Raw genomic sequence first — 72,089 nt, forward strand, 5'->3', positions numbered from 1 at the left:
TCTCCAGTTTGGCTTTTGAAATATTCCAATTGCTGGAGCCAAGTAGCCCAGCATGCGGCTAGCAGAAAGCAGCAGCAGGAGAAGGAGGAGCCCTGACTGCTCTGATGTTATGCTAAAACAGCAAAAGTCCCAAACCTTGCCCAGAGAAGAAGACTCCCTTCTTTTTTCGGTCTCTAACACCTATTTAATTTTTTTTTTTATTTTTGAAAAACAATTAATTTATGCCTTTTTTATACTGAGATCATTTCCTGCCATCCCTTCCTTTTACTCTCCCCCCATCGAACCCCTCCTTGTACAAAAGAAAAATAACAACTCATTACTAATGGACCCCTGACCCTGAGTGACAGTATGTACCAAGCTTTTCCCACCAGAGAGCCCCGCCTCAATACCTAGAGAAAGGGAGTAGGTTTCAGCATCCATTCCCTTACATTAAGGCTGGTCGTTGCAATTCTACTGAGGTCAGCAGCATTTTACGATTGTCTTCCTTTACATTCTTGTAGTCACATAGAGTTTTCTCCTGGTTCTGTTTCCTTTGCTCTGGATCAGTTCTTGCAAGTCTCCCCAAATTTCTCTGAATTCCTCCTATTATTCACTCCTCTTGGTGTATTCCTTTCCATTACCTTCAAAAACCATCATCTGCTTAGCCATTCACCTGTTAATAGGCTCCCACTTTGTTTCTAAGTTTTGTTTTGTTTTGCTCCCAAAAAAAGCATTCTTATGCATTTTTGTTACACATAGAAACCTTGTTTCTATCTCTGACTTCCCTCCTCATTTGCCTCCCTGCAAAGTACAGAACAGATGTCCCTAACAAGTCAATTTGATCTTCCCGTCTATTTACAAGGACTTATCCAGCATTGCCTGTCCAGCTGCCACTATGCTCCTTCCCTTCTTCCCAGCCATAGAGGTACTGGGTGGAAAAGGAAAGATATGGTAGCAAATTGGTACTCCTATATTCCTTGTTAATGACATTTGTCTGGTAATAGTTTCCATTTTCCCTTGGTCCTAAGAGCCTGCATATCTGGAAAGGCAAAAGATCTTGTCATGAAGTGTTTGAGGACGTCTGGAAGTAGATAGTCAGTGAACCTGTGAACAAATGTTCACAGTGAAACAATGGCCAGCGAACCTGACTGTTACCAATAAAGTGGAGGAAAGGGTCTCAATTAATATGCTTCCTGCTTTCCTCTATTAATAAAAAGCCATAAATTGGCCAGGTATCTTCAACGTTGTGCTTAGAAGCTATTAGTAAGTGCTGTTCCTAGCGAGACCTGTTGGGGGCAGCAGACCTCTTGGCGTGCTTCACTTTCACAGCCGCAGATCTGAGCCCCTGTTTGGAGGTGCCTGGTTTCAAGAGGTCTGGTGGGTGGGAGCTCTGCCATGGTCTGGCAGCAACCTCCCGGACCAGGCTCAGAGGCTAATAATAATGGCCAGTCTGTTTTAGCCAAACATTCTTGTCCATTTGGCACTGGCAGCATTTGCAGAGTTTGGCTGCTCACAAAGCTACCCCAAAGACAGATGAGATCTTCCTAATGACTGACTTCCGCATCTGCAAAGTAGCTGTCGTTATTATCCAAATATTAGCAAGTCCCAACCTTCTCGTTCAGACCAGTAGAGTCTCATGCTCTCGCTCTCGCTCTCTCTCCTCTCTCCGTCATATACACACCTAAATAAACATGCTTTTCCAAGGCTCCTCAACACCCTCAGGATGAGATTGTAAAGGGAGAGAAAGATGAGCAAAGCGACCCATAAAAAGTATCCGGCCTCCAGGCCACAAGGGCAACTTTATGAGGCTGAGAGATAGCGGGGTCAGCTAGAAGATTCGATCCTATCCCTGAAGCCTGGAGAAATTCTCATGTCACACCTTCTTCCTTTGGGTGAGATTAGGGACTCCAGTTGCCACTCAAGTGGGCAGGACATTTTTCATCCAAAATATCCTCCAACACACCTCAGATTAATGAGGCTAGGACTACAAATGGACACACCATAGTTTGGTAAGGGCTTCAAGTTGTTCTGTGTGGTCAGTGTTTCTCTCTTGGTTTCTCTTTCTGACTTTGTCTCTGTGTGTCTCTATCTGTGTCTCTCCACAGACAGACAGACACACACACACACACAGACAGACGTGCGTGCGCATGCGCACGTGTGCTTCTTTTAATTTTCCCAAGGTTATTGCCAAGCCACTAAGGAGTAAGGGGTAAATGGGGTCACAGAGAAGTTAGAGGACTCTGCCCTCATGATGAATCCCTACAACCAATCCATGGTGAAATCAAATGAACTAGGAGCTCACTCCCTCTAACAGCTAATGATAGTGAGCAGGTTCAGAGAACTTCAGGGTTTGCAAAGCACTTTACAAATATCTCTCTTCACCTTCATAATCACCCTTGGGAGATAAGTGCTATTACTATCCCCATTTCTTATAGATAAGAAAGTTGAGGCTGAGAGAGATTACAGAACTTAGCCTGGGGCTTCTGGAGAGCATGTGTCTGTGGCAGGAGCTAAACTCATCTTCCTGATCCTAGTCAGTTCTGAGATCCTTTGTCCTTCCCCCCTCTTCCAGTGCTTCCCACTGGGTCATCCCACTCCTTCATGTGGAGAATCCAGCATGCTTCTAGGGAATGGCAGGGGAAAATAAGCTCTTTAGGCAGTAGTCGGCTTTTGGTTGCTTGTTAGTTTTAATAAACCTCTTCCCCTTTAAAGCCATCCACAGTCTGGGTCCCATTTGCCTTTCCAGTCTGATGGTGTAGCCCTACCAGGCCTTCTATCCCTGTTAGCCAGTCTCTGTTCACATGAAGCAAGCACTGGTTATTACATGCCACCTGATGCCAGACACCAGACTGGGCTGGACTGGGATGCAACGAAAAACATCAAACAGTCTTTGACCTCAAGGAGCTTACCTTTTATGGAGAATGCAATGTGTGTGTATGTATTACATATGTATGTGTATATATATATATATATAATGTATGTATGTATGTATGTATACACAGACATATACACATGTGCACACACACACATACAGATACTTATGCATGCATAGCAGATGCATACAAAATAGAATTGATAATTTGGGGGGTCAGGGAGGCCTTAGCAGTTGGGAAACTCATCAAGCTTTCACATAGGAGGCAGTGATTGAGCCCAGATCCAAAGGAAACTAAAGATGCCTCTCTCTGCCTAGTTATTTCCCCAAGCTTACAGTACCCTTTATCCCACCTCAGTCTCCTAGAGTCTCTAGCTGCCTTCAAGGCACTGCTGGGTGCTGACTCCTACCAGAGGCCTTTTCTCAGCACCTTCTTCAGGTCTTAATGCTTTTTTCCTCCTCTAATCACTTTTTGCATCTGCTGCCTTTACTTCTCTATGGAATTATTGTGTGGCTCTCCCTCAGTAGAATACACTCTTGAAGGCTGGCATGGCTGGTACTTTTGCTTGTTATTTCCATATCCCCAACCCCCAGGCTCACATTCCACTTCTGATGCTTACTGCTTGGGTGACCACGGCCAAGTCCTTTGAACCCACTGGGCTCCAAGTTCCTCCTTGCTTAAAGGAGGGGGTTGAAGTAGCCAGCCACTGAGGTCCCTTGCAGCTCCACTCAGTGACTTCATGATTGTGTCTGACATATAGGAGATGGTCCATAAATGGGGCTCAAATTGACTCATTTAGATACCTGCCCATGCAGAAGTCACAGACATGGTTAGGTTGAATCTATGTTTATAATGGAGCAAATGGGCCACTCTGGGCCAGGGACGTGGCAGGAAAGACCATAACCAGGATGATGAGTCAGTGTTGCCTTGGACCCCTTTGCGGTTATAGAGACCATGTCCAAATTTTTGCCTAAGTCCAGATCTCCTGGGGCTGAGGAACAGGAATGAGAAGAAAGAGGAGAAAGTGGGGGTGGGGGAGACTATCTTCCTTGGGCACAGAATTCTGCTGTAATTCAGCCCCATCTCTGAAAGTAAGACTTTCACGATGAGCTTTTCTATCAAAGTTTGTAACTTTGGGGTGTTTGAGCTGCTTTCTCAGATGGGGAAAGCATGACTTGATGATGGCTTTCATATGACGCTTGAGAAATTCTCCAAGCAAGACTCCAGAAAGCTTGAGTGAGCTAGCCCTCCTTTCTGACGTCATCTACTTCCACTTCCTCCAGTCCTCCAGTCCTATGATTAATAAAGGGGGATTATGAGAGTCATTGCCTCTTAGTGGGCCATGATGACATCAGCAACAGCTGAGCAAACTGGCTGGGTTTACGTGTGTATGTGTGTGTTTTCGATGACTAACCAAGAGGCAAACAGCATCCAGGAAAACAAAAGTTCCTTGAAACTAGGAGAACCCTTTGGGTGAAACTTTCCCAGTGGGGGCCACCATCTTAACTCTTCCCAAGTTATGTACTAGGGCACTTGAGTTGGCTCCAGATGCAATGCTGCCATTTTCCCTCTCTTCATTAGGGGATCACTGACTATTCTTGCCCCTCCACTACCCTTTCCCATCAAGATCTGTTGGAGACCTTTCTCTTGTCACCTCTGAATAACACTGATGATTTGTCCTTCCTGAGTCATTCCTTCTCCATATTTTTAAGGACCCTTGGGGCATCTTTTTAAGAGATTCTATTATTATGAGCCCTATCAAAAATAAAGTCCTCCCCCCACCATTGTGGCTGAGCGCAGAGATATAGAGAAATGAGTCTAAAACTATTTTATCATTTTTTGCTTTTTTTTTAAAGATACAAACTTCTAGAAACTACACCTACTAATTCACCTTTGCCAGCTTTACCTTTCAAAGTTAAAAGCAAGTATCTGGAAATATTGACAAATTGAGGCACAAAGCTGTTGAGAACAGACTTCCAAAGTTGATTTCATTACCCCAGTAAAGGAAAACACTGGACAGCCTTCAAGGTGACCAACAGGAAAAAGGTTGGGTACTTTGGACTCTTTCTATCTGTCTTATTTCTGGACAGGAGCCAGTCATTCTCTCTACTATGATAATAATACATGAAGGCAGGGGACCACCTCCAACCAAGGAAGGCACTTTCCTTCATTTTGCCCCACAAATTTAGAACAGGTCATTGGATTATCCCAGTGAGCTGGAAAAGCTTTGAGAGAAATTGGCTATTTGAGCCTCCCTACCTCATGTTATACCTAGATTTCTTTTTTCTACTAAGAAGTTAAGTTCCAGCATATCTAAAATAATGTGTTTCTTTAAGTGTACTAGAAGGTCACTCCATCCAGGGGAAAAACAGAGGCGTTCCTGATTCATTTGGGAGTCAGCTCAGGCATTTGGCTCCCAAAGAGACCTTTTACCTTTGGTATTGGAGTGATTCAGTTCTTAGTGGAGATGAGAAAGTAGCTTCATGTCTCGATTTTCTCACCCCCTCACCACGTCTCTGTTTTCTCTCATCCTCCCCTTCACTCTCCTCCCTCCCAAGCTTTCATCTTTAAGCAACTCCCTGTCATTGTGGTACTTTCTGAATGATCAAAGTCATCTGAGTGGTGCAGGAGATTAACCTTGGGAAAGGTGACCCTGCCTTCCTGCAGAACACTAGTTCAAACACCAGGGAATCTCATTATGGTAGAGCCCATCCTGCTCTGGCCTTTGCAGGTAGCTGCTGCTTGAACTTCTGGATTGATAGAAAGTCTGATATCAGAACCTCCAAAAGAGGAGGGCAGAGGGGATTGAGAGACCACTGAGGGAGGACCTGGCTACCATCCAGCATCCAAAGAAGGAAACATAGTTTAGAGAATATTATCTTGCTTGTAACCACCTTTAAGAGGAATCAAAGGTTTTGTTTTTCTATTTGTGCTTTCTCTCTCTTTCTGTCATAATACCATAATATATTGTCATTATTTGCTTTGAAAACAGCAAGAGCTGTCATTTGAGACATTTTGGCCTTCAGATGCTCTCCTTGGAAGAGAGGCAATCCGATGTTGTGGCTAAAAGACTCAACTGAGAGTCCAAATGACCTGTCTCTCATACCAGCTCAGTGACCTAAGTCCTTGAATCTCTTCCATCCTCAGTTTCCCCATGTGTAAAAAGAGGATGAGCATGAGGATGATGGTAGCCATATCATCTACTCTGCAAGGTTATAAAGAGGCTCCACTAAGATCATCTATGCAGATGCTTTGCAATCTTTCAAGCACTATGTAAACACTAGCTATTATCAGTTGCTAAATGGGACAAGGAAAATCTAAAACATGCCAGCAGTGCATCTTGAGCAAAGTAGCTTGCATACTGAGGTGAGAAAGGAGGGGCTTACCAGCTATCTGGGATGAGGCAGTCTCCCCAAGTACACGTGATATCCAAGAGCACCTGATTACTCACACTTTGCTGCCATTTGAATATGTCTTTGGTGGTGCAACTCTGGAGCAGGTCTATGTGGAAAAGAGTATTAACTTTGGAGTCAGGTAGACCTGGGTTCAAATCCTGCTTCTTAGACTTTGGGCAAATATTTTACCCTCTCTAAGTTTCTGTTTCCTCACTTGTAAAATAAGGGAGCCAAACTAGATGGTCTCCAAGGTACCTTCCATTTTTAAATCTATGATCTTTTCCAGTTTTAAGTCTATAATCTTAATTTATAGTTCAAAGAGAGAGACATATAGGTAGGCAGTCTCGCCTCAGTGGAAGCATTTCCTCCCAGGTTTCAGGATAATTATTTCGTGATGTCCTTCAGTCTCCCTTTGCGTCTCTGATCTGAGATTCTCAAATGGATCATTCACTGATTTTGGCCTCCTGCCACCAGATGCCAAATGCTGCTTTCTTTCTGGCCACCAGCTTACTCCCCAAGCTCAAGCCAGAGTGCTGTGAAGCAGTACAGCTCTCCAGCAGACTGCCAGGACTTGCCAGTTATGCATTTCATTGACACCATTGGATGAGCCCTCCATCATGGTCTCCTGAAGCATCTCTGCAGCAAATGCCATCAGAAATTCTTCCTGTTTCCATGTTTCATGCTGGACTCTGAAGATGCACCAACTCCATGCTGGCCAGGAGGTCTGCTGCCTTTGACCTCAGAACAAGAAGTCAGGTGCTGAGAACACCCCCAGTCACTCTGATTTTTCTCCACAGTCATGTTTCATGTTTAGTTCCCCAGACAAGAGAAATCAGAAATGAGGCTTTTGAGGAAACAACTAAAACAACTAAAAACCACACTGACTTGTCAGCAGGGTCCAGCTTCTTCCCTGAGTCCCCATGGCCTTGGTCCTTTGCTTTGAGGGAGTTCATTTTTCCAGGCTTTTTTAATTGAACAAGGAGGAAGAAAAGGCTCTGGAGTCAGAGGATTTGAGTTGGATCCTTCCTCTGATTCTTTTCTACCTGTGTGCCCTTGGTCAAGTCACTTGACCTTTATAAGCCTCTGTTTCCCCATCTGTAAAATGAAGGAATTCACACATCTATAACCTGTATCAAGGTGCTTGGGTGAGAAGGGAGGAAGGGAAACAATTTGGAACCCAAAGTTTTAAAAACACATGTTAAAATTACAAAAGAAAAAAAAATAATAAAAAGAAAAGAACAGGCCAGACCAGTACAATCCACTTCAACTTATTGGCCTTCCTTCTTGAAGAGGACCAAAATGACATCACTACTCTAGAGTCAAGTTAAAGTGTGCCTGCCTGACTGATCAGATCAATGCAAGAGTGGAAAACTCTATCACAGGTCCAGCACAACTAGTCTCCATGAACAGTTGAGCTGGCTTTTCTAGATTTGATCGTCTCACATTTCTTTTGAGCTACTTCAGTTCTGCTTTGCTCTTAGAGCACAGCGCCTTCTCCAATGTGGGCACCCATGCTGAGGGGTCCTGTGCCAGTGTGTCCATGCTACACAATCAATTCCCAAATTCTTGAGAGCTGGAAGGAGAAAGGCCTCAGGCCTCCTCGCCAAGGCTCCCGTGTGGCCCTCCTTCTTTACCTGCCTTGGGAGTATTCTTTTATTTGAATTGAAAGGAAAGCGGTGTCCCAGCATCGCAGAATCTGGAGTTTTTCAGCCAGTTCAGCACCAATGGCCGGAGGAACAAGGAGTGACCACCAGGCCTCAGCCCAGGGTGATTCAGATCAAGATTCACCCAACATTCCTGTTGCACTCGGTCAGGAAATTAGTGGGACCAAAATTATGTAGGCACTGAGTTAACAGTGAGCCTTCTCTCCCCAGAAATAAGGGGAGATATGAGATAGGGGAGAGTACATCCCAAAGGCATTGGGGGGAAAGTTGGTACGATTGTTGATTTTATACCTTTGACATAAATACCCTTCATAAAAGCTAAAAAAGAAAAAAATGAACGAATGCAATAAGATGGCCTTTAAGGTTGCTTCCAGGTCTGAAGTGATGATCCAAGGATACCTCACTCTCCATCTTATCTCTTCTTTGCCTCCCTCAAAAAAAAAAAAGTCTCACTTTTCACTCATAGTTTCTGGAGTTAGAAGGAAGTACCCATGACACAGAAAGGAAAGCTAAAACGTTAGCTTTGGGGGAGGGCTGTGAGAGGAACTTTATTCATTCTCAGTCTTTGCCAGTTTTACGTCTGGATAGAAATTGCCTAGAGTAAACATCGGGGTTGAAATTCTTGTTTAATCGTGTCACAAGACAAAAGACAATACAGAAAATAGCAACACCCCCACCAGAAGCAGCTTTTGTCCTGAAAAGAACTTTGGTTTTTGAGCAGTTTTCTCAGGGTGTTGAAAACCCTGCCTCCAAAGCCAATGCCACCTGCCTAGGCCTTCGTGAGGGACTGGTGGCAGACAGCAGGACCTGATCAGTCAATTGACATCTAAGTAGCAGCAGGAAACTTGTAGATATAAGGCCCTGCTCCAGCTCTCTGCCTTGCACTCCTGAGGGAAGATGAGGAGAGAACCCAGGCCCCATTGCGATGCCTTTGAGTGCCTGCTACCACTCAGATGGGTGTCCTAGAGGCTGCTCTTCCTTCCAGGAGTGGGGGTTAGTAAGCATGTTCGTGCTCAGGATGGGCACAGCTTTCCAGCCCTTTCACAAGTCATGAGCCCTCCCTAGGTGTGCAGTACCGGGGCGTCAGGGGTCTAAGCTGGCCCAGTTCCCGAGAGGAGAGCCTCGATCAATTTCAGACCCAGGATCCAATAGGAAAGTAGGGCTTTCCTGCCAGCCCACCCACAAGTCGGACCCCATGACCCTCTGCTCTGTGCAATAGCCGGCACCAATATTTGGGTCCGATATCCAAGCTGCGTTAGGTTGATAGGGGCGTTCTCAACCCGTGTCCCCATTTCTGAGCTGTCAGAAGATGGAGGAAGAGCAGGAGGAAGAAGAGGAAGAAGAGCAGGAAGGGGAGGAGGAGACAGCTGGAGAGCTGCTCTCTACAGTAGCCCGAGGGTCCTGGCTTGTGTGAAAAGGGGTGAAACGGAGACCGCGGTCTGCAAAGGGCGGGGAGCGGCCCCCGCGAGCCCAGCCGGGCTTCTGAGCTCCCGACTCAACGGGCTGCGCTGGCCCGCCAGCTAGCAGCGCGCTCCCAGCTAACCGCCAGCAGGTGCTGCTCAAGGTACAGAGCTTCAGCAGGCAGGCAGAGAACGAGGGAGAAGGGAGGCAGGGAGGGAGGGAGGGGGCAGGCGGACAGGGAGGGAGGGAGGGGGCAGGCAGGCAGGCAGGGAGGGAGGCATGGAGGGAGGGAATCAGGCATGCTGGCTGGCTGGCTGGCTGAGGAACCAATGGAATGAATGGAGCTGCCTTGGGGGAAGAGGAGGGGGAGGAGGAGGAGGGGGAGGAGGAAGGAGGAGGCGAGGAAGTGATAGCGGCAGTACCAGAGCAGATGCCAGAGACTATGCTGCCTGAAAGGAGGGGGAACCAAGGGACCGGGGCACCGGGCAGTGTTCAGCCCAGGTTCAGAAACAGTGGAGGTTTGGGATGTGGATTCTTTGTCATGTTGGTTTGTTAGGAGAGGAGAGGAGAGGAGAGGAGAGGAGAGGAGAGGAGAGGAGAGGAGAGGAGAGGAGAGGAGAGGAGAGGAGAGGAGAGGTGCTAGGGACTAGTTCTGAGCGTCAAAGTGTTGCATACTTTTTAAGAGTAATTGAGAGAAGAAATGGGCACAATGTAGTCATGTCCAGAGCTCCCCCTGTCTGAGGCAAGACCTCATTTTAGTCTTGCCTCTAATAGTCGTTGACTGTGTTATCCTGTGCTGGTAACTTAGCTCACTTAACTCTTAGGCTACTAGGTTCCATAGTCAGTAAGAGCACTGGTTCTGGAGTCAGGAAGACCTGAGTTCCCATCTTGCCTCAAAAACTTAGGATTTGGATGGCCTTGGGCAAATCAGTCAACTCAGCCTCAGTTTCTTTATCTATGAAATGAAGATAATAATAGCACCAGCCTCCCAAGGTTGTTGGGCTCAAAGAAGATAAAAATTGTACGGCGCTTTGCAAATTTCAAAGACCTGTATAAATGTTCATATTACTAAAGAGCCTTTCAGCACCCAAGACAACTCTATATGGCAACATTGCAGAGCATCTGCCAATCCACACTGATTGCTGCTTTGCCTAAGAGTCCCCAAGCTAATTCAATCACAAGTCGATTAAAAAAGAAAGAAAAGAAGAGAAAAGAAGAAGAGAAGAGAAGAGAAGAGAAGAGAAGAGAAGAGAAGAGAAGAGAAGAGAAGAGAAGAGAGAGAAGAGAAGAGAAGAGAAGAGAAGAGAAGAGAAGAGAAGAGAAGAGAAAAGAAAAGAAAAGAAAAGAAAAGAAAAGAAAAGAAAAGAAAAGAAAAGAAAAGAAAGAAAAGAAAAACAAATCGGACACTTCAGAGTTCTTTTCCTCCCTCACAAAAAGTGGTTGAATGTTTGGGTATCTGTGGGAAACTTTTCCTGAAGTCATTTACACTTCTCTGGGTTTCTCTTTTCACTCTAAGAGGGCTTATTAAATACAACATGGGACATAGTGAGGCATCCCAATTTGGTTCATCTAGAGAGATGTATCTAGGTTCAAATAGCACCTCTGACATAGATTGTGTGTCCATGGACAAGTCATTTCATTTCCTTGAGCTTCAATGTCCCTTCCTGTAAAATGGTCAGGGTTACGCATATCTGTAGCCCTAATAATTCTTATACCACTAAGTTTATAAGGCTAGTAGGATGTTGAAATATGATAATGTACATAAAGTGTTTCCAAACTTTAGATCCCAAAACAAATATCGACTGTTCAATGTGCACACACATGCACACACACACACATACACAGAGATATAGGCATACACTGTTTTCAGCCAGCTGAGACCATCATATCACAGAAATTTCAGCCCACCCTCAGCTGAAAAGGACCTGTTGAAAGTATCCCCTAGAACAGAAGGCCAGCAGCCCGTGCATTTTGCTTGTGGGCACAGTGAAAAGTTTATTTTATGCATGTTAAACCCTGCAAACAAAACAACATATCTGGTCATGTGGCTTCCATTAGCTCCCAATTTTGCACATTTTATCTGACTCCTCCTAAGAAACTGACTTGTGCTCCAAGGGCTCCCCTTGCACACAGGGCATATAGCCCCTCAAAATTCTCACTCAGGCTTTCTGGTTTCCTGCTTTTAACCTGAGAAACTTTCCTCTTATTATGAAAAGACTTCATCTCTCTGTATGAATTACGTGGTATTAAAGTTCTGTTACCACAGAGAGGAGTGGGGAAAGGGGGGAAGAAAAATACTTATGAAGAATGACTTCTGAGCAGGCAGGGGAATAAGAGGGCTCCCTTTTCTAAGAGAACTGTGTCCCCAGGAACCGGGATGGATTTTTCTTGGAAAGCCAGAGGATTTCCAAAATTGCTCCTGATTTTTAAAAAAAGCTTCAGGAATGAGGAGGAGACTTAGGGTCCCCATCAAGCTATAGTCCTGGAGAGGGGGGAGACAGCCCCAGAGGGACTTTGTATGGGCAGGCAGACTTTTCAGATGCCTTTGAAATGAGTTGCTCTCTGAGTTTTGTCCCACTAAAAGGACAGTTTCTCTGAAAGCAGGGACCATTTCTTTCATTGAGTGCCCCAAGGAGCCAGTCTGTAAAAAGAGAGCTGAATGAATGAAGTGACCCCTCTACTTTGGAGAAGTCAAACCGAGTCTGGGAGGAGATGGCTGTCCCCCACTGTGTCTGAGTAGTAGGAGAACACTTGGGAGCTGGCTGCTCAGTGTGGGCTTGGGAGCTGGCTGCTTAGTGTGGGAGGCCTGCTCACTTCTCATTTTCTCTATTAAAAGGCTGAAGATTCACTGGCTCCGTGTATCACCCAACAGTGAGTGTCATCTCAGACAAATAGGGTTTTCCATTAGATAATGAATTATGAGAGAAATATGTCTCACACTGGAAAAACCAGTCACTTGCTGATGTAATGCTAACTCTAACCAATCCCAAACAAAGCCCCAGCCCTCTTCAGTTTGAGTGGTACCAATGTGTGAGTGTACAAATCAGCAGTCTGCTATAAAGCTTCCCATTAGGAATACTACCAAGAAGCCTCTTGCCTTCCTTTATCCCCATTCAAGGAGAGTGTGCTGGTGGGAGCCCCGCAAACAGCAAGGTAAATCTTTCCAACTTTTCTTGAGGGCCTGTCTGCACTTCCAGAACCACGAAATGCAAAGCTCCATGGCTGCTTCTGTGAATAGGTGGGGTGGGGAGGAAGGAGCATTGCAGGTAATAGAGAAGGCCACATCAATGGAGGTTTGCAGCAAACGATGGGGTGGGAGCTTGGGGTCCATCAAGCAGGTTAATGCTGAGTTTGCAATGGACCCCAGACAAGGTATCATAAAACCTGGGTTGGCTGGCACACTTCAGTCAGCATCAACAAATAAATGCACATGGGAGAGGAGAAGACTTTGTTTTTTGTTTTTAGTTTGTTTTTTTCTTTCAGACTCCCATTCACAAACAATAAATCCAGGGAACACCCACCCACCCACAGACACCCATCTTAGGCCAAGTCATGAGAGGGATGATGCGGGGCTGCTGCGAGCAGAATTTAGTCCCACTCCCTTTTGCTTCCCCTTGCCTGCCTTTCCTGCAGTCACTTAAACTTTTAGTGCTCTTTCAGACTCACTTGTAAAACTTAATTGAATTACAATATGTTTGGGGCTTGTGTTTACGAGATTCCAAATATTTAAGTATATCATCTGAAGGATTATATTACACATATATGTTTAGGAGAGGAGGACAGTGCAACTGCCTTCCACTCTGGCTCCTCTCCCCCTTCCATCTCCCCACCCCTCCCCCTCCAAAAAAAAAAAGAAAAGCTGGGGTGAGAAAGGGAGCGCTTGACACATCCTGAGTACCAGGGTCAGAACTGAGGGCAGCCGATCTCAAAGCACAAATGCAAGAGGGTGTTAATGGCAAGGAATGCCTTATAAAGGGTTATTCTGGAAAGAGTGGGCACTGTGGAGACTGCACAACACCATTGCTGATTGTTCATTTACTTGTCTCGTGTTAGCTTCTTTCCACAATTACCTTCCATCCCTCCACGCTCAGGTCTTATGCCCTCATTGTTGAAGGGAAGTGGAAACCTAATGGTGGTTAGATTTAGAAGTGATTTTTTTCCCACGACAATGATGGTGCTGAACTGTAATGTACTGTACACACTGGGCGCCAACATAGAAGCTGACTGCAGAAATAGAAAGGGTTTCTGTATTGGAGAGGGAAGCCCACAGACAGGCAGGAGGGGGAGGTTTCAGAGAGAGAGACACCTTAAAGAAACTTCCTCAGGATAAAAGGAAGGAGCAGAATATAGGCAATGGTGGGGGGGGAGCACAGAGGCAAGGAGGACCCTTCTGGAAAGGCACTGTTTTAAAAAGTCTGGTTTGTCTTTCATTTGGAAAAGGAAATAAAAACACATAAAGATTTCTCTTGCATCTTTCCTCTGAGAAAAAAAGAAACACACCAAAAGATAGGACCCATTAAAGAACTGAGGGACAGGGGGGAGCAAGTTGATGAGCAGTCACATGATGGAGTAAACCATCCTACAATATACCTCTCAGATTGATTTCCCTACGGAGCTAGTTGTTCAGGCACAGGAGTGCACAGTGTGTAAAATAAAGTGAGAAAGAACAAGTGAGTTTTGGGTTGGATCTGTAAATTTTGAAGAAAGCAGTAACCTAGTGCATGTGTGTGTGTGTGTGTGTGTGAGAGAGAGAGAGAGAGAGAGAGAGAGAGAGAGAGAGAGAGAGAGAGAGAGAGAGACAGAGACAGAGAGAGAGACAGAGAGACAGAGAGACAGAGAGAGAGACAGAGAGAGACAGAGAGAGAGAAAGAGAGAGAGAGGGAGAGAGAGGAGGGAGAGAGGAGGGAGAGAAAGGAGGCTAGAGTGGGAAGAATATCTTAATGTGACATGTACAGGACTGCCTACTGTCTGAATTTCTCCTCTCTTTCTCTCTCTTTCTCTCTCTCTCAATACTCTGATGCATTCTGTAGTTCACAAATATGTTCTATATTCTATGACAAAAGCACTGTTCCTCTGTTGCCTTCTGATCTCTTGCTCTTGTTGATAACCCTGGACATTTACATGTGAATGAAGAAGAGAGAGAAGCACCATCTTTCCTGTTTCATTCAGGGTCCAGCTCCTTTCCCCCTCCTCCATACCCTACCTCCCTACTTCCCCCCATTGTGCTTCCATTGCCCTTTTAGTCTTAACCCTCTCACCTTCAGAGCCAGGTGGCTGTCCAAGGTTTTAACAGGGGGGCAGTTCCCCCCTACTCCATCCAGTTGGCCTTGTTTCTTTAAACTTTTTTATTAAAAAAAAAAACAGGAAGGAGAGGTAGAGTAGAGAAGAGGGAGGGCACACTCAGAGAAAAAAGATCCCCCTTCCTTTAAAGTAGGGAGAGTAAAAAGAGAGGGAGAGAGAGAGAGAGAGAGAGAGAGAGAGAGAGAGAGAGAGAGAGAGAGAGAGAGAGAGAGAGAGAGAATGGTGGTATTTGAAGAGAGGTGTGCGTTGGGGAGCAAGGAGCATAAGGAAGGCAGCCTGTCAGAATCTGGGCTGTTCCTCCCCCTCCCTACTCATACATAGCCTTTACTCACAGACAAAACTCCCTCCCTCTCTCATTCACTCACTCACTTCAGGCCAATCCGTCGTTCTCTCTCTCTCTCTCTCTCTCCTCTCTCTCTCTCTCTCTCTCTCTCTCTTCTCTCTCTCTCTCTCTCTCTCTCTCTCTCTCTCTCTTTCCTCTCTCTCTCTCTCTCTCTCTCTCTCTCTCTCTCTCTCTCTCTCTCTCTCTCTCCCCCTCCCTCCCTCCCTCTCTCCCCCTCTGTCTCTGTCTGTCTCTCCCCCCTTCACTCGCTCTCTCCCTCTCTCCCTCTCTCTCTCCCTCTCCCTCTATCCTACTCTGAGACAGTCAGAACTCTCCTCCCTGACAGCCGCAGACGTCCAGCACTTACTGCATTCAGAGAGGGAAGGGACCTACAAACCAAACTTCACAGAAAACTTTTTGTTTTCGTTCCAGAGAATTTGCTGAAGAGAAGGAAAAAGCGAGAGAGAAAGAGAGAAGGAGAGAGAGGGGGAGAGAAAGAGAGAGAGAGAGCGAGCGCGCGGAGGAGAGAGAGAGAGAGAGAGAGAGAGCGAGAGAGCAAGCGAGCGAGCGAGCAACCCCAGCCCACTGCCTGCCGGAGGGAGGGGGTCAGGCTCCCCGGGCTTTTAAAAAAAGCGAATCACCCCAGCTCGGGCGGCCAGCATGCCTGGGCTCTCGCTGAGAGGCTTTCTTTTGGCGCTCTGCTGGATCCGAGTCAGGAGCTCCCCTACGCCAGGCTCGGAGGGCGCCAGCCCCGGCCCCGTCCCGGAGTGCCCGTCCTGCGCCCTCAGCAGCCTGCCCAAGGAGCTGCCCAGCTCGCAGCCCGAGATGGTGGAAGCCGTCAAGAAACACATCCTAAACATGCTGCACTTGAAGAAGCGACCCGACGTCAGCCAGCCCGTGCCCAAGGCAGCCCTGCTCAATGCCATCAAAAAACTGCATGTGGGCAAGGTGGGTGAGAACGGGTACGTGGAAATCGAGGACGACATTGGGCGCCGGGCCGAGATGAATGATCTCCTAGAGCAAACCTCCGAGATCATCACCTTCGCCGAGTCAGGTGGGTGCCTGCCGTTTCGCCTCCGTGGCTCCCCACCCGCACCATACTGCACTTGCGAGGAGTGCCCTCCCTTAGACTCTCGCACTCCTGGGCTGGGCAGGCAGGCAAGGGTGGGTGGCTGGGGCACAGGAAGGAGCAAGACCTGCAGGCTGCATCGGTCGCTGCCCTTGGCCAAGGCTCGGCAGGCATGGGTAGGCAGCCTGGGCACAGCACTGAGCAGGACCTGGGCGGGCCGCATCGGTCGCTGCCTTTGGCCGGGGATGGGCAGCCTGGGCACCGAACGGAGCAGGACCTGCAGGCTGCATCGGTGGCTTCCCTTGGTCGTGGCTGGGCAGGGACGGGTAGGCAGCCTGGGCACAGCACTGAGCAGGACCTGGGCGGGCCGCATCGGTCGCTGCCTTTGGCCGGGGATGGGCAGCCTGGGCACCGAACGGAGCAGGACCTGCAGGCTGCATCAGTCTCTGCCCTTGGGGGTGCCTGGGACAGAAAGGAAGGGGTGAGCAGCCTGGGCACAGAATTGAGTAGGACATGTGTGGGCTTCATCATCAGGAAGGCAGAGGTGGGCAGCCTGGGCACAGGACTGAACAGGCCGTGGGGGCCGCCTCGGCTACTCTCTGCTGGGACTGTATCAGGATCTGTGGTGTCTTCTCTGCTAACACTTCCTAACTCGTTCAGCCCCGACGGGGGTGGGATATGGGGGTGAGTGGAGGGTAGGGATGTCTTTGACCAGCCTTTCAAAGCCGAAAGTCAGGCTGCCCAGGCTTCCTGCAAGCGGTGAGTGCCTGGAGAGTGGGGAGATGGGAGAGCTTGATTCTTGCTCCCAGCTTGTCAGTCTTGGGGGAGCAGGGTGGTGGCCAGCCCAGCCGAGCTGAAGCTGAGAGCGAGCGCCCGAAGAGCTTTGCTTGGGGCCCGGGCCCCAAACTCCGTGTGCTGTTGCCGTAGCGGTTTGTTTTTGTTTTCTGTATGGCGTGGGGGAAGGAGAGGCAGAAAGAAAGAGGAGAAAGAATTGTTTGAAAGCTAAGGTGCCGCCGCTGCCGCCGGGATGGTCTGAAGGGCGACAGAACCCTGGGATGCTGACGGACAGAGACAGCCCAAAGAACGGACAATCCGAGGGACAGACAAACAGCAGACGGAGGGACAGACAGACAGTCGTGTGCTACATTTGTATCTATACGCATCTCTCTCGGTAGCACACCCTGGGCGTTAACTGCGGAGGGCTGGGGGCAGGCGCACTTGCTGTCAGCTCCCTCTGAGCTGGCATTCACATGGGTAACATTTGTAACACTGACTTTTGCCCTCTGAACCAAAAAAAGAAAGCAGGGGAAAAAAGAGGCTTGTTCTCTGTGAAGTTTCGGAGAGGCTGCCCCCTGCCAAGGAATGCAACCTTGCTGGCCACTTGCAGATACTCTCCGGGCCCCTTGTTCACAGGGGCCCTGAGAGGCAGAGATTTGGCAGGGCAGAAGGGGGCTCCCCTGGTGCCTGTTTGCCTGGGAGGAAGGCAGGAGCAGGCTGGGCTTTCCAAGCAAATCCAGAAAAGGAGCATTTTGTGCCCCCCCCACAGGCAAAGGGCTTTCCTCTACTCCAGAGCCACTGGATGAAGAAGCCTAGTTTGGCTGTGCTTCAGCAGTGAGCATTTAGTCAGAAAAGGGGCTCCAGGCATTTCTGAGAAGTCAGCCACAGTGAGCACCACAATCCAGGCAATGCTTAGGACTTTGCAGCCCCAAAAACTTGTTGACTTCGAGGTCTTGTGTGCAAGAAAGAAGTGTCAGGTCAGGAAGTGTACAGTCCCTGCTGCCAGCCAGCTTCCCTCTGCTCTCAGTGAATCCAGCCCAACATCACGCATTCCCTGGGGCTGGCTCTTTCCAGACTTAGGGTTGGCTAGGGACTCCCCACGACTCTTTTCTTCTCTACCTGATGAATTTGGGGGCAAGTAGTCTGTGCGTATCAGCCTACGCCATGTTGCTTGCCAACCTAGTTCCTAAGTTCCCTGACACAAAAAAAATGTGGTAGATATTTTTATATACTTCTTATGGTACCTGCTTCTGATCTATTATACCGCCTCAATTGGCTTTATCCTGGGGTACCACAAGGCCAATGACAGCAGTGCTCTAGACCAGCAGCTGGCTGATCATTCAACTTGCCCTTCTGCCCCTGGCCCCTTTGGGGTGGCTGGGAGAGAGGGGCTTCTAGCATCTAAAATGAGACAAACAGTGCCAGAGCACTGGAGTGGCTCTCAGCCTGGGTACCAGAGACATAGCTGCTCTTTTACTCTGGTGTTGACCACCCTCTCTCAGCTTTCTGCCTTTTCCTTTCTCAGCCAAGACAGCTTTCTTCTCTGACAGCAGCCTTGCCTTTACTATCTGCTAAGCAGTTAGTTTGAAGGAAATAGAGCTATCCCTCTTAAGGGGTTAAATGAATCCCACATTGTCTAGAATCGAGCCTTGTGGTGGAAAGCTCTTGCCTGCTTGGTTTAAAGATTCAACGGGGGAGGGGAATTAGTGGGGCTTTGGGAACAGGCCCCTGGCAAAGTTGCTTTGTTTTGTTTGTAAACCCCCCCTCCCCATAAGAATAAGAACATTTCATCATCTTCCAGTAGTGTAAACTTTACCACCAGAGCAGGAATTTTTTGGCTCCAGAGCAGGGGTTCTTAACCTGGGTTTTGAGAATTTATTTTTTTAAGTTTGATTATTGTATTTCAATATCATTGGTTTCCTTTGTATTCCTATGGATCTTATGTATTCCAAGACATGATTTTGAGAAGGTTTCATCGGACTGAAAAAGGGGTCCGTCTGACCCATGTTAAGAAATCCTTGACCTAGAGACAGTGTGGGATTGGTCAAGACCTGTTGGCCTTAGGGCTGATGATTTTGCTCAGATGATGATAAAGAAGGATAGGAGGCCGATGGGGCTTTCAGAATGGTGCCTCCCACAGAACATCATCCAGGCCTGAGGATCTCCAGAGTTGATCAGAAGGGCTTCCTTGCTAAGGTATTTTAATAGCACAAATGTGAGCCAATGGAATACCCTGCCATCCCCAGACACAAGAAGCATCACCCTTGGCCACAGATTCCATGTTTGCCAGTCTTTCTGTCACTTGCTTCCTAGGGCACATTGAAGGCAGAGGGGGTCATGGTGAGGAGCCAGAGGCTGCTGCTGAAGCACCCCATTCAGCTGCCCACTCCGCTCATGGTCATTCTTGGCAGGTGGGCTGCTTTCTCCTGGCTTTACCTCCAGGCATGGCTTTTTTCAAACAGTAGGGAGACAGCTGTGCTGATCCAACCCTTGTTTCCCATTTCTTCCATTCAGTAAAAAAAAAAGTTTTCTTCTGACTTATCAAGCCAAAGCTACATCTGGAGCCTAGGTGAGCTCTCAGGATGGGACCCCTCCCCCTACCTCAGAGGACGGCCTCCAGGGATTGTCCTGTTTTCGGAGAGCAGGTAGAGAGAGGGGAGGGGTGCAGGGGAGCCTGGCTCAGCCTGGCAGGTGGCTCCCTCTAGTTTTGCAGATGTTGCTGTGGGGGGTGTGGGGAGAGGGGCAACAGTGTTGTTTTATTAAAGAAGGGAACTTCTTAGTCAGTGAACTGTTAAGCTTTGGGCCACTGCCCAGGCCAGAGGATAAGGCTGGCAGCTTTGCGAGCAGCCAGCTAGGTGATCAACTCAGAGAAGCCCCCAGGCAGCAGGGAGGAGGAGGGGAGAGAGAACTAGGAAGGAAAGGAGAGGAGAAATCTGAAACCGCCCGGCTGGAGAAAGTGCCGAGAAAGCTGCAGGGGGAGGTCCCTGGAATCCTGGGGCCTGGAGGACATTGTTTGCTGAGGGGTTGGAGGAGCTTGGAGCCCTGATTGATTCCTTACCTAGAGACACCACCTCTATCTGGGGCTCAGGCTGTGCTAGGCATGAGAGAAAGAACGCAGGCAGTGGGGATGCTGTCTGCCACAGGGGCTGCCGGTGCTGGGAGGGGGGAGGGTCGCCCAGTTCTCTTTGCCTAGGACCGGGGACAGGCCACAAGAGGGCGCATTCCAAAGACTTTTGCATCATGCTCGTTAGCAACTTGGCCTCAGAGCCCCATTAGTCTCCTCATAGAAGCCATTGCCAGATGGTCAGAGGACTGGGGTTTTGTGCCCCCTTCCCCAAAGGGAGAGCTCCCCCTAAGAGGGGTCCTCAGCAGAGCCTAAATGAGCTGCAAGGCTATAACTCACTTAGCCCCAGCCCATCACTGTAAAGGATGGGGATGCTGAGGTCCCTGGGGTGGCCCCCCTTCAGTGCAGAGGAGACCCTGGGAAATGAGCCTGAGAGGCAGTGGGAAGGCCCAGGAGAGGATAACTCTTCACAAGGATGTAGGGTAATGACCAGTTCTTGATTGGAAAGCCAACCAGCGCAGAGAAGCTAAGAAATGGGACCTAGTGGCTGAAAGACATTGGCTTGTCCCGGAATTATATTCCTTCCTTCTCTGGATTGGTGCTTCCCCCTCACCAGGTTCCAGCAGCTTCGCAAGTGTCATAAACAATAGTGAATGACTCTAAGGGGAAATGTGTGTGCGTGTGCATGTGTGAGCCTATGCATATGCAAGGGGATTTATTTAGCACTTTGTGGGAGTTTGGTCTTCATCCATCATCTGGGGATGCTGTCATTCCTGACATGGTACCTGACACCATTACACTTTCTGATCAATTGGCATTAACCCCTCACCCTATCCCTACCCCACTGCCCAGACCCTATGGCCAATGAGAGTAGTGCCTTTGGCCACTGGCTGACTGATGAGTTAATCCTTGGCCTCTTTGGGGATGGCTGGCAAAGAGTGGGAGCCTGAAGTCCTTAGAAAAGGAGGGAGAGGGGAAGAAAAGGCAGGATCAGAAATGGAGTGACTTTTTGAGGTTTTCAGGATAGATGGATGGACGGATGTTTGGATAGATAGATAGACAGATGATAGATAGATAGATAGATAGATAGATAGATAGATAGATAGATAGATAATGGATAGATGATGGATAGATAGATAGATAGATAGATAGATAGATAGATAGATAGATAGATGGATAGACAGATGGGTGTATTTGTAAGTGTGTGCAATGTGTATTACCATGCTCAGCCTCTGCGCATTTGGAGAAGTGGGTGCAATGCCTTTCTAGAGACTTTCTATGGGAAGTGGTGTTGGTCAGTGACAGTTGTCTATCTGCTTCTCTGGTGTATTTTGGGCCTCCTAGGACAGAACTGCATCACGATTCAGAGCACTTTCCATCCCAAAGGTGTAAGTCTTCCTAGCTGACCTGTCTTTAGTGGGAGGCATTTTGGGACATTCTCAGACTTGAGCATTTGAGGAAGCCACTAGATAGGATGGGGTTTTTAGGCCAAAGTTAGGAATTCCTCTTGCTGAGGGGTTGAGGGGGTATGCAGAGAGGGCACTTCATCCTGCCTAGCCTACCAAGTTCCTTCCCCCATCAAGATTCAAATGCAGATCTTGGAGTATCTAGGCCTTTCCAGACTGGAGGTAGGGCCAAAGTTCCCCAGAACAATGAGCCTTTCCAGGTGCCCGGCGTGTTCCCTACACATACGGCTCGTCTTCTGTGGGTTCCCCTTCTTGGGGGGAGGGGACTGCAGGGGCCCGGGTGTGAGTGAGCTCATGGGCTTCAGTACACTGGGTGAAAGCCTCACAGTCTGTAAATGGTAACTTTGTAGGCTCCTCTGGCATAACAGCTCACAAACTCTGAGCACCAGGATGCAAATTTAAAGTCCCAGAGGCCTGGGAGGGCCTTTTTCTTTTCTTTTCTTTCACATGTGAGTTTGAACCCTCTTTACAAACAAGAACCCCACCTCCCAAGTCTCCCTGGAAACTTAAGTGCTGTGATGGTGAAGAAAGGAGGGTAGCTTACCATCCCCACCCCCACCCCACCCCTAACCCTTGTAGTGGTAAGGGTCAGAGTAGAGCAAGGATTTAAAGCCCTTTGCAAACACATGTGAACCAGTGGCCATAGCTGCTGCTGTCATTTCTTGGCCTACCTCGGTTTTTAGTGGGGCAGACTCTCCCAGCGTGGAGACTCCCTCCACTGACAAGTGTGGTCAGCTCCTCTAGAAGTTGGAGTCTTCAAGGCATGCTTGGGGGGAGGGTGCTGACAGAGTCCCTCGTAGGGGAGGACCTGAGCTCAGGAGCTCCTGACTCCAAAGCCTCCGGCCCCTTACCACGCCGCCCGATCTGTTACTCGTGTTCTCCTTCTTCTCGCTGCATAGTTTTGTCTCAATGAATTTCAGATGGGAAGGGTCCTGGGACTGATTGCTATTCTGCTAGTGTGATTTTATTATTAATGTTTGGCAGACTGTCGCACACTTGGATAAAATAATTGTTTGTTATGTTGATTATCTTGTTGTCATTTTCTATCATTAACTTTATGATTTCTCGAGCGGACCTCTGTGGCACAATGGGAGAGGCCAGGAAGTCACTGGACTCACTGTCTCTGTGAGCGGAGGAAAGTCCATGGGCCACGCTGCCTCAGTTTCCTCATCCATAAAATGGGAATGGTAGTAGCACCCGCCTCACTGAGTAGTGAGGCTCAGACAGGGTGAAAATACTAAATGCGGGTGTGAAAGCTGATCATGATTATTCATTGTTCAGGTCATTGATGCCAGCTGTCTGACCCACCTGGAGAAAGTCACTGCTCAGAACCTAAGTTCCCTCATTTGGAGAATGACCTAGTTGGCTTTCTCGGTCTACTTCCAGTCCCCATTCTAGAATCCCAGGATGTATCTGGGGGAGAGGGCAGCCAGTGAGACACTGGGGGAGTGAGCAGAGTGTCTTTGCCTTGTATCCTCAGAAAGGTGATCTCCTGGGGCTCCAAGCAGCCCAGTGGCTAGTCCCAGGGTCTCCTTAGGGAGCAGATGGCATAAGCCAGAGAGCTGCCCCAGGACCCTGATGATCTGAGTTCAAGTCTCGCCCCTTACACATACTGGCTCTGTGACCCCAGCAAAGTCTCACAAGGAGCCTCTCAGTGTCCCCAGGCAGCTCTGGAAAAGTGTCAGGAACCAGAGAAGGGGGGGACCTGCCTCAGTGAGATCATGAATGTGGACCCAAACCAAAACTGTCTTAATATTCCACGGAGTAGAACCCTTGCTGGACGGGAGGATGTGAAAGGAACTAAAAATGTGTGTGTGTGTGTGTGTGTGTGTGTGTGTGTGTGCACACATGCACATGTGTGGGTATGTGCGCTTACGTGCACTAGGGCTCTGCAATATTCATTCACTAGTTGGTCATTGGCCTTTCTTTGGCCCTCCTTCCTTCCGCTGAAGTGATGGGGAAAAGAAAGCCTCTCAGTTACCAGTCTCCCATTTTTTTCCTGATGCCCTCCCCTCTCCCATTCTTTACTACTCAGTCTCCCTCCTGGACCACCTTCAGCCTTTGAGTGGACACCTGTGCCTGGGACCCCCCCAGTCTAACTTCCTCCCTTAAGAAAGACCTAAGCAGCAGCCAGCATCCCTGACCCTCCCACATCCCCTGTGTGGGTCTTCCTTGCCTAGTGACTCAGCCAGTTGCAGAGATGAGCAGAACAGGCTCACGAGAAAACTGGGTGGCTTTGGTTTTGATACCCACCTCCCAGATCAACTAGGGGCAGGAGAAGAAAATAGCAAATGGAGTAAGGAAGGGAAGCTGATCAAAGAGTTGGCACCTGAAGGGAGGCCCAGGCCAGCCCAGACCCCAGATCACTGCTCTCATGTCCCTTCTGAGATAGACAGGAGAAGAGGAGGAGGGGGAGGAAGAAGGAAAAGAGGAGAAACAGAAGGAGAGGAGGAGGAAGGGGGATCTGGGAGGAGGAGAAATCTCCCTCCACCTGTGTGTGCTCATGCCCGACTTGGGGAAGGATACTGTGAAGGCAGTGGGGGCAGGGTGGGAAGCCAGCCCCTGTAGGGCTTGTGGACCAGCAAAGGCAGTGCTGACACCGCTCTGAGAGAGTCCCAACAAGCCCCAAACTCATCGAGGCTGGTGGATGTGAGATCGAGAACTGGATTGGAAGAGAAAAGGATAAAGGCAGAGAGCTTCCATGCACCTGCTGGGCTGCTGCGGCTCCAGCGGGCTATTCAGTCCATTTTGTCTCATTTCAATACATTAACAATACCAAAAGACTCTCTCTCTCTCTCTCTCTCTCTCTCTCTCTCTCTCTCTCTCTCTCTCTCTCTCTCTCTCTCTCTCTCTCTCTCTCTCTCTCTCTCTCTCTCTCTCTCTCTCTCTCTCTCTCTCTCTCTCTCTCTCCCTTCCCCCCTCACCCCACTCCCGTCCCTCCCCTCTTCTGTCCCTCCCCCTCCCCTCTCCCCTTCTTTCCGTCCCCCTCCCCCCTCCAGTTCCCCTGTCCTAGACTCTGTCTCTCTCCCTTTTGGAAAGGGATGGAAAACCCCAAAGCCTGACAGAATGGAATTAATGTATTCATGGAAGCAGAAATTTCAGCTAGAAGGTTCCCTGGGGTTTATCTAGTTGGCTCTGATCACTGCTCCCCCCTTCTCGTTTTACAAATAGGGCCAATGAGGCCCAAGAAGTAAAATACCTTAGCATCCATCCTCCAGGAACAGGGCAGGGGTCAAGCTGCTAGCCCCTGACTCTCTTCCTTGTGCCTTTTCTCCTCTCCTCTTCCACCTTCCACATGGGCATCCGAAAGCATCTGCCCTCCATTATTATGGCTGGTAGAAAACTTAAAAAAGGTACCTGTAGCTAAGGCAGGCAGGAGAAAGCTGGGAGTCCTCTGGTCCCCTTTCTCCCGGGCTGTGTGGCCACAGCTTTCTCATGAACAGGCCCCTCTGGCGTTGGTGCCTTGTTCCCTTTGGCTGCTGTTCGGTGTTGTTTTCCTTCCCTGAGAAAATTCTCTGGATTAGACTCTAGAGCAATTCCAGAAATGGACTCCAGGCTACAGAACTGACAGGGGAGGGGGATATGTGGAGGGGATAGTCCAACTGTCAGAAATAGGAGGGGGAGAAGCCCATGGATGGTGCTGCTTGTGTCTGTCCTGAGGATTGAACGGCCATCCCAAGGGGTGGCAGGGGCCTCGATGCACACACACGGTGCCAGAGGGGAGATGGCCTGGGAGTACTGGGAGACGAGAGAGTCTATGACTCTGCTGGGTCCTGGCTGTAGCAGCAGCTGGAAGGACTCAGCCCCTTCTGATTGAGCTCTCTTCCCACGTTCCTTATTTCCAAGATGCTCAGAAATCGCTCGCTTCCCAGTCCAGCTGCTGGTGCAGGGGAGGGGGTGCTGTGATCTCCTCTTAACCTAAGAAGCAGTTGGTATAGGGCAGAGGGGCCAAACCCTAGCCTCCAGGCCCACAGTACACTCCCAAGGGGTGCCGAGCCAGATTAAAATGGAACTGGGAAATATTTAACAGAATAAATGATCACAAGGTAGAACACAGATGATGTTAACAAGTGGTTTTCTAAGTCTGTCTGCAGCATGCCAGGAGCTCTGTGTCCCGTTGAGTAGATCTCATTTGTATGTGTGTTTGACATCACTGGTATGGTGGCTTGCTGTGAGGAAGCCTTGGGTTCAAATCCTGCTTCTCACATTTATTATCTTATGTGACTCTGGGCAAGTCTCTTAACTGCCCTGAACCTCAGTTTCTCCCCCTGAAAAATGAGGAGCTTAGATTTGATGGACACTGAGGGGCCCTCTAGCTCTGGGTCCATGAACTGAACCCTAGAAACTTCTTGTTCTTGCGGATGTAGGGCTAGACAGAGCCCAGGTAACACCTGTCTTAGATTCAACAGGTAAAAAAGTCACCTAGCATCTGCTGTCTCTTACCCCACATAGGACTTTGCTGCAGTCCTTCTCCACTCTGAGGGAGGCAATATGGGTCAGTAGAATGGGAGTCAGAGGGCCTGGGCTCTACCACTTACCAAACTGAGTGGTTTTGGGTAAGTCACTTCTCTAGGACTCAGTTACCTCCTTTGTCAAATGAGGGGGTTGGAGTAAGGGACATCTTCCAGCTCTAAGCCTATAATCCTGGCAAACTGACAAGCATTGGGCTTAAGCGATGGCCAGTGAACAGATGACCCACGATGTGGCTGCCGTCTCTGTCTGCAATAACCAGAGCTGACCTTTACTGAAGAGTTTGTCTTCCCTCTCTGGAGCTTTCTAGCAAGGCTGTGAGGTAAATGCCTTAGGTATTTGTTATCATCCCCACTTCACAGATAAGAAGACTGAGGTTTAGAGAAATGGAAGATTGCCTAGGATTCTAGTTCTCCTTGACTGTCTGGAGTGGAATTTGGTCCAAGGTCCTCCAGGAGTTTGGAGCACATTATGTATTCTGCCATCCTGCTGTTTATTGGGGAGACTTCATTCTCCTAGGACTATCTCCTGCTCCCTGACCCCCACCCCCTCCCCCAGCCTTCCTTTCAAGAACAGGAATCAGCGAAGTCTGTGGGAATATGCTGACTGAAACCAGGTGTCCTTTCACATGCTGGGGGTGATTCCACGTCTACAGTTTCATGCTCTCAATTTCCTAGAGAAATCAAACCAAGCCGGTGCCCTTTGGCTGGTCCGTTTGAGCAGCTCCTGTCTCTGGGCCTTTCCATTGACACCCTGAAGTGGTTAGGATTTCAGAGGCAGGCCTGGGCAGACAGAAGGGAGCTTGTTACACTGCTATGGGCAGAGCTGGCATTCCCACATGGAGGGGCGGGGTAGGGCGGTTGGTGAGGATCAGCTAGCAGGCTCCTCTGTCTATGGCATTGGATGCACCTGACCGTCTAGCAGTCTACCAATGGTGTTTTGTTCTGGCTTCATCCTAAACCAGGGAACTCAACCTTCCGGGCTGTCCTTTACTTTGTGGAAGAACGCCCTTGTTGTGTCCTCCCTCCCAAGACGAGAAGAACATTGATTATGCTAAAGAACTCAGGACCCGGCCCCGATAGGCTGCCTCACATGCCCTGACTCTGCCTACCCCATCCATTAGACTATAAGGTGGACTATCATGTTCATTTTGTCTGGTCCCTGGGAGAGGTCAGATTGCCCACAACTAGAATTACACGGGGCCAAAAGTGTTAAAACAGGGACGAAATCCGCCATGAATAGGGCACCAAGAGCCTGCCTTCTGCTGCAGAGACAGTGAAACCGGCCAGATGTGCAGGATCCTAAGCGTTGCTGTGGAGAGAGTGCTGCACGGGACTGGCTTTCAATAAAAGGCTGCAGGGGGCACAAAGGTGGGATGTGGGGGCCATTTTCTAGGGACTTTCTCTCAGATCCTTCACTTTTTATAGGGAGGCATGGAAATGTGGCTAGAAAACCGTCCCAAAGGCCAGTGAGCACCTGTCAAGGGCTTTCTGTCAACTTTGTCTACATTTTGTGTTGTTTTAGCTATGTGTGTGGTGCATATTGCCACCCCTACCTTAGGAGAATGTAATCCCCTTGAGGGCAAAGACCAATCCTTATTTCATTTCTGTTTTCTCCCTAGTGCCCAGTACAATGCCTGGAAGAGTCCCAAATACTTGCTGAAGTAAATTGATTTCATTTTCATTGAATGTGGGCCCAAAGATAGGCATGGTCGTGGGTCAACTGTTCACTGGCCATCACTTAAGCCCAATGCTTGTCAGTTTGCCAGGATCATAGGCTTAGAGCTGGAAGATGTTCCTTACTCCAACCTCCTCATTTGACAAAGGAGGTAACTGAGTCCTAGAGAAGTGACTTACCCAAAACCATTCAGTTCAGTAAGCGGTAGATCGCTCACAACAGCTGTGGAGTAGACAGTACCAACTTATCCCCGTTTTATGGATGAGCAAACTGAGGCCAAGTGCTTAACTATGATTCCACAACCAGCATAGGAGGCAAGAATCAAGCTGGAGTCTCTCCTGATGTGAAGCCCTGTGTTATTGATTCCACCACAGTGTTTCTCAACCATTGTGGTATCTGAACCCATCCACAATCTTAAAAGTTATCGAGGGCCCTCTCCCAGAGAACTTTTGTTGATGTGTGTGGTATGTAGCATTTATTTAGAAATTAAAATATCTTAATATAATTATGAAAATAATTTTGACCAGTGGACCCCCTAAAAAAGTCTTAGGGATACCCAAAGATCTCCAGAGCACACTTAGAAAATTGCGTCTCTCTCATGTGTCTTTATGTCTGTGCTCCTAGACACAAGTCTGTCTTCAGTGAATCATGTGTGGTATGAAGATATGCTACATTGTCACGTATACATTTTATGTAGCCACACTTATTTATGTGCACATATTATATCTGTGCTCATGCACGTACATGTGGTTATGCGTGTTATGTGTGTAAATACAGAGATGTACACCACATGTCTAAGTTTGCAAGATGCATGTATAAAACCACTTACAGCATGCACACACATGAATGGTTTATGTATGTGTGTGCGGTCCTCTTTACAAATACATATATGATGGCATGTGTGCACATGTGGTTTTCTCAGCAGGATGCTATTCTGATTTCTAGTTGTGTGCTTAGGTTTTAATTGTATGGAGGGTGAGGAGGTCTAGAGCAATGATTTCATCAGTGTGGCAAGTACCCAGTGAGCAGCTCAGCAACTCAAAGAGTTTGGTGGGGATGCTGGGGATGGTGGGGGGGGGGGGATCTTAAGTGACTGGCCCAAGGTCATTCAGTCGGATTAGGTCAAAGAAGGGATTTGAACACAGCTGCTCCAGACTCCAATGGCAGTGCTCTATGCATTGGGCTACATACAGAAGTCAAGTGGAAGCATGTTCTACATATAAAGGAGGGTGGTTTGTATATGAAAGGCAACTGTAAAGTGCTCCAAATGGGGGCAATATTTTCAAAAGCGGGATTTCAAAGGTGTGCTTAAGTCCTGAGATAGAAATAGAAAAGTGGAGATCTCTGTACAAAGCTACATCTGTGTTGATGTACTCCTGCTTGCATGTGTGTGCACTGTACTCCTATATATGTGTGTGCATGCTGTATTCCTACATACATGTGTGCGATGTACTACTACATTCATGTGTGCACACTGTACTCACGTGTGTGCATATTCATGGGTACCTGCAGTTGTTTAAGGGTGGAGAACTGTGCTTTACCCACTGTGGGGGGCAGCGCTAGAGTCAGAGGCCAGAGTTGAGTCACAGCTCTTTTTCAAAAAGAAATTAATATCTTATTTGCTCCCCAGTTACACATAAAAACAAATTTTTATCATTCTTTTAAAAAATGTTTGAGTTGCATAGTTCCTCCCTCTCTGGTTGCAGCTCTTCCATTTTCTCCCTGTAACTTTACACAAATCACTCTGCCTGTCTTTGGGCCTTCAGGTTTCTTCTTCTTTAGAATGAGTGGGCTGCCCTCCAGGGATTCCTAAGGTCCCCTCCCAATTGTAAATCAACTCTCCTGGGATCTTGATCAGGTCAGTGAACAGATTCAAACATTTGCACTAACCACTTCCCCTCTTTTTCTTATGCTGTGTTTCCCACCCCAGGCACTCCCAGGAAGACTCTGCACTTTGAGATTTCCAAAGAAGGTAGTGACCTCTCTGTGGTGGAGCGTGCTGAAATATGGCTGTTCTTAAAAGTCCCCAAGGCTAACCGGACAAGGACCAAAGTAACCATCCGACTCTACCAGAATCAGAAGCAATCCCAGAGCGCTGTGGATGGTGGAGATGAGGCTGAGGAGGTGGGCCTCAAGGGTGAAAAGAGCGAGCTACTGATATCCGAAAAGGCAGTCGATGCCCGCAAGAGTACCTGGCACATCTTCCCAGTCTCCAGCAGCATACAACGCCTATTGGACCAGGGCAAGAGCTCTTTGGATGTGCGGATTGCCTGTGACCAGTGCCAGGAGACAGGTGCCAACCTGGTGCTATCAGGCAAGAAGAAGAAGAAGGAGGAGGAGGGAGAAGGGCGAAAGAAGGAAGCTGGAGAAGGTGGAGTAGGAGGAGAAGAAGAGAAAGAACAGACCCATAGACCTTTCCTCATGATGCAGGCCCGCCAGTCTGAGGACCACCCACATCGCCGACGCAGACGCGGCTTGGAGTGTGACGGCAAGGTCAACATCTGCTGCAAGAAACAATTTTTTGTCAGCTTCAAGGACATTGGCTGGAATGACTGGATCATAGCACCCACAGGCTACCATGCCAACTACTGTGAGGGAGAGTGCCCCAGTCACATAGCAGGCACTTCTGGCTCCTCCTTGTCCTTCCACTCCACAGTAATCAACCATTACCGCATGAGGGGGCACAGCCCCTTTTCCAACCTCAAGTCCTGTTGCGTGCCCACCAAACTGCGGCCGATGTCCATGCTGTACTATGACGACGGCCAGAACATAATCAAGAAGGACATTCAGAACATGATAGTGGAGGAGTGCGGCTGCTCCTAAGCCCTCTCCTGCCTGGTAGACGGAGGGGTCCCTGGGGCCGGGGGGCGACGGACGCGCGAGAGGGAAAGATACGGAGACAGCGAGAAGGCAACGAAAGGCAAGACAAGACGCAAGAGCCTCCTTTGCCGTGGAGTTTCTCTGGGAAGCTTTGAATAAAATCAACCGAAGACGCATGAAGGAAATATTCAGACCATCATCGGCCTGGGTTCTGAGAAGAAGCAGGTGACGGAGCTGGGACTGTGGAGGGGAGGGAGAGGAGGGAATCCCCCTTCCTCCCTTCTTTCTAAGGAGATCAAACTGGCTGCTTCAGTGGTGGACACGCAGCAGTCTCGGCCACTCGTTCCCTCTCAGCACGAGCCCTGAGGTCAGCTCCCCTAACTTGTCAGTCATGTGGAACCCTCCCATTCCCAAGAGCATCCAGAAAGCCACGGAGTGAAACATTCCCAGGGATTTTTGCCCCAATTTGCCAAGGCCATAGGGCATGTCTACATGCCTGTATGACATATACATATATATGTGTATATAGGTACATACACATATATATGTATAGATCTCTGAGTAAAGTAGTGTATGTGCACAGTGAGACCCACATCTATATCTGCACACACTGTCTGTGGTGTGAGCGAGCCTGGCAAGAAAAGGATAATATGTTGTGCAGGGGGTCACAACTTTTCTGCATTACTTTGGAGAGAGAGAGAGAGAGAGAGAGAGAGAGAGAGAGAGAGAGAGAGAGAGAGAGAGAGAGAGAGAGAGAGAGAGAGAGAGAGAGAGAGAGAGAGAGAGAGAGAGAAGACAAGAATGTGGGAGAAATTAGAGAACAGAGGAAAGAAAAATACCAAGTAACATTTCGTTAAGGTGCTCATGATTCTAGAACTATGCAACCTAATTGGTTTGAAACTGTTTACCTGAGAGAGAACAAAAAGAAAGACTTTTTTTTTGTATTGGAAGTAACATGATTAATTTTTTTTTTGCTTCAAGGAGAGATACTTGAAAGGAATGCTGTTTGATCCAAACAGTTCTATCTTTTGTAAATGTTGTTGTTATTGTTGTTGTTGTCTATTGTTTACTATTTGCACTATGATGGTGTTTGACCTGTCTAATCCTTATTTAACAAGTATTTTCGGGGTTGGGGGGTGGGAGGTGAAGAGCTGCACTTAATGTGAGCTATAGAAGAACTGCTAGCGCACACAAAATAGCTATTTTTATTATTATAATTATAATTATTGTTATTATTATTTTGTACCTTACAAATGAATAGACACGTACACCAAAGACATTTGTGTGAGCCTTTAAACAGTCTGTTTGTGATGGTGACCATTCCAAGGTGACGGGTCAGGGAGGCCAATGGAAGTGAGTGCAGAGGAAGGCCCTCCAACCGGACCTGGCCTCTTCCTAGGACAGCTAGGAAACAGGGGACATTTCTTGCTGGCTGTGCAGTAGTTGTACACGGTTGGAAATCAGATTCATGAAACAGTACATGTGTGTGCACGCCTGTCCATCTGTGTGTGTGCAAGTAATATGCACTCACATGTGTGTGCATGCACAATATACACAAACATACATGCACAATTGTGTACACATACCCTGTGCATGTGAACACACATGTGTATGTAGGACTACATTGTATCCTGTCCACATATTTTCAGAACTTCAGGCTGTCATCTTTAATGTTCCTAAAATAATGAATGTTTGTGTGCAAAACACAGTATTTTTAAAGAGGGTGCGATTTTATTTTTGCTTTCTCTTTGGATTGTTTGGGGATCCATTGAACATTTGGATTGAAACTGAGCTGGAAATGCCAGTGACTCTTCCAGAAGGCCCTCTCTAAAGTCACGTGGGCTCCCATGCCTCCTCTCGGCTCCTCTTTCCCCTAGCTGACCCCCACCTGTCAGCGCCCACAGGTGAAAATGGGAAAGCTTCTATATCTCGAATCCTTGGTCAGTGACAGCTTCCAGATATAAATATGTCATTAGAGACTTGCTGTGAAGGTGCTGGTTCTCTGCAAACAACTGGGCCTTTAGCAACCTGTGAGCCAATGATCAATCACTGGTGTTGGCAAAAAGATTCCTACAGAATCTTCTCTTGGTCAAGCTGTCCAAAAAGCCAGGATAAGAAGAGAAAAAATAGTTAGGTGGAAAGAGGGGGGAAAGTAGACAAGGGTTTAACCCCTCAATTTTTTATTTGTATCTTCAGCCAAAACTCTATGTATGTGTGAGTGTGTGTGTGTGTGTGTGTATGTGTGCCTGCCTGTGTTTCTTTGTATTAACTGAGATGCAAAAAAAAAAGAAAAAAAGAAAAAAAATGTTGTTTTATAAATATCAAAGTCCATGATTATAGCTAAGTTTTCTTTAATTTATTCCACAGTATTTAGCTTGCCTAGTACCGCTATGGGTTATTCATGTATGTGCTTTTTTTTATACAGATATAATTTTTTTTACGGACTTGTTTGCATCTTGCAAAAAGAAAAAAAATCTTGGAACAATTTGCTACTAATTGGGTAAAAATTAGATTCATCACTAAAATGTTTTGTAAACTATTAAGGCTTTCCAAACCTTGTCAATCTGTAGGATTCTTTATATGTGTGTGTATAAATACACATACATATATGTGTATATTCATATGCATATATACATACACATATGCATATATGTACACACGGACACATACACACTGGGTAATCAAATACCAATGAGGAAGAAACAAAACCCAATCAAAGATAGAGCAGCTGTCTTTGCAAAGTCTATGTGGTGACTGCATCTTCACCATCATTGGCAGGGAAGGGAAGGCTATTGTGTCTGTGTGGGAGAATGGCCATGGGGTAGCAAAGAATGAGAGAGTAGGAAACAGGCAGGGCTTCCCCATTCCTCTTTGCTAGGACATCTCTACCAGTCAAGGTTGAGTAGCAGAAAGGGCAAGAGTTTATGTCATTACCAATGTTTCAAATTTTCTTAAAATTCTATTGGAGGGTTTGGGATCTATATCAACTGTTACTGGTGGGGGCATTAAAATTAGGCAAGAGGAAACCAGTTCCATCGAGTCCCAGAGAAGAGCAGGAAGGTTCCAGAATAAGAAATGGGATGAGGCTGGGGCCTGTGTCCTTCATAAGTGACCAAATGGAGAAAAGGGGAGGGAGAAATGGCAGCTGGCATGTACCTGAGTATGTATTTCTAAACTGAAAAGCTCACCTCCCAATCAAACTAAAGACAAATCATGAAGTTATCAGACAAGAGAGGGGAGGCTTGATTGATGGCTAATATAACAGGAAGCAAAGATAAATGAAAAGCTATTTGATTTGAATTTTAGAAATACAACCCAACAGGAAATATATACTTCTGGGATGAAAATTGCCATGCATACATACACACACACACACACACACACACACACACACACATACACACATGCACGCATGCACACACACACACACACAGATTTTAATTTGGTTTTATTCAATTGGCAAGTCCACAGGCTAATTAGAAATCTTCACCACTTTCGAGCTATGTGGGGGGATGTTGGAGATTCCATGCTTGTGCTAACCCTTTTAGAAAGTTTGAGTCCATTTAGCTTTATGCAGCTCGGTTCTGTCTGAACTTCTTTTTTCTTGAAGCTGTCTTCATTGCTGTCCTTAAGACCCTTTCTGAAAATCATGTCTATGAACAGATCACATGCACACATATACATGTGTATGTGTATGCAGACACACATACATACATATACATGTGTATGTGTATGCAGACATACATACATACATATATACATATATATACATGTGTATGTGCATGCAGACATACATATATATATATATATATATACATATATATACATGTATATATGTATATATATTCCCATGTGTATATATGGGCATGTATACTCAAACCACTTTATATTTGTTATACACATACATATACACATACACCTATCTAATGGTGTAGCTTACCTTTCTCACAGGGAACAAAAATTTTAGGAATCCAATGAAATTAATCTGTTGCCTTGAAGAAGCTTTTGCATCCAACATCTGTATAAGAAAACAGGGAGATATTACAGGGGGTTGTGGTTATAATCTGTGACTGTTTTGCCTGAGTTCCCTTAAAAGCATAGTCAAGCCTTTTTCAGGCACTGGCTTTATATCACTTTACCTGTAAAGAGTAGCTGTATGGCTGTCCATCTAGGACTGATTTCCAAAGTCCCTTCTCTAGAGGCTCACCTGGGTTCTCCTGAGAGTGAAAGGAAGTTTGTCCTCCTTTGGTGCAAAGGAAAGGGGTCTAAATCTTGTGTCAGAGGGCTTGGGTTCAAATCTTACCTGTCCTCTTGCTGCCTGTGTGACTCTGAGCAACTCATTTTATTTCTCCACTGGGTCTCAGTTTACTCATCTGTAAAATGAGGTTGGAGTAGCCAGCCTCTGTGGTTTCTTCCTGAACTGTATGATCCTGAGAAAGGAGCTGGAGTCTCCACCGCCTCCGAGGTTCCCATTTGTACTGAACTTGGATTCCCATCATCCAGCTCCCTGTAAACGCCTCCCTCCCTGTGGGCCTCCTGGCATCCTTCCTCTTTGATGTCAAAAAAATGAGTCACCCCAAAAACCTACACATAGAATGAAAACTTGAAGATGTGGGCAGGAGGGCCGGGGGAGGGAGTTGTATGGGTTTAAATTAAACCCTGTATCTTGGAGGAGCTGTTGTGTAGGTCAAAGAAAATGAATGGTTAGAAGTCCCCATCTCCATGGGCAGAAACAAATACCACTTGGGCTATATTTGCTCACTTGTTTGCTCTTTCTTTTGGATTTCAAGTGAATATTTTTTTTTTCTGGATTCATCCCCTCCCTAATTTCTCCCCTCTATTTAAACACTTGGAAAATAAGATATTGACAATGGTTTAACGATTTTTCTTTAAAAAAGAAACATAATCTGAAAGCCAAGATATCCTAAAGCCTGTTTGGTTTAAACATGCTTGTGCTCTGTGGTTGCTGTTATTTTATTTTGTCTATTTGTTTGGTTTGGGGGCCTGGGCATCCCCTGAGCAGTGCTTTAACTAATTAAAGTTGTTAATTTATATGAGTGCATTTCAACTATGTCAATGGTTTCTGAATATTTATTGTATAGAAGGACTGGTAATTTTTTTATTTACAATATGTTTAAAGAGATAACAGTTTGATATGTTTTCATCTGTTTATTGTAGAAGTTATTTATTTTCATGGCATTCCATCTGATGTTCGGATATTTGGAAGACATGCAATCTCTACTTTGTACAGTTAGGGGACAATATTCATCAGCTCCTGATAGCTTCTTTGCCTTATGTTAAATAAAAAATGACCTGTTTGGCCTTTATTGTTATTTGTACTTCTATCTTAACTGTTATGATTAGTTTCCCACAGGCATTGAGACATGTAATCAGAGGCATTATAGCCCGGGTAATAAGTTAACTTTTAGTAAAAAGGGGAGGGGGAAGGAGGAAAGGGAGAGAGAGAAAGAGAGAGAGAGAAAATAGAGAGTATGAATGAGAAAGAATGATAGGGTGAAAAGGAGGGGGAGAACACATTGGAGGAGGAATGAGAGCAAATGAGAATCGAGTCAAGAAAAAAATCGAAGAGTGAGAGAAATGGAATCAATGGAAAGAAAGAAGACAATGACTAAGAGTATGAGAGGAAATCAGCTGGAAAATGGTGGGGAGAGAGAGAGATATGGACAGACAAGAAAGCGCACAATACATACCACCTGCAAGAAATGCTCCAAGGAGCCAGTGAGCTGGGGACTCAAGGAATGTGCCAAGTCAGTTTAGGCTAGCTGTGGTTTTGTTTTATTCATTTGTTTTATCTTGCCTTTTTTCAACAACAATGGGAACAACACAAGTGAATTACATGATTATTAAACAAAAGGTATTCCCTGAGCATGAGCGAAGTCCCTTTCTACAAGTGGCTGGATGGGAAATTAAAAACGTAAAGCCTAACAATAAGACGGAAGGGTTTCCAGTCCCCCCTTAGCCCAAAGGGGTCAGAAATAGCTCCTCTCAGCTCCTTGAAGGAAGGCTGCTCCAAACACAATAAGTTCAGGGACAAGTTTGGATCTGTGAGGCCAGGAGTAATTATGAGTCCTCAGAATCTTCCATGGAGAAGACCATTCTCTACCTCATTGTTCTTCTCATGGAGGTGATGTGAGCTGAAGAAAAATACGCCTCCTCTTGTCTCCTCCAGATAAATATTTTCTTAGAATGCTCATTGGTAATGAGGAAGAAGTATAGCCTGCAAGCTGGGGCCCTGGTCATACTGCAATGTTTTGTCTTCCCTAGAGGAGAATGTTATTGTGCTGGTCCCCTTAGTTCTCTCTCTTCAATTCCTGTATTTGACCTGTAGCACACACCCAACAGAGGGTTGCCTGGCTGCAATCTGGGCCAGCGGCTCAGAGCAAAGCCTAACAGCCACCAGAGATTGAATGTGTGACCCAAACTTTAAACAAAGACATTAGAACCAATGAGTTGATCCAGAAGTCCCATTGACCAAAAACCCAACCAATTAACTGAATGGTTCACTTCGTCACCAAAGCACCTTCTGATCATGTTCTCCTATCCTTCAAGGTCTCCTTCCACATCCCTCCATCTTAACCTTCATCCTCCATCCAGTCTCTTAAGCCCAGCTCCAGACTCTTTCCTCTTTTCCTGGTCTTGATGTGAGAGTTAAGCAGATTAACTGGGTGCTGATCCTCAACCCTTTAGGCTCAAGCTCCCTCTTCTCCTCCCACCCTTTGCACTGTTGTGTACCCCAACACCATCTACCTTCTGGGAGAGAACAACTTAGATTTGCAATTAGACTTGCATTCACTAATAGTTCCTGTTATCTAACTACATCTCCACTGCTGCCTAGCAGTCTGATCATTTTGTCTTGATTAACTTTCTAGCATACTCTCTGCAGGGGCTGTTTCAGACTCTCTGATTTCTCTTCAAGACCTCAAAGCCTCTCCCACATTCCTCCCCTATTAGCAGATGACCTTGTCTTCTACTTGGCTGAAAAAATCTGTCACCTGCTGCTTGCTTCCTCATCTCACCAACTGCACACCCCAGAACTCCTCCAGGGGCCATCCTCTGTCCCTGGGGCAGGTAATCCACTGAGCATTGGAAATCTGCCCTGGCCTTGAGATGTCCTGAGTGACCAGGGAGTGACAAAACCCACCAACGCCGCTGGCTCCAACCATCCACCCACATGTCAAGTTCTCCATTCTTCCTCCCCTTCTGCCTCTTCCTCAGGAACAAAAGATTGCCATCAGCACATCTGAAAAAGAGTGCCAAGTGACCATGCCATTGTCCCCCTCACCTTCTCTGTGCCTCCTCAGACAAAAACGCCCTTTTCTGGACACTGCTTCCCTAGATTTGGTGGCTGTTCCTGTTATGAGCTCAATGAGGGGCAAGAACTATCTCACTTTTGTATTTACATCCACATCCCTTTCAACTGTCCCTAGAATAAAGAGATATTTAATGAGTACTTTTCATTCATTCATTCATTCAGTCAGTCAGTCAGTCATTTAAAAAAAAAGTGAAATCTATAGAAGAAAAAAAAAAGAGATTTGGACCAGAATCTAGCCCAGTCACCTTCATCGATCTTGCCAACTCTGATTCCTTTTTCTTTGCATTTGAATAGATGGCTTCCACCATTGATTTTCCAGTGATGGAGGGGTCCTGTGGTGGTAGAGTGGAAAGTTAGTGACCCCCTAATAAATATGGGGTCAGGGGTTTTAGACTCGAATGCTGAGCCTGTCACTTACTACTTGTGTGACTCTGGTCAAATAACCTGGCCTCAAAGAGAGCCTCAGTTTCCTTCTCTATAAAATGAAGAGGTTAGACCTAGCCATTTCAAAGGCCCCATCCAGCTCTCAATCCTTCAACTAACATAATTCCCACAGGCTTATAAGACATAAATAATGGGTGAAGAGAAAGGTTTAATTGGTCTGATAACTAATGGTCAGATAGTTTATCCACAGGCCAATGGTAAGAAAAGTGGATTCAATCATACCTGAAATCATAACAATGACAAATACCTTTTTATTATCCTTTAAAAATATCAATTCATATAAGTTGGGAGGTAACTTAGATGTCATTTTCATTTTTAAATGTAAGGAAATGGTCTCAGAAAGGTAGAGTGACTCCATAATGCTCTACCTACCGAATCACACAGTTTGTCAGTAGAATAGCAGTCACTTGATGTGGCCTTAGTTTTTAATAAGATTCAGAGAAGGTGTGGTAGTTTTTGCATTCCCCTTGTGACTTCCAGCAACTGGTCAGATTAGGAATGGAGGACATGAGGAATTGTATGTTCTCTGACAGCACAAGTGGAGAAGCTAACTCTGCTCACAGCCTCTAGGCAAAGCCAGAGTGGTTTTTCCCATCCTGGGCCTCATGGTTGTTGCCCAACCTCTGGCATGTTGGCAGGAAGGAATTCTGGGTCCTTATTCAAAGGTTACCATGGGGTCACAAAGTTCCAATCCTCTGCTAATGAAGTTGTTGCTGAGATGGCTAAAAAGTTCCATTGTCATGTGGGATGAAGGACCAACTTTTGAGGAAAATCTTTAAATGTGAAAAAAAAGGGGAGAGAGAGAGAAGAGAGAGAGAGAGAGGAGAGGGAGAGAGGAGAGAGAGAGAGGAGGGAGGGAGGGAGGGAGGGAGGGAGGGAGGAGAGAGGGAGGGAGAGAGAGAGAGAGAGAGAGAGAGAGAGAGAGAGAGAGAGAGAGAGAGAGAGCGCACAGTTAAACCATGCCTGAAATGGCAGGTAGGCCTCTAGGTGGGTAATGATGGAAATGCTTGCTTTAAAGTATTTATTGTGCCCTAGTTTACAGAAGTCTTTGAATAAAAGTCATCAACCCTCCTGAATAGAACTAGGGAAGTGAGGTAAGTCTGCCCATTGAGCTTTCAGTAGATGTTTGTGTTCCCTGTTCAGTTCATTTACTCAGCTAAAAGATACATTTTTATGCCTCAGAATCTTATCCCCATCACAGCATCATCATCTTCTTCACCATAATCATCATCGTTGTCATCTCCATCTTCATCATCATCAACATCATCATCACAATGTACTTGAAGACCTCAGATCACATCTGGCCCCAGACATACACTCACTGGGTGACCCCAGGCAGATCGACTCTCCTCTCACTTCCTCTGTTTCTTCATCTATAACATGGAAGGATTCGTTTCTGACGTCCCATCCAACTTTAAACCTCTGAGTGTGATCCATGAACATACTCTGATATATATAATTTCATGCTTGGTTAGTTGGTTGGACAATATGAAATAGGCATTATTTAAGCACCTACTATGTGCCAGTCCATGTGTTAAGTGTGGGGGATGCAAAGAAAGGCAAAAATGGTTCCTGCCCTAAGGAGCTTCTATTATAATGGGATTGACCATATATTAATAGCTGGGCACATATAAGAAACATAGAGAGTAGATGGCAAATAATATCAGAAGGCAAGACTCCAGCAGTAGGTAGACCAGGAAAGGTCTTTTGCAGAAAGTGGGATTTGAACTGAGGATCTAGGGCCACCAGGGAAGCTAAAAGGCAGAAGGGAGGTGAAAGCCTTCCAGGCATGGGAGATAACCAGCTGGGAAATGGAATTGGAAAATTTAGTGTTATATGTGAACAGAAAGTGGAGGGTATAGCTAGATTGTGGAGAGTAGAGAATAGTCAGTCAATCAACAAGCATATATTGAGCACCTACTATGTGCTAGACATTGCATTAAGAATAAAGTGTCAGAAAGAGAAAATATAGGAAGGGGCCAAATTCAAATGATCCAAGGTAAGGCTTTGGGGGATGCTTGGAGGCCTGGAAAATCATCTGAACATGATTTCATTCTGAAGTTCAAAACCACTGGGACAATGACTCTTCCTTTCTCTGGGAGTGACATGGTAAGATCCATTCCTTAAGAAGATTATTTTGGCAGCTTTTCTAAGGATGGATTAAAGAGAGCCAGGAGAGGAAGCAATAAGATCAGTTAGGAGATAGGATTCAATTTGTGAGTGCCCTACATAAGCATAATGTTCTAGATATGAATTCAGGCACCATCCATGGGATTCTCCATTCCTTTAAATGGTATCTAAACCTGATTGCACCTTTTTAGCCAGGATACCAAATTATTGATCTCCCACTGAGCTTGCAGCCCACTCAAAACCCTCTGAAAATTCTCCATGAACTCTCCATAGCTCTTTCGTGATGTACTAATATTGCTGATTTTTTAAATCAAATGCAGGGCTTGGCAGTGATATATTTTCAATTTCATTTTGAGTGATTTGGAAATGTTTTTCTAGTTTCTTGAAATGTTTGGGACTTCTAATTCCTTCATTCTGTCATATGACCACCCTGAGAAATCTCCAACCCCTGGACCCTCTTCTCCTCATTGGTGACTTTCCTTGAAATTATTATTCTAGGAATAAGCCCTTCCATTCTTCACATTGGCCTGCCTAAGCTCTTTCCAGAACCCTCTTCCTCCTCACCTACCATAACGCCTCTGTGTGAGTAGCCTTCCTTTTACCATCTTTCCAGTACCCCTATCTGTTGTCTTGTGGGTAGGGAACAAGTTTTCATGCCTATACGGTTCTTAGAATTGTTCCTGGCACATAGTAAGCACTTCATAAACTTTGTCTTTCTCCATCTGTCTCTCTCTCCCTCCCTACCTCTCCCTTTCACTCTCCCTCTCTTACATACACATTAGCTATCACTCCCCTACACTATTATATCTATTTATTGATAAACATATATGTTTGATCTCTATTTCAATCATTCATTAAAATATCCAAGAAAAAACAGCTTAGGACAGACTCCCACAACAGACCGTCGAATACCTTCCTTGAGAAGAAAGGCTGACGTCCATTGATTGATCTCCAGCATGGGTGAGGGTATTGAATCACTTTGCAGGGCTCAGCTAAACTTTCCCCATTAGCTTCACAAGGATGATTCAAAAGATTGTAAAATATCTGTCTCTAATCAGGAAGGCCATGTGGGCTTTTAAGGAAAGGCTCCTGGATTTTGAGTCAGAGGACAGGGGTTCAAATCTCCACTTTGCCTCATAATTCTAGTGTGACACTGGGCAAGATGCTTAGTGACTCAGGGTTTGCATTTCCTCATCTGCAAAATGAAGGGCCAAGTGGTTTCCAAAATGTATCCCACCTCTTAGTCCACGAATGTCCATTGTCCAGACCATTCCTTTTCCCCATTATTCTATTTTCCTCATAAAAATAAAAGGAGGAGAAATAGGCTGGTTAGCACAATCTATGGTTTGACAGCACATGAGGTCCCAGGACCCAGCATGTAGCAGTCACTTCATAGTTTCTTTTGAATAAAGGAATGAAGGCTGACTCTACATGGATCTGGCCCCATATAGGATATGATATCAGCTATGTGGTGGGAGGGGAAAGTGAAGAGAAACCAAGAGGAAGGTCAGTAGGATGGTCAGGGAAATTAAAACTTTATCCTACCAGGATCAGTTGAAAGAGATTGTCATGTTTAGCCTGGAGAAAAGAAGATTCAGGAGAGACATGATAGCCATTTTCAAGTATTGCAGGCTGACATCTGTCAAGAGAGACAGAAGTGTTCTGGGTCAGAGACGATATTGTGCAATGGTAAGAGCTATGGATTGGGAGTCTGAGAAATTAGGTTTAGTGCCTGATTCAAGTAGCTTATTTTTGTGACTTTGAACAAATTTTTCTAGGACTCAGTTTCCTTACCTAGGTCATGAAGGCATTAGAATAGATTATCACGAAGGTGCTTTAAACTCTCAGTTTACAAAATGGTTGTGTTCCATCACCCAGTGAAGCATTTGAGTTGATATGTACCCAGTTTCTATCTTGGGAGTTCTCCATAATTTGTAAATAATCATAAGAATTAATATTATTAGTAGTAGTTAATGCCATATAAAAATGTTCTAAGGTTTGCAAGATGCTTTTCATGGTACTCCAGTGTGGCTCTTGCATTTATTCAGAGTATTTCTGGGGGAAAAAAGAAGTCAGAACCCAAACTACAGCTTATTTTCCTTCATGTCCTCCACTCTAATATGGGCAATCATAGATTTTAGGGTCCAGGGCTGCTATAAGAATTACACAAGAAACCTGCAAGTGCTATGAAAATGGCTCCAATTATTACTGTTGGTGACAGGGCTAGGAAGAGCAAAAGGAAGGTTATTGTTATTTTTCCTCAAGGTGAGCCCCATTTCTTATCCAGTACTCTTCCCCCTTCTGGATGATCCAGTTCAGTTTCAAATCCAGAAAGCTGATAACACCAGCTCAGAATGTCTCGGGGCAAATGAGTTTCTTTGATCTTTGTTTTCCTTGTAGTGGTGACCATATTTCATCTTTGCAAAGGGGAGCAGGGCAGGAAGAGAAAGGAGAGAAGAAAGAAGATTGTCTATTGGCTTTTACATACTATTTTAAGATCTGGTGAAGTAAGACCAGTGCTAGAAGGGGTGGAGACAGATTTCAACTGTACATAAGGTAGATAGAACTTGCTCAGAATTAGAATTGTCCCTCCTTCAAAATATCCTGTGATGTCATTGTGAGTGATAGAGTACTTGGCTGGGTGAACCAGTGCGGTGAAGTTTCTATGCCCTTTCTGGAATTCTTTGGCAAGTAGAACCCTGATGCTCTCCAATGTATGCTTCTCTTCTAGCATGGATTTTAAGCTACTGGCGGGTGTGAACAAAGCTCTGAGGCTCACCATTGCAGGACAGGCACGGCCACAACAATTGGGGATGTCTTCTAACACTCTTTCATCATGACAGTCAGTTTAGCATCACTCAAGAGAACAGCATGCTAGAATTCACTGGGGCCATGGAGACCCTTCTCTCTTGCCTGAGCTAAGAGTTTTCTGTCTGGAAGTCTCCTTCCAATGAGAAGGGAATAAGTAACACTTGCCTCGCCTTGGAGCCAGATGTTCCATGTGACACAGTAGCTAGAAAGAAGGATTTTGAAATGAATACTGAAGTGAGGAGCTAACTGTGTGGCTACACATTCAAGAGAATCCTCTGAAATCTCATCCCTGTCTGTCGGGCTGGGAGATCACCTCTCCTCCAACAGATGGTGTCCACAGACTGACCTAGCTTCCAGAAATCAGAAGGCAAGCAGGAGGCAAACCAGGATGGAGAGTTTGTGAGGTGTTCATAATCAGCCAGAATGATGCTGAGATGTATCACCTGGAAGTGGTAGATTCTTTTTCAAAAAAATTAGCTTAGGAAATGATAATCAAACAGTGTTTTTTGCATCTATGGCATCTGGTAGTTTTCCAAAGTGCTTTCCTTGAAATACCAACTTTCAGGAAATCCCCCTATTTCGGAATTGAAAGGGGCCTCAGCAGACATCTAAACCAACATTCGAAGGAAAAGTCTCAATATATCCCACCTGACACATTGTGGTTCAGCCTCAGCTTGAAGAATTCACTGCTTTAACCTCCATTCTTAAAGAATCTCAATTCCTTTCCTAGGCAGCCCTTCCCCTTTGGAATGGCTCTCCTTGTTAGGAAGTTTTCTTTTGTTTTTCCTGCTGATATCAGTTAACTTGGCTGCCTTCCTCCCACAAGCTGCTCCTCTTTTCATCTCTCACCTGGTTTCACTGCTTTGGTATTTTTCTGACTGACCTCAGAAAGCTCATTCTCGGGATAAGCTTATCATTCTGTAAGACCTCATCAGCCTGGGGACTCCATCTCATTACAGATCATACTTCCTCTTTATTTCTATTTCAAAAGTGGAATGATGAACTCCCAAACCTCCATTTAAGGAGGGAGCCTGGTCAGAACATCTCCATGTATCTCACCTGCTATTTTGAGACTTCTCGGCCTTTCCTACCATGCCACCATATTGACAACCTTTCCCATCCCACCTTTTGGCTTCCTCTGTCATGCTGTCTTCCTCTTTTGGGCAGGGACTATCTTTCTTTGTTGCACATGTATTCCCAGATCTGTGATGCCTTGCACATATTTGGTGCCTAATAAATGTTTATTCAATGATTATTTGATTCCCCTGGGCAAGAAAGCAAGTGTAAACCCCCTTCACATTAAAGCCCATTAAACACTTGAAGACCTCCATCCTATTATCCTTGTGATCACATGTCAATTCCTTCAACCAGTCCTCAAGGCCTAGGAACTTGAAATGAATTGCCAGCCCACCTTAGTTGCTATCCTCTGGACATCCTTCAGCTTATCCTTGGTTTTTTGAAATTGTGCTGTCCAGAATCAAACAGAAATTCCAGATGTTGTTAAACCAGGGTTCCATATCCTTGAGTGGCCTCTGCCTATCATACAGTGATCTACACCAAAAAGCCAAATAAGCCTGCTTTCGTTTGGAAATATCACATTAGATCATGTACGGTAGAATGTTCTGGAACAATGGAAACCTAAATGCGAGTTTCCATCATTGCCAGTGGCAGTAAGGACCTTTTAGGAGCACCTAAACTTGAGGGAATGGACTGGTTCAGTTTTACCTTCACAGTCATGGCTGAAAGATTGTCCTGAAAGAGGATGAGTCTCAACACAGTGCCTTAGCAGATAGACACTCAAGAGACTCTTGGGGATTGGCTACTCAAGCCGTGCGCTGTGGTTTGATTGGCTTGGTAACACCTTGGTAGATGGTCTTTGAGATCAGTTGTGGACAAAAAAGGTGATTTCCCAGTGACCTCCCTGGTGTTGAGCCTCTCAAAGCTCATGTGGGCTGGTTTGGAACAACTCAGCTGACTTGGCCTGCTTTACTCCACTTGCAGTTGAGAAAGGCAGTGTTTCATTTCTGGCTTTTGGCTAGGACCTCAGAGGAATGGAACAAAACAAAGATGATTGATTTCAGAAGATGGAGATTTAAAAAATAAAAAAATAAATACAAAGTTAAGTTCAGTCTTTAAACCATGTTTCTGTAAACACAAGTGGTGGATGGGCTATTTTCCACTGGGAAAAGAGAGAGAAGTGCAAGCTCACACCAGGGCCTAGATATGAACACACTAGTCAGCAATAAATATTTATAAAAGGAGCCGTAGTCACTTAGACCATTAGCCTGCCACATACTGCTTCCCCACAATGAAATATGAAAGCTTAAGTCATGGTAAAGCAAGGCAGGGCTTAAATTTAGTCAGGGGGAAAATTTCACAGGCTTTTTCAACTGAAGATCTCTGCATACTTTTTCTATCTAGAAAATCACGATTTCTGATAGGGTAACTGCTTTCCATCATGTTTCTTTTTTAAAAAAATTTCTTTGTAAGAAGACATCATCTGAATGTGGACGTTTTTTGTTTAACTCTTCATCCTAGGCAATGTGACTGAAGGTAACCTTGTTTTGAGAATTCAGGTAGGCTATAGAATCCTAGAAAGTCAGATACAGAAGGATCTCTGAAGCAATCTAGTCCAACCTGGAGCCAAGGAAGAATCTTGGGTGATTGCTCATTTTGTCTCTACCTGAAGACCTCAGATGAAGGATGAAGACCCTCCTGAAGCATCTTCTTCATCCTAGCATGCATCTGTCAGCAATTTTTTTTCTTATATTCACTCAAAATCTGCCTCTCCATAACTTCTACTGAGTAGAATAAGTCAAATTTTTAATATGTATAAAGCTTTCAGGCACCTTCCTCTGACAGTTCTTCTTGATTGTAAACTGAACTTTGCCAGGGCCTTCAAGTGGACCTCCTCTCGAATGGCTCTGGATCTTCTTCCCTTCACTCTCATGGAAGTACTTGAAACATGTCTGACTGGGCACGGATTGGGTCAGGACAGATGACTTACTAATGTGCCATACATTCCCACAAGCTTCCCCATTCCAGGTGAGGTGGCCCTTTCTTAGCTTGGTGTCCTTTTTGCTTCAAAGAAAATATGACAGGGGATGTGCTGACAGCCATCAGTGGGAACAGAGTGATTGCAGACCACAAAATGCAAAGCCATGATGCAAGGAAATACAAAAGCTCAAAAGCAAAAAGCATGATCTCACTATTGGGTAAAAACAGGTGCTAATCACCACAATTCACAGTTATGAAGTGCATGACTCACGATAACCCTATGAGACAGTAATAAAAAATATATTTTTGTCCATATTGTAGATGAGGAAACTTAGTCTCTGACAGAAGTGACCTGTACAGGGTCACACAGCTAGTAAGTAGCTGAACTAGAATTCAAACTCAAGACTTCTTACTCTTTCTATGACACCATACTGCCTTTAATTATAAGGGGGAAAGGCAGCACAAATGTGTGGTTTTGAGTCAAACATATTCATTATGTAAATTAGCTCAGCCTGGCTTCAGCTGGGTATCTGTAACTTTCCTTGGCAATATGGGTTACTCTTTCCCTTGCAGACATGTTCACATGTGTCTGTCTGGGTGCTCCCATATGTACATCATTTAACCATGTACAATGAGCCCCCTTTTCTGAGAGGCATGACTTGTGAGTGGATGCTATTTGAAGCATATGTTATGGCCATAAGAAGACAGGATGGACTAATATAATTAACCAAGATTGAGAGGGCTGCCAGAGATCCTGGCTGGGGAGTGTTTCACTTGTGAGCCCACAAAAACAGAAGAGGATTTTTAGATTAGGAAGTAGCATGCTCTTGTTTCCATTCAGGGGCTGGTCACACAGCTACCAATAATTAGAAATAATCATGCTTAGATATGGTGGAAGATTAACATGAGCTATGGAACTTTATGTAGCTACTAATAATGCCAGCTAATGATTACACAGCACTTTCAGGATCCAAAGCATTCTATGGGCTTTGGTACCTAATAGCCACTCTCTAAGATACATAGTAACTGTGGCATCATCCCATTTTAGAAATGAGGAAACTGATAATTAGATAAGTTCCACGGCTATTCTGATGTCATGTGTCTAGTACTAGATAGAAAGAAGTCTAGAGTTCTGCCCTTCCAACTCCAAGGCTGCACTCTTTCCTTCAACTCACATTGGTCTCAGGCCATTAGTTCTTAATCTAAGGTCTCTGGGAGGATTTGTGGAAAGATTTCAAAGTATCCTTGGACTTGTATAGGGGAAAAAAAAGATACCTTAATTTTGATACAATTAGTTTCCTTTGTAATTCTTTTGTATTTCATTTTTTTTTTATATTTAAAGACATTTTTTTTTGCCAGACTACCGAAAGGGTCTATGATGCACAAAATATGTTAAGAATATCTGTTTTAGGCATTCATTCATTCATTCATTCATTCGACAAATATTTATTAAGACCTTTCTATGACTCATTCACAGTGTGAGAAGCTAGGGAATCAAAAGACAAGAACCAAAAACATTCCTCAACTTCAAGAAGTTTCCCTTTTCCTGGAAGGAATCAATGTGACTATAGGTAACTAAATTCAAAAAAAGGGACAGCTGGATTGCACAGTATGTAAAGCTCTGACATTGGAATCAGGAGGACCTGAGTTCAAATCCAGCCTCAGACACTTGACACTTACTAGCTGTGTGACCCTGGGCAAGTCACTTAACCTTTATTGCCTCACCAAAAATACATACATACATACACAAATTCAAAAACAGATACAAAGTAAAAACAAAATCACATGCTCAGACCTCATCAATATCAATTTGGCAGCTCTGCAGTGGATAAATAGAGAAAGGAGGGATAGGATGTAGGTAAGCTTAATAAGGAAGCTGTTGTGATATCCAGGCAAGAGGCCCTGAAGGCCTGTACCAAGGGGGAGATATTTCATTTATGGAGAGAAGGAAATGGATTTGAGAGCTGTTATGATTTTAGAATTGGCTGAAAATGGACAACTCTTTGGATATTAGAGAGGGCAGAGTTTTGAAGTTTGAAGTTGAGTTTTCAGCAGTTTTGAAACTGAGAGACTGGAAAGGTAAGTGAATTCTATTTGGGACATGTTAAGATTGAAATATCCATCACTCAAAATGGAATATTAAGGTGAAGACGTCTAACAGACAGTTGCTTATTGGAACTGGAGCTCAAACCACTTAGGGAGATATGTAGAAATTAATCAATTCCCAAACAGTTATCTAGGGCTTACAACATTATAGGTGCTATGCTAAGTACAGAATACTTTCATGAAGTTGAGAGAAATGCTTATTTCTCTCTTGTATTAATAACTAATTATTGAATTAGGATCAAGGATTTTCCCATCTTCCATTTCCTCATCCAGAAATCAACTAGTTTGGAAAATCTTGGGCAAAGACTTAAGCAGACTAAGATTTATTCAAAGAAATTCTAAGTATTGGTTAATGGGTGTGTTCTGCTCCTTGTATTTATTCAGACAGGTCTGGGGAAATGTAGATTCTCCCTTTTGTCATGCAGGTGATATGGAAATTGATAAGTCTCTTTGACTAAGACTTGGGTGATCCAAGTTACATACCCCCAAGACCCTTATTAGAGTAAGCCTACATCTCATTATAATATTCATTCTCTCATTAATTATAACCAGTTAGAGTTGATTACCACCCTCAGGAACACCCACTTTCACAATGGCATATAAATTGTGAACCTGCCACCATGATGGTCTTTGGTATTTGAGAGTGCCACTGACCTCTTTATTAATAAAATGCTAGCATTATTAATAAAATAATTAATTACACAGAAAGTATGTCTTTTAAACTTTTTAAACATCATGAAATATAAATGAAATGTGGATTCATAAAACATGTTCAAATCCTCTTCCCACTTCTTGGCTGACCACATGTGTGACATCATTTGGGAACTTCAGAGATAATTGGGACCCTGGTTACTTCCAGTCCTTCAGCTTAGGCTAAAAGAAGCTATTGCTTTGGCTAGATGCAGAAAACCCTTACTGGCATTTTGATCCTCCCCTGCCCCATTGCAATGGTAGGGGAGAGAGACATTCTCTCCCTTGACCCTGCAGATGACATCATGTAACTATGACTTAGGGGTTGTTGATGGGCTGGCCCTTCACTGCCCTAACATTATGGTGACCACATTCCCATGGCATGTAGTGTAGCAGTTCTCCACTAGGCTCTTGGATCCCACTAAGTGCCTGAGTCTCCACTAGGTTCCTGCAGTTTTGTGTTTCCCTTACTGTATAGGTGACCAAGCATCAGCCTCGTGATTGGGTATACTCATGCTTATGGAGCCTCTCTCAGAAGGATGATGTGCTGAAGCAGACCCAGAAGGAACAGTGAGAAAGGTAGGAGAACCAGGAGAAAACAGCTAACCACAAAGAGAAGGTCTTGGAGAAAGCTGGATAATCAACAATATTAAAAAACCACAGAGAGGGCAAGAAATATGAGGACTGAGAAAAGATTATTGGATTTGTAAATAAATGATTTCTTATGTACAAAATATATTTGAAATCCATTAAAAAGTATCTAGAGATACCTACATTTGTAAATGTTGCTGGTCAATTGGAAATACAACAAAAGGTCAAGAATCATGGAGCAGATGGCAGGACTTCATAGGTTGGCTCCCAAATTCTTCATTAAACATGTCATTTCTTTTTGCTCTTGGTAATGGCTTGTGTTTTTGGGCCTGAGGAATTTCCCCTGCTGTGCTAGGCACCAATTGGGGAATATGTTTGAAATGGATCCCAAATGCCAAGAAAAAGGATCCAGGGAGAAGGGCTCAACTCAAAGGTTGATGCTGGGTCTTATTTGGATAAGGAAAATCATTGATCATGGAAGCATTTCTGTTCAGATCAAGGTGCCAGGGGGCTCTTCCTCACAGTTCACAGACCAAGGACTCATTTGCAGAATCTGCAGCCCCCAAAACCTGTGACAATCAGAACCCAGAATCCACTAAGGGAAATGTGGCAGCAATCATCGGGCACATTCCTGGTTCCAAGCCAGGCTCCCCAGCCCAGTAAGATCCAGAACAGATAGATTGGAAATGTGGTTTCTATAAGAGCATTCTCAGGGAAGTGTGTGTATTGGAGATCATTTAGACCTAAGTGGGAGCCCACAAAGAGCTGAGGGAAGGCCTAGGGTGAACACCAGAGACTTGTAAAATTTACCAAAAAAAATGGATCAAAAAACCAGATTTCCTTCCTTCCTTCCTTCCTTTCTTTCTCATTGTCCCAAATTATCCCAATGCAGATTGCTCAGGACAGAAAAAAATGTCTGCCTGGGAAAGTGGAAGGTATGGGTAACCTACCTTTTAAAAGCTTGAAACTTCTAATTGCTAGGTTCAACTCAGTGACCAGGTATGGATATGATTTTTCATATATACCCAGGAAGACTTAAAATTGCCCAAGGGAAGGTAAGCCTTCTCTTCTTCTTAGATTCTGGTCTCTCAAGGACAAGGTAAAGTAAATAAAATTTTGAATGATTATTATAATAAATAATGATCCAGGATTATCCCTTCCATTGATTGGCATTGCAACATCACTCCAATTAATAAATAGGAAGCAAGATTTGCTTTGTCTAAAGAATCATCTAGTGTGCTTTACTTTATGCACTTAACAAGACTGGTCCATGGTCTGCCTCCAGGCCACACTCATTGGGTCGTTGATGGAGAGCTGAAAGCTCAACATCCTCATTTCACAGATAAAGAACTGAGGTCCAAAGGTCACAAAGTTAGTAAAGAACAGACTGCGAAGTAGGGATTCCCCAGTCTGGTAAGACCTTCTAGGCTTTGTGTTCTGTGGACATAGCCCTTGAGAACTAGGGTCATAATCTTGGAATAATGAGGCCTCAGAGGAGGGTTTTAATGGAGGAATGATAACCAGAAGAATCATCATAATAATAGTTGCTTATATATATATACATATACATATATATATATTATATATATATATATATATATATATATATATATATATATATATATATATAGTGCTTTACATTTTCGGTATATTATCTAATTTGATTGTCTATAGCCACCATGTGAGGTAAGGGCTACTTATATTATTCCTAGTTTATTGGTGAGGAAATACAAACTCAAAATAATTAAGTGATTTTCCTGTGGTCAACCAGCTAGGATGGGTCTGAACTGGACTACAAAGACCCCTAGGGAAAAAGTAGCCCTATTGAGTAGTCTCTCAACCAGGAAGAGGGGCTTGTGACCTGGGCAGGTGCTTGGTTTGTTTGGGTTTTTTAATATTCTGAAGCCATATTTCAATGGAATTAGTTTCCTTTATAGTTCTGTGTATTTTATTTTATGCAATGAAAAGTGTTATTCTATTAAGCAACTATTCGTAGTCTTCACCAGAATGTTGCCCAAGGGTTTCATCACACAAACACACACACACAGAGTGAGAGACAGAGACAGAGAGGGAGAGAGACAGAGAGAGAGAGAGAGAAAGAGAGAGAGAGAGAGACAGACAGAGAGAGTTAGTTAGTTAGTTAGTTATGAAGCACTGTCCTAGGTTTTCACCTACATTATATTAGTCTTTTGTTCTGTTCATACCTATGATTTAATTAGTGGACAGAGAAAGCACATATTGATGGCTGTTTGCCAAATTCTAATCTTCAAGCTTTCTGGAGACATTGGGAGAGTGAATGATTTGCCCAGGAAAATTGGCCAGAGTATTTCAGAAGTGGGACCTGAACACAAGTTCTGGAATCTCAGAGGCCCACTTCATATGCAGGCCAGGCTGCCCCTTTTCTCTGGAAGCGACGGAAAATCCCAGTGGATGTTTGGTTCATGTTGCAGAATGGAGCTTGTTGTATTCATTGAATTTGGCACCCAACATTATCAGAACTGTGTACACATTTTTCCTCTGCAAATGCAGTCTGGGAGTTTTGCTCCCAGGTGATCAGCGGCGTCAGACCTCAACAAAATTCTGACAACAAAACTAGTTCCTCTGCAACTACCCAAAGGTTTATGGACACAAAGCTCAACTGAACTTTCCAAATGCAGGGAGCCTGCCAAGTTGGCTTGGAGACCTGTCAAGAATTGACATCTTCCCAATCCTTCCATAACTTCCATGTCTGAGTTCTGCTGGAAATCAAAGAAAATGGTTTTGTTGTCACATTTTGACATGGACCTCTCTCCTCATTCCAGTCCCTGCTGGAAACCTGGCCTTAAAATGTATCCAAATGTCCAGGCATCTCGGCTCAGCATTGAGAACATGAGAGCATGTGCTGAAGGTGACCATGGGCTCTTGCAGGGTTTGTAAGTGATCTGGCCATGGTCACTCGGCCTGAGTTGAAGTCAATGCAGAAAGGAAGTACCTCCACGTTGGATGTTGCCAGGCCTGCCCAGCTAAGCAGAGCTGGGAGATGGAGGCAATTCAGTAGGAGCTTTCCAAGGCTCCAAGGAGTGAGGCTGAATATTCAGCTGCTTCCTTCTAAGTTAATATTATATCCATGTCCTCACAAGAGAGAACAGAGGAAACACACAGATAGTTATATTCATGCAAAATGTAAAATATCTGCCCTGGGAAGCCCCAGGGCTAACCAGAGTCTCTCTTCTCGCTTTGGCAAGAGAAGACTCAGGGCTCTGGGTCTGTACCTTATTCATTTGCACGTGTTGCTCAAAGGGCTTACACTCTCATTCTCTTTCTTTCCTTCCAAATCCCAGACATCAGGCTTTCCAAACCAGTGAATCCTTTCCATTCTCTCATCCATAGATCATCAGGCTTTGCAGTGGGGATTGGAAAGTAATCAGTGGGGAGTTCCTGCTGAGAAAACTTGATTCCATCTGCCACCACCACAAATGCCTTGGATGGTTCTCTAAGGTTGTCCCCATTCTGCTAGATGCGATTGTCTTGGAGCCAGATAGGATTGGGAAATTCCAGCTGTATGATGACCATACAGCCTCACCCCTCAACAGCATGTCTCTGGCCAGGGCTTATCAGGATTAACCCTTTGATTTAACAGAAGAGTCCTTAACATACAAATACCCTGACCAAGATGTCTGTGTATCTCTAAGGCATTAGTAACTCTGTGGCATTCTAGCTACTCCTTAAATGAAATCTGTAATGTCAAGGATCATGGGAGACATCTCTGAGGAAAGAAGCTCAATGCAACACAATTCAAGAAGCACTCATAAGCACCTGCTCTGTACAAAACACTGTGCTAGGTACTGCGGATGCAAAGAGAAAGAAGAAATGGTTTCAATGCTCAAGTAGCTTATAGTCTGCTAGAGGAGCATAGGTATATGAGTAAGAAAATATAAAATAATTTCAAATGAACATAAAGCAATTTCAATCAGGAAATAGTGCAAATAATAGGGGGGAGTAAAGGAAGGCCTTGTGTCATGAGGGGTGCTTCAGCTGGGTTTTGAAGAAAGCTAGGAATTCTAGAAGTAGATGAAGGAAAAAAGCATGCAATACTGATGGAGCAGGGAGACTTGTGCAAAGGTGTAGAGGCGGACAGTGTAGCAACAATAAGTGGAAGACAAGTTTGAATGGAATGAGCATACATGAAGGGGATTGACACTTTTACAGGTGTCCCCAGACTGGTAACTATGGAACCCATCTCTCCTGTTGGAATTGTCTTCTTGCTTTGGGTGCAAAGGCTCTTGGTCACCAGTGGAGCTATTGCCATGGTTACCCAATGTACATATAAAACAATCTTACTGGACAGTCCTGTGTTTCTGGCCAATGGTAACTGGACAAAGTTCCATCTGGGACCTATCAACACCTCTCTTGGGTCAGCTGCAAGGGATTGGATTTCCAAGTGACCCAACACATTTCCTCTTTCTCCTCCCTCAAGGCCAAATTTGTAGTCTGTATTGTCCTGGTAGATTGGAGGTGAAGGCCCATCTGAATGGTAGCTTAATCTCCATGCCTTCTGAGCTGCCAAAAGTCTTAGAAATCTTTCTGAAGACTAACTCTGTATTTCCATTTTTTAGATTCATTGATCTTAGAGGCATTCTGGCTTCACTTTAGTGGTTGCCAGGTGCAATTCAGTATGCAATACTATCCAAAAGTTTAAATGTCTTAGAGATTCCTAGTCAATTATACACCCAAAGGTTTCAGAAATTCATAACTGAATGAGAAACTTTGGACCTGTTTGCTACATCCCCCCACCCCCACAAAGGACCTGAACGTCACCAAGCCCTATCCTTACTGAAGGATTATTCCCCCTGGTTGGCCCAGGGATGGTGGCCAGAGTCAGAGCCTAAAGAATTAAGGAATCTCTAGGTCATAAGATGACATAGGCTCAATGCTCTTGAGCTGTAGCAACCCTTAGAGATCACCTAGTCTAATCCTCTCATTTTATATTTTAGGAACTGAGATCCAGATTTTTCTGAGGTCAAACAATCAGTACACAGGATAGCATATATGTGAACTCCAGTTTTCTTACCAGATATACAATACCATATTATGTTTACACCATAACATGCAGCTTTAAGGTGTCAGGTGATAGGTAACCCATAAAATTTATGGGTCCTGGTGTTAACCTAGGCAATGAAACAATATCCAAAGGATATCCTTGGGGCAGAGGGAAGTACATCCATAATACAAAATCATAAGCTATAAATCAAGTCAGAAAGTGAGTTTGAAGAGCAGAAACAGCATACATCAATTCAATTCAGTTCTGCTTTTTTAAGTGCCTCTTCTATACCGGGCACTATGCGAGATCCCAGAAGATAGACAAAGAGCCTCAAAAGACAACTAACCCTGCCCTCAAGAGTCTTATATTTTACTGAGGGGAAAACAATATGTCCACAGATAAGAAAATATGAACTAGACTAAAATAAGAGTACAAAATTACGCCTGGAGAGGAAGCAGATAAGTACCAAGTGAGCGATCAGGAGGTGCCCTGAAGTGAACTTTGAAAGGAGCAGGGAGGAGATCCCAAGAGAAGGAGTGAGAAGGCCTTACTGGTGAATCAAGGCCACAAGTACTAAATCAGTCTATGATTTGCCTGATCCATCCCTCCTCAAGAGGCAGAGGATTTCAAGCAGAGGCAAGATGCCATCTTGTTTAATGGTTTGTCATGGGGATTTCTGTGCAGGTCACATTTGCAGAAGCTAGCTGCTGAGGTGTCTTCTAACTCTAAGATCGGAGGGAAGCTGTTATGTCAAAAATGGATCCAGAGTCTACTGCTCAACTGGGACATATGCTTCCTTAGCAGTCTGACACAGTGCTTAGTACAGTGTTTGGGAAATAGTAGGTGCTTAATAAATGTTTATTAATTGATTGACTGGTTGATTAACATTTGGACTACCTGTGGCTTTGGGGTGGGTGTGGCAACCACCATTCATACTATGCCTGCATGGGCAGCCATTCTTCCTAATGGGACACATTGGGATTTGACATCTTTCAAGTTACCCAAATCCTTGTGGTCTCAACTGCAGAGATGTCATGACCATGAACAAGTCCACTGTTTCAGAAAAATGTGAACATAATTCCATCACTGTTTACACCATGCTACACATAAAGAAGAAGAAAAAAAACAATGGAAAATTCAAAAGAAAGGGTCAAAAGCTAAATTCTGAATTAATTTCTGAAAAAGCAAAATGGCATCATGGATAAAGATCCAATCACTGAATCTGTAAGACCTGGCTGAATTTGGCCTGCCTCCATCACAAATTGGCTGTGTGACACTAGGCCACCTTAACTTCTTAGCACTTCCAGGAAATTCCCTGGAGCTAGATATTATAAAGTAGGTGCTAAGTTACATTGGCAGAGGGTCTCCTCATCAGAAGTTTGGCATACCACTGAAATCACAAAACTCAATCATTTTATAACTTCACAAATAGACTTTAAAACCCCCTGAACTTGTCATTTTGTTGATATTGGGCACTTCCAGCAAGAAAACTCCCTCTACCAGTACAGATCATCAATCAATTAATTAAATGCCTTCCCCAGGATCACACTGATGTCCTTTGGATGAATGGAAATTCAGTGCAGGCCTTCTTTCGACCTTTCTGCCATTTTCCAAGGCTGGTTTTGTTGACAACACACCAGGCTTCCTTTCTTTATGTCCTCTTTCCTGATCCCCCTCAGTCTAGTAGAACTCCCCTTCTGGTGAGAAGTTCTAGCTGATTTGGTCTTTAGCTCATTTGGACAAATTGGTTGTGTGGTGTCTCTCCTGTCAGATTGTGAGCTCTTTGCCTTTCTTTGTATCACAAATACTTAATGCCATGCCTGGAATATATGGGTTCTTCATACATGCTTTTCTTTCTTTCTTTCTTTCTTTCTTTCTTTCTTTCTTTCTTTCTTTCTTTCTTTCTTTCTTTCTTTCTTTCTTTCTTTCTTTCTTTCTTTCTTTCTTTTTTCTCTATTCATACATGCTTAATGATTGACTGATTATGATAAGATATCCAGTAACCATGTGATGTCCATGAGAAAAGTTTCCAATGAACTTGGTAACCTAAGATTTTCAGCACCATCTCCACATAGAAAACATTTCAATTTTCCCTTGATATTCCATCAGTTTCCCCTACTCCAGTGCCTTCCCATGTCACAGAATTGACCTTGGGAGTCCAAAGGTGGTAGTGGCAGAGACACTAGAAAGATTTTGCCAAGCTAGCAAAGATTCACGTTCTAGCTCAGGAATGGTCTGTATGTGTCTCAGGTCAAGTCCAGCTTATCTAAGTACAGGAAAACTCCTAACAAGGTGGGACAAGAAGGGAAGGATATTATCAGCCACAACAAATCATGGACCTGTTCATCAAGGCACAGTGGACTGCTCAGCTGTGTCTCTGGAGACTTCATCCACACCAGTGGATTATGGGTTCTGGAAGTATGAAAGGGCACAAAGAAACTTGACATTGGCCATTTCATAGCATCCTAGTTCTGGAGCTGGAAGCAACCTCAGAGGCCACAGTGTCTGACTTTCATTTTGCCGAGGAAACTGATACTGCCCTCAGAGGCAATCCCAAGCTATGCAGGTGGTAAGTGAAGGATGTGTGATTTGACCCCAGGGTTTCTGACTCCAAAACTACTGTGTGTGTGTATGTGTGTGTGTGTGTGTGTGTGTGTGTGTGTGTGTGTGTGTGTGTGTGTATGTTAATCTGATTGTTAAGTTAAAGTATTCCAAACTCAGGCAATAGTCAGTAGTGGAGCTTATATTCATATTTCAGTTTAATTTTGAAACAATTAGCAAAAAGCCCTGAACTTAGTGTTATGAGACATGCAATTTGATCTAACCTTTGCAACTCTGTTTACTCTTTGTACTTAATGTCTCAGGGTCTTAATTTCCTCATCCACTAAATTTCTTTTAGAAAAATTAGATAGTTCTGTTATCAGTCCATCTCAGTTTTGTCTTCTACCAGGAGCTAAAGAGAATATGAGGTGTCAAGTCTGTCTCTATGCTATTGAGTATGCATGGAACACCTCAAGAAGTATGGCAACTTGTTGGTCAGCCACTTGGAAAACTTTTATTAATCAAAGAAGAGGAAATGGAGGAAAGGGAAGGACAAGTAGGCAATCAGCCATTATGTTACCTTGAAAGTTCAATAGGTTGGCATCAGAAAATCCAAACTGCAATGGTAAAATATACTTCTTACCAAGTAATTGTACACTTTGAAGTTAAAAAAGAGAGAAGGAAAAAATGATTTAAAATTCTTTATAATCAAACATTTTTTTGTTTTTGTAGCTTCGCATCACTTTTCCCAAACCATGGTTAAATTTGTATAACTTTTATAACAAAAAACCCTCCAAATTCTAAATCATCTGATCCTCTGTGACTCCTTTAAAGAAAGGATGACACCTCCACCAACCAGTGAGTCAGCATTTTTGCATATGATGCATCCACAGACTTCCAGTGGTGATGCTTGAGGACCCATATGCCCTATAGAAAATTGTCTCTGACTACGTGTGAAGGTTGGAAAGAAAACAAAGAAAATAGAGTACTGTTGTTTACCAATGGACTTGGCATGATCCAGGGCAAAGTTATTATAGCAAAAAGGTCTTTGGAAGAGCATATGCCATTGACAGGAGCCAAGCCTTATGAAATCTTTTAAAGTTATTTAAAACTGCCAAAGGGTTTGATCTGGAATGATTCTTTCAAAACTCTGATGTGAAGATAGAATTTTCTGATGATCTGGAACTGTAGCAGAGCCAAGATGTGGTCTGGGTATGGCTGTATGCGGAATGTTGAGACAATAGCTTCCCTTTGGATTCACAGCCCTAGGCTTGCATTTTTGGTGTTTGGTATAAGTTTACTTGGATGAAAAAAAGATATCACGAATTGTTTCTCCTCTTGCTCATATACATATATGTTAATATGCATATATACACATTTGTTAACACATATACACACATGTCTATCTATCTAGTTATCTATAATATAAACACATACCATGAATATAGATGTGTATTCCCCTTTTCTTTTTCATGGGTTGTTTTATGACACCAAGCTTCCCTTGAAAGCAAAGATCTATATTTTAATACTAATTTTTTTTTTTTACCAATATAGTCATATATAGTAGGGAAGCATAGAAGAATTTAAAAAGAATATGTCACAAAGTGCAATATGCTTGCTTGGTGGGAATTAGGAACTCTGGTGAAGAACAAAAGTAAAAGGTGTCATCAAGGTGTTGTATAATGGGAAGAGACGATAGGTTGATCACATGATGAAATAACTCAAGTGTACCAATGAAAGCTCCTTGATGTCAGGGGACATCATGAAAGGCCCCTAGAATGTTGTATGAGAATCACCAAAAATGGGGTGGCATGTGTGGGTTCTGGTCTGCATCATGGGAGGAAGTCTTTAACTGATGACACAACAGAGCCTTTTGAATATAGCTCTATCTATATTCTCTCTCTCTCTCTCTCTCTCTCTCTCTCTCTCTCTCTCTCTCTCTCTCTCTCTCTCTCTCTCTCTCTCTCTCTCTCTCTCTCTCTCTCTCTCTCTCTCTCTCTCTCTCTCTGTATATATATGTATGTTGCTAGAAGGGTGTGAAGGATACCTCTGTATCATCCAGGTTGCCAAAGGCTATTCAGTTTTCCTTGAAGAAATGGAAGAAATGTTCAAACAAAAGCTCACAGTATTTTAAAAAAACAGAAGGAAATCCTAAACTATGATAGGAAGTTAGAAGGGAAATGCCAATTAGAGAATAAGAAGGAAGAAAAGCTAGATCTCTGTGCTGTTGAACACAAAGAGCAGCTGTGTGGCTTTTTCGATAAAAGAGAGAGTTGAGCCAATGCAAAGGAAGCTGCTTTTTGGGTTCCAAGGAATGATGGCAACATTGGCATGGATGTAGACCTGCTTGCCAACAGAAGCACAGAACTTCCGAGTTGAAAGAGATCTGAGACCATGTCCTAAAAGCATCCCTTTTCTAGCTTGCCAGATAATTAGTCATGCAGCTTCTGATTGTTGACCTCCAATGAATAACACTACCCTGTATTGATTGAGGGCCTACTGGCCAGGTGCTGTCCTAGGTACTCAGAAACAAAGACAAAAGAGAAAGAACAGTCCCTGCCTTCAAGGAATTTCTACTTTATTGGAAGAAAAAATATGTACCCAAAAAAGTAAATGCAAAATAGAATTAAAGTACACAGAAAATAATAAGGGTGGTGGTGGAGTTAAGCAGTCTAAAATACCTTGCAAGTCTGACATTCTGTTCTCAAAGCATGAACATTTGTTATGAAATTCTTTCTCACCACTTTGAGCTAGGAGTACTCTCTGGGCAATAGAAAGAATAGGAAAAGCCTAAGTTGTTCTCTGCTCACCTACTTTTGGACATCCTTTCCATATTCAGCCCCCCCCGCCCTCCATGGAAGAGATTCAGAACATCATGAACTCTGACTCAGTGCAGACCCTGGGATAGCATTGTAGCAATGAGGATGGTAGTAGCTTAGAGGAATTCATCTGTGCTCCAGGGGCCAACTACTTGTTTCACAGCCCACAATTCATACTCTCTAGTATCACACATTGCTACAATCCTATCCCAGGTTCTACACTGGGTCAGAGTTCATGATGTTCTGAATCTGTTTCCATCCATTCCTCTTCCTCTGCAAAGGTTTTGCTCACCTCTGCAGACAACTGTTTGCTTTTGTATTGTGATCTGCAGAGTATTAAAATCTTCAAACTTTCTAAGAGCAAGGTTAGTACAATGAAAAGAACTTTGGATGGGAGGAGAAACTTGGGTCCCCTGATCTTGGGCTTAGCCTCACCATCTTACTTCCTACAGAGGCAGCACTTTGGAGAGGTCAAAGTGTTTTCGTATTATTTTGTTTTCTTGCCTGGACCTTCTGAGATTTCAGTGGGCTAATGGCATTCATCTAGGCTAAGCCAGCTTGGCCCCTGAATTATACTAGGCTTGAATTGGTGAAGTCTTGCCCTATAGAGCTAATAACCCTGGTTTGGGTGGATAAGTGGACAAATGGGGAGCCTTTATTGGTTCCAACAACACCCTCCCCAGTTCCTGCTTCTCTTAAGTCTTCTCCTGGACTTTCCTGAGTTCCCTTCACAATTGTCTCTTCAGTTTACATAGTCTTCTGTATCTACCTACTCTTCCTTTTTGTACTGTTGGCCAAAAAAAAAAAGGATTTAGAGTATAGAAGGTAGATTGAATATGGACAGCGAACTACAGATTTAGTAAATCAGTTTAAGTAGTTAGTTTGAAGAGAGGGAAAACATTAATAACAGGATTGTCAACTGTGGCATGCTGAGCTGAGATGAGGATGGAGAATGGAGTTACAGAGACAGCTAAAGCAAAAGGCAGGGTGAAGGCAGACAGAATTTTGAATTTGACAATAAGCTAGTAAGCTGGTGAGTTGGAATATAGAATTCATGAGGAATAATAGAAATCAACCTGGAAAGTTAATTAGGAGATTTAGCATGGGGGGCATGAAAAGTGAGGCACAGGGGATGGTATTTTATACTAGATGCAGGCAATAGGGGGGCCCTGAAGATTCTTCAGCAGGGACAGTAACAGAGATGTTTACATTTAGGAAAACTACTGGTGGGGCTGCTGGAGAACAGATTGACAAAAGGAATAACTGGAGAAAGGGAAATTCATTAGAAGGTTATTGCTAGAGACCAAGCCAAAAATGATTATGCTGAGAACCAGGCAAGTGATATTGATTCATTAAGAATGTTTTTGTTTGTTTTTACATCAAACACAACAAACTTCTATTATATAAAAGTCATTTCAATTTTCCTCTGTACTTTACCTTTTAAGAGAATGGCCAAAATAATCTTTTGAGAGATGATACATGACTAAATCTTCATCTTAGACTATTTAAATTGGGGGAAAAAGATTCCAAGTTACATTGACACAGATGGATAAGTATGAGAAATTTGGGTTGATTGATTTTTTGCAGGCTCTGATGAATTTTCTTCACATTTCATATAGTGGCCAGAGAGATGGCCTTGAAGTCAGGAGGACATGTGTTCGAGTCCTTCCTGTGACACATAGTGCCTGGATGACGCAAGGCCAGTCCCTTATCTCAATACTCTGGGCAATTCTCTAAGACTCTCAGTTGGAAAGAAGGTGTCAAGCTGCATTATTACAGAAAGATTCCTGACCTAGGAGTTCTCAACAGCATTGGAATGAAAGCTATACTCATTAGCCCTATCTTCTTTACCAGAACTTTAACTTTTTCTGATGAAAATTCTTATGTTTTCAAATATTTCCTTTAAATGAAAGCTAAAATCTTTGCTAATAAAAAAGGGATCTTCCTTAGGATCTGGAGAGGTTTCACTTATTCTCTAATTCTTTCAAGGTTTTCAAATGATCAGGAATTACATACTCTATTAGTTCTATGACCTCAGTAGAATACACTCTTTTGGAGGGTTGGAATGTTTTTGGTTTGCATCTTTGTGTCTCATATTCCTAGTAATGAATAACTCAAAGTAGGCGCTCAAGAAATGATTATTGGATTAGAACAGGCATCACTATTTCTTACCTTAGTTATATATCACTAATACACAATTCTTCTAATGATGTTAATTGCAAGTCATACACATCTTAATGCCTTGTATTATTTATCAAAGTCCTGCCATCAGTCCTCCGTGGGGTTGCTAAGCTGCTAAAAGCCTTGCTCTAGGTCTTTGAGCATTCTGTGGGGACAAGTACAACACTCAGACTGCACACAACAATGTTACGCCTGCCTTAAATGCATGAAGAGTCTACCTTGCTTTATGACCATACAATCCTTGGACGATAGGTAGCCAATATGGAAGAATAGCTTGCTGTGTTTAAGGCCAATTCTCTTCTTGTGGGGAGATAAAGAGAAAAGCCAATATGATAAACATAGTCACACACATACACAATATGATAAAGTCTCTCTCTCTCACACACACATATTTGTGTATGTGTGTGTGTGTGTGTCACAGAACCCCTTAGGGTCCCATTCAAAATCTTCTTAGACAAGGCAGAAAGCTTTGGTGTGCTCCTAAAGAAAAAAAAAGTCATGAGAAAACTGATGTTTCCACCCTCTTCTTGGCCATTTCAACCTGGCACCACTCAAATCCCACCATCCTAAGTCCCAGTCACCTTGACTCAATTAATCATCTCTTATATGATTGGCACAATAGCATCTTCAGTGAAAATGTGTTCTTCCTATTGAGAATGGTGTGAAAATTTTGATGGAAATAATTTGAGGAAACAAAATTACTGGAATCTAAGCGTGGTCTTTAGGACTTGAATGTCCAACTACCTTGTATGAATCTCCCAACATGATTGCTATGGGAAAATTGAGATAACTGCATGGTTTTCCCTGACTGTTCATGTGCAAAATTTACATCAAGTAAACAGAACACAATCTTCATTTTGGGACAATGATGAGAAAGTGTATGTAAAAAGGCAGAGTGTACAAATAGATGGGTTTTTTAATGCTTTAATATCTCCATGGCAATGTGGTCTCATTAATGTTGGTATTCCTTCCACGAGAGCACATTTACACTTGTTACCTTTTTCTCATGTCACATTTTTGTCTATGTTCTTCCTTAGATTATGTCTAGTGAATCCACTCAAAGAGCTTGATGCCTTTTTCTAAGTCTTTTTACATGGTATGATTACCATTCAGCTTTCCCTCTGCTATCCTTCCCCTCTATTCTGTGGCCTACTGTCCTCCTCTTCTGAACATATATTCCCTTGCCACTACTTGGGCATAAAGGAGTAACTGGTAGCCTCTACTGGGCCATTTGCTTGTGCCCACCATGCATTTCCTCATTGTCTATTGGGTCCCTGAAAATAAAGAACCCTGTTATTTTAACACAAATGCTCTCTGGGCAATGTTACCTATCTTGGATTTCAGATTACTGCCATTACTTCAATACTGTATGAAGGTGGTTTTGAATGAACCTGTGCAATCACTTCAGTGTTCTGCTTCATGGACAGCAATAGATTAATGATCTTTGAAGTCTTTCCTGACGGCCTCTGGTGTCAGAGTGTTCACCATCCTCAAATTCCTTCTGTGCTACTTGTATAGGTGAACATGAGAAAAGAGGTTTGAAAATGAGGGAAAGAATGTTAGCTCCTTGACAACATTATTTTTAGGTTTTTTTTGTTTTTTGTTTCTCCAGCACATTACGCAGTGATTAGCGCATTATCCGTTTGTCTATCTATCCACTATTGTCTCTTTAACCACCCATCTATCAATCTATTTATCTATATAACTATTTTCCAGGCATATGATTTCTTCGGTACAAGGAATATTAGTTGACTTGAATTGGATTTCTCTTGATTCCCAATCCACCCACCAGGCCTTTGACTCTACCTGTTGCTTTCAAATGTAAGCATCAGAGGTTCAAATTTCCATATATATGTGTGCATGTCTAAACCTCTTGTGCAATCCTTGGGAAAGCATGGTGGAGTGAAGGGGGAATAGATGAAGGAAATTTCCAGTTTGCCCCTTGTGAGAACTAGTCCCATCCTCTTCTTAGATTGCCAGTTTTGAATCAAGCTGCAGCACCTAAGCCTAGATTTCACTGGGAAAGCAGTTTTTTCAAAAATTTCTTCTGATGGAGGCCCAGAGTTGAATTCCTCAGGCCCCAGAGAACCTTTTGAGAATTGTGTTAGGAAGTCTACAGGATGCTTCAGGTGGCTGGCAAGCAAGCCTGCAGCCTGGAGCTCCAAAGGCTGGGATGGATGAGCTCAAGCATTCCCAGGCTATCCTGTGCTTAATATGTTACATTGCTATGTCGATATGTAATGTCACAGATGGCAATATTAGTCATGAAAGAACAAAGAAGCCAAGAACCCAACCCAGAGAGAAAGGAAAGTGGTGGGGGGAGGAACAGGGGGAAGGTGGCCCAACATGTTGCTGCTTGGGCACTTTCCTGAGCCCCAGTGCCTAGTGAAGTAGAGAAACTGTACATCGTAAAGTCTGACTCAGATCCCACTCCAGAACTGAGAAAGGAGGGCCACAGAGGGATTCAGAAAGGAATGAAGGGATGAGCCTTATTTACCCATGGGCAGCCAGCCCACTAGCTCTCATGAAAGCCAGCAGGGGCTTCCTCTTCTTCAATTAACTGTGCAGCCTTTCCAACAAAGAGATTTAAATGTTTACTTCTGTTTGCTTTGTGTCATTCGCATTTCTTTTGATTCTAACATCTTCACCCTTTGGCCCAAGAGGACTTCCCTTTGAAGACAAAAAAGGGCCAACCAGGGCTTTGGGATTCAGTCTAAAACTGAATCTCCCTGGAAGGTGTAGAAAAGAAGCATAAGGTGGACACTTAGCTTTCTGACTGACTATGACTGCCCAAAGATCCTGAAATAGGAGACAATGAGCCAGCCAGTGCCCAAGAGAGCTTGATGGAAAAGTGGGAGGCCAGCAGCAATGTGAAGTGACACACTTGGCTGCCCTTGCTCACTCTTCCTTGACTCCCCCAGAAGAGAGAGCAAAGCAGATCTGAGGGTGCTGCTTATCTTAGGGTAGAAAAAGAAAAGTCATTTTCTCCTTGATATATGCCTTGGCATTCCCCTCCCCTGATCCTTCAGATGCCATGTAGGAGGCAAAGAGGAGCAAACAGCCTTGTGCCCACTCAGCCTTTCTCATTTGGCTCCCTTCTGATGGATGCATCCTACTTTGGGAGGCACCTGGCCAATGATGGAGAAAAGAGAAGATTGTCACCAACTCCTCAAGCTCTGTGGGAAAGGCATGACACCAGTACAGAGAAGGACTGGCTGGGGACATTCCAGAGGGTTGTAGTACAGGATAATTAGATGGATCTGAACATGGAAAAACTTTGTTTGAATTACCAAAAATATTTCTTAACGAGAGGCCTGTTTTGCTCTGAAGTTGTCTCTGGGGACCTAGTTAAAGCTTCATCTCTTGAAACGTTTAAAATGGAATGGGACATTGGAATGGAGAATGTGTGAGAGGATCATAGGATTTAGAGCCAGAAAGGATGTGAGAAGTCATCTATTTCAGTCTTTTTGTTTTGCAGATAAGGAAACTGAGGCTCAGAGAGAGGAAATGATGCCCAAAGTCACAGAGGTAGGATCACAGATTCAAAGATTTAGAGCTAAGAAGGACATTAGAGATCATCTAGTTCAACTATCTGATTTTTTAGAGAAGGAAACTGAGGCACAGAAAAGGGAAGTGGCTCATCCAAGGTCCCATAGATACTGAGTTCCAGAGCTGAGGGTCAAAGCCAGGTTCTCTGACCAAGTGCAATTGAGGATTCTTTCCACTAGAATGGGCCCTTGGGTGCTACCCCAAGGGAAAGAAGTGCATCCTTAATTCTTCTGATCCTTAATATTCAGTGCCCTGAAAACTACTGTTTCTATCAATGTATTTCCAGAGAATCCCCAATGTGTGCAAGAAACCCCCTGCTGTTCTGTATTCAAACCCTGTCTAGATACCTCAGCCAACACACAGAATCATGTGACCAAATTTCATGAAGATCATTCTTGCTTTTTCCTGCTTTCATCAGGCAAAACTGGGCAGAACTGCCTCCTTTGCATACTTCTTTGCTTCTAGAAATTAATTGAAGTTGTCTCTTTTCAGTTGCTTAGATTGAGCCAGATGGGGGGGAAACAGTGGGTGATGTATCACTCCAGCCATCTTTTTGAATGACCTCTGGATAGCACTCCTCCTAAGAAGCCCATCCAGGAAATCAAGAGTCTTGTTACAGGTTGAAAGTCTCCGGAAGACTTAGAATAGCAAGGGTTTGGACACCCTTCAGGAATCCCTATCTGAGCAAGGAGGCTCATGGGATTTTCCCATAATTTCCCAATTTTCATTGCATTTGGTGCTTTCATTTTATATATATATATATATATATATATATATATATATATATATATATATATATATATATATATATATGTGTGTGTGTGTGTGTGTGTGTGTGTGTGTGTGTGTATGTATGTGTGTATATATATATATATACACACGTATATATATACACACACGTATATATATATATATATTTATATATATATATAAAGTAGGCAAAGGGAAAATGACAAAATTGAATGGACCACTGAAAGGCCATGCAATTCTCAAAGGTCAGTATCCCCAGCTTCAAAGATAGAGGTTGCCAGTAATAAAAATTTTTAAAAAATTTAAAAAAAACCACCAAGAAGACAGCAAACCTTTCCAGGCCATTGAGACATTGGTATAATAAGTGGACCACGGCCAGCTCCTAAGTGTCTCCCCACACCACCCTAGGAGTAACAGAATTTTTAAAAATTTTATTCACATGAATGCTACCTTTTTTTAGCTGTGTGACCCTGGGAAAGTCATTTAACTTGAATCTCAGTTTCTTTGTCAATATGTAACACCCGCCCTACACCAGTGATTTAGTGGGGGTGGCAAGGTCAAGTGACAGGGTTTTTTTTTTCAGGCTGGACGGAGGAGACATGGACATGTTTGTATGCAATAGGGAAAAAACCAGTAGCCAGGGAGAGGTGGAAGATAAGTGAGAGAATGGGGATAAGTGAGAGAGGGCAGTCTGTTGGAGAAGACTGGATGGATGGGATTGCATGTGCAAGCAGAGGGATTAGCCTTGGTAAAGAGGAAAGCTGTCTGCTATTGTGAAAAGGGCAAAGGAGGAGAGAGTGTCAGAAGACACCTGAGTGATATAGGAGATGCTTCTCATTGTCCAAACTTCGTTATTATCTGCAAAGGGCTCCATAATCTTGCCAGTCAACCAAACCCACAAGCTTCCCATCTTTCTCACCCTGATCCTCAACTGCTCACATGCTTTCCCCTGTCCTTATCCAAGCACTTGCCAAATCTTCTCATTTCTACATGCACCTTTCTCTCCTAAAACCTCTCCCCTCACAGAACCATTGCCCATGTTCAAGTCCTTATCACTTCTTTTCTAGACACATGTAATTGCCTCCTAATTGGATTTTCTGCCTCAAGTCTCTCCCCACAGCAATTCATTCTCTGTACAGAAGCTAAGGGCATCTAGGTGGCACAGGGGATAGAACATTGGGCATTGAGTCAGGAAGAACTTAGTTCAAATGTGGCCTCACATGCTTATTAGCTGTGTGACCTTGGGCATATCACTTAACCCTAATTACCTCAGTTTTCTCATCTGTAAAATGAGCTGGAGAAAGAAATGGCAAAGCACTCCCCTAACTTTGCCAAGAAAACCCCAAATGGGATCATAAAGGGTTAGACACAACTGAAAAACCATTGAACAACAACAGAAGCCCAAGGGATTTACCTAAAGAGTAGATGTGATTGTCACTGTTCTCTATTATTACCTTTATGATCAAATACCCTTTTATCTTTGTCTCAGCCTTCTAAAAAACAGTCAATTCAGTGTCATTTTTGTCACATAGCATTAGATGTATAGACTATATGAATAGGTAAGTAGGCACATATTGGAGGAACCGGCTCAAATTTGTTGTTTCTAACAGAAGTGTGCAATCACAAAACTGTTGAGCCCACTGCCCCAGACTGAGGAGACCATGTTTACAACTCCCTAAAAGGAGCAAAGCCAAGGGCTAAGGGGCAGTCAGCTGAGAAAGGGACAGGGAGCATGGTGCAGGTTCTAGGACTGGGGAGGCTCCAGCATCTCTGATGGTGGGCAGTGTGCAGACCCAGCTGATGACAAGGGCTGGAAATGGGGGATTGATATTGAAGTGACTGGCCACGTTTGGGGTCCTGACTACAGCCAGGATGAGGCCCAAGACATAGCACCACAATACAGGATGGATACCAAAGGGGGGGATTGTGCCTGTACTCCCTACCTCATAAGGATTTGGTAAGGATTAAGTGATTTTATACACACACACACACACACACACACACACATATACATATATATCCAATATAGCCACACACATATTATACCCATATATACATATACATATATGCAAGTACATATGTATATGTGATGCATACACAGACACACATGTATGTGTGTATATGTGCATATATCTCTCTCTGTGTGAGTACCTTTTTAATTCCTAAGTTTGACACAAAATGTTGTGTGATGTCTGGGTAATTTAATCCCTGTGTGTTGTCTAGGTACAATTAAAGATAAAACTTGAAAAGTTGATGGCAACCTACATTGGTAAAGAGAATTTCCTCGCTTGGGAGACCTCTTCACCTTGACTTGGTATCCTAGCCCCCCTCACATCTCTGGGGTAGCCCCATTCCCTCATCAGAGAAGGGAGAGCCCTTTGCATTGATGTTTCAGGCAGGCCTAACCACAAAGCTGAGCTCTGCCCTCAGGCTATAACTGGGGACATTGAGTAAAAGTTACTTATGAGACCTTGCAGTGAGCTCCCAGCTGTCTCCAGGGCTCCAGGCAGCGCTTGAAGCTGGTTTCCAGGAGGCTGCTATGCCCAAGACATATTCTGGAGTGAGGATGAGTATTCTCAAGGTCTGGAAGCTTTAATTGTGTTTGGCAGCTATGGAGTTTCCAAAACAATTCCTTCACTGGTTATAGAAAAAGGTAAAATAACAGGTGATGGCTTGAAGGCTCACTGAAACTGGACAGAGATACTGTCACATTGGGGCCTTAAAGGTTGAGAGTCCACAGCTCATGAGCTGGCAAAATGATCTTAAAGCAGTGACTTTCTTTTACTGAGAAGTGATGTAGAGGAGAAGCTAGGGGACTGACCAGAGATAAGAGAGGGGCAAGCATTAAGATGCTAGCTCATTCTATATGACACTAAAAAAGGAAACCAACACTTTAAAAAGTCACACTTTATAGCACCCCTCCCATAAGTTGCTGGGTTTTTTCCCCCTTTCAGGTTCATTTATTTGTTTCCATGCCTAGTGACATCTTAAGGCAAAAATTCTTAACCTGGGATTCATAGGCATGTATGAGTGTGTATGTGTGTGTAATTGAATTTCAATTTAATTGTTTCTTTAGTAATCCTTTGCATTTTATGTATTTAAAAGCATTATTCTGAGGAGCTATTCAGAGGTTTCCCCAGACTGCCACCCAAGGCATCCCTTAAACAAAAAGGGTGAAGAACCCCTGCTTTGTATAGCTGGGACCAATGGTGACCCCAGAGAGAGGGCTAGTGCTTCACCCCCTCACTAAAGGCCATGATTGAGTTCTTTACTGGTCGTTGTGTGTCCCCATGCCTGGGACCTGGGTTGCAGATGATTGGTGGCTGGAGTTGGAAGGAATTCCCCCCTCAGTAGGCTAGGAGAGTGATGACAAGCCTCTGGGTCTCTGTCTGTTTGTCTGTCTCTGTCTCAGAACTATTTCATGACACATCTAAGCTGACTTTTCTCTTGGACTTCCATGGGAGTGAGGGGGAGAGGAAGGTCATATGTAGTGAGCACATGTCAGTAGCAACCAAGATGTGTCTGCTTAGGTGAGCCTAAGCCTGCCCTGGGTGCTTTCTTTTCCCCTTGTGTGTGTTTTTATCTGATTCTATGTCATTAAATAGTGATTCTAAGGCATGGATATTTCCAGCTTCAGCAGCTATGAATCCAAGAGCTATGGAACTCCTGAATCAGATTTTGTTACCCAATGGGAAATACTTCCTGAACCATACTTTTGTTAAAGGACAGGATGACCACCTTCAGGTTTTAGAAAGACTAATCTGGGCCTAACTGGCCTGAAGAGAGTGACTTTGTGAGTTACTTCAGATCATGTAGAACAGCAGAGGAAGGGGAAGGAAAAGGGGGAAGTGAAGGGAAGGAGAAGGGAAAGGAGGAAAGGGAAGGGTGGTGAGGGAAAGGGGAGGGGTATCCAGGATTTAAGCCCAGGTACTCCAACTCCACATAGGAATTAATGTCCAATTAGATATGATTAAAGTGAAACCTGAGTCTCCAAAAGACTCTGCAGTTAGAAAACACTAGACTCAATAGTAGAACCCAGAAAATCCCTGCTTCCAAGTCTAATGCTGTTTATAAGTATTTTTTTTAATTGAAGTGACAAAGTGAAAAGAAAAGAGGTGGATTTTCCCTGGGGTATCACAATGACCATCCTGACCAAAATGACTACATTTGGTTTTACTGACTTCATGTTTCAGCACACTGTTGACACAACTTGGGTGGAGTCAGGATGTCATCCAGAAGTCACTTGCCTGAAAGCAGCTTCCTTGTCCTGACACTCATCTTTCTGTAACAAGAAACAATTAGGCAGCTTGAGATGGCTGAGCAATTTTTAGAGGAAAATGAGAAATTGAAGGCAACAGCTTCAGGAGGATGTTTGCCTGCCATCCAAGAAGACCTATGCCCTGTCATTAAATCTTCATCATACAGATAATACTAATGCAAAGGAGAAAAGCTGGGGAAGGCAGAAGAAGAAACAAAAATGAGCTATATATATTACAGTAAATCAGTTGATGTAGGTAATACAGGATTGTGCCAGAAACCTGGAGCAAAACCAGGAGGCCATAGATTCTACAAGAGAACTGTGAAGTTTCTGACCCAAGAGAATCTCTAATCTCAACACTAATCCCATAAACCAAAAGAAGAAACAATATTCCTTTAGTAGTCATTTATTAAGTAGGGATTATGTTAGTTAAAATGTTGCATTCAATGACCAACAAATATAAGCCACTACTGTGAATAGAGCGTTATTGGATAGAGCATTATGCCTGAGGTGCTTGAGGAAAAACAATGCACAGATAAAAGTTCTCTGCTCCCCTGGTGCTCCCCTTCTAATGAGGATTTAAAGAAAAGCTGTACCTGTCTATACTGCACTAGGTTATAGGCTATGTCCATTGAGGGTTGTGTTGTATGAGGACCGAGGACAAGGTTGTGCTGATCATAGTGATCCAGGGCATCAGGAATTGAATAGATTTCTCCAGTACGAGGCTGTTATCTGAGTTGGGCTTTAAGGAACGGGTAGAAACTCAGTAGGCAGAGTGGAGAAGGAAGGACATTCTTGTTCTCAGGAGAAGCCAGGCTGCATGGTGTGCTAGGGAGACAACCAGGAGGAAAGTATGGCTGAGCACAGATTCTGGGAAAGAAAATGGCATTAGATAAAACTTGAAGAGTTTCACAGCAGGGAATTGTGGAGTGTCTTAAAGGTGAGCTCAGGAAATTTGAACTCTCCTTTAAAAAACAACAACAAACCCAAGGAGATACTGAAGACTTGACAGAGAAGAAAGAGCCTTGGAATTATAATTGGACGGCCTGGGTTCAAATCCTAGCTCTGTTAAGTACTGCCTTGTTAACCCAGACTTACCTTTCTGGACCTTGGTTTCCTCAAATGTGAAATGAAGGGGCTGGGCTAGATGGCCTCTGAGTCCCTTCTAAATCCCAATCTATGATGGCAAGGCTTTTGTATCTGGGAGTCATTGGACAAGATTTTTGCATTTGAAAAATGACTGGCAATGCCTGGAAGGATGCTCAGCTTTTTCACGTGGCTATGATCACCGAAGGCCAGCATAACTGGTTTCCTTTGTAATGCTATTAATCGATTTTTATGCATTGAAAAATACTGTTCTGAGAAGGCTCCACCAAAGAGGTCTATGACATAAAAAAAGGTGATCAACTTCTGGTGGAGAGACAGGAAGCCAAGATAATTGAACCAAAATTGGACTAAAGAAGATGCTGAAATTGCTCCTTGGGACTGGAGCAATAGCCAGGCTAAGCTACTCTTTTCTTTGTTCTTCCTGAAGTATCCATGTTACTGACTCAAGAGGAATGATTAAGATGGCCTGGACATGTGGCCTTTT

At 44.3% G+C, this 72,089-nt stretch overlaps 1 protein-coding gene across 2 annotated transcripts; it reads left to right on the forward strand.

Moving 5' to 3' along the window:
* The first annotated feature begins 12,173 nt into the window (after positions 1-12,173).
* Positions 12,174-35,605, forward strand: INHBA (inhibin subunit beta A). 2 transcript variants are annotated; one of them, XM_078152042.1, is made up of 3 exons: positions 12,174-12,465; positions 15,368-15,989; positions 29,389-35,605. In XM_078152042.1, the coding sequence occupies exons 2-3, from the start codon at positions 15,596-15,598 to the stop codon at positions 30,279-30,281; spliced, it is 1,287 nt and encodes a 428-aa protein (XP_078008168.1). In that variant the 5' UTR covers positions 12,174-12,465; positions 15,368-15,595; the 3' UTR covers positions 30,282-35,605. The 2 variants fall into 2 exon arrangements, with proteins under 2 accessions (XP_078008168.1, XP_020820104.1); XM_020964445.2 differs by lacking the exon at positions 12,174-12,465 and having other exon boundaries at positions 15,127-15,989.
* Positions 35,606-72,089: the final 36,484 nt, after the last annotated feature.

This window comes from Phascolarctos cinereus, unplaced genomic scaffold, assembly GCF_003287225.1.
Source record: "Phascolarctos cinereus isolate Bilbo 61053 unplaced genomic scaffold, phaCin_HiC Scaffold_4;HRSCAF=312, whole genome shotgun sequence".
Classification (NCBI taxonomy): Eukaryota; Metazoa; Chordata; class Mammalia; order Diprotodontia; family Phascolarctidae; genus Phascolarctos; species Phascolarctos cinereus.

What these genes read in the sequence shown, in the direction of transcription:
- INHBA (XM_078152042.1), top strand. Translation starts at nt 15,596, where the DNA reads ATGCCTGGGCTCTCGCTGAGAGGCTTTCTTTTGGCGCTCTGCTGGATC. An exon ending in CATCACCTTCGCCGAGTCAG is followed by an intron (nt 15,990 to 29,388) that starts GTGGGTGCCTGC and finishes TTCCCACCCCAG; the next exon opens with GCACTCCCAGGAAGACTCTG.